Below are 72,089 nucleotides of genomic sequence, written 5' to 3' on the forward strand. Positions count from 1 at the left end.
TCTATCATGGTGGGATGACGCAGATCATGGTGGCAAGAGTGTGCTGTGGAGGCTGTTATCACAGAGGACCAGCAGGGATTGAGGGGCATGACCTTCAAAGGTCCCCCTACTGACCTACCCAAACATAGGCTCCTCACCCCTCTGTGGAGAGCTACAGGCAATCACTGGGTACTAAGACAGGGAGAATCAAGTTTTGTTTTGTTTTTTTTCCAGGTATGAGACCCCTGATAGGGGGTTATCCAATCACAAGCGGTCAGTTCTAAACACATGGACATACAAGAAACAGGTTGTTGTATACATATATGCAGGTATATATGTATGTAACAATAATAATTGAATTTGGGTGGGAGGGGTAATAGGGGGAGTTGGAAGGAATGGGAGAGGGGTTGAGATGATGTAAGCACAGGACTCACTCATAGCATTCTCAAAACAGCAAAACATTTAGATGACAAAAAAGTGCTTACAGGGCACCATTTCATGTATTAAACCCAATACAGGACAGCTCCTGGGCCGCACCACCACGTGCTCGGGTCTTAGTGAGACAGGGACAGGAATGGATGGGATCCTCCACATTGGCTCATGAGTCTTCAGAGCGCAGACCAGCTAACTCTCAGATGCCTCGAGGTTAATCCGCGCCCTCCCTCCTCTGCTTGAGAGACGATGTCCAATGAATGCTCCGAGGTCGGTTTGCAATGACTATTTACTGCCACCTGTGGGAGTTCGCTGCACTGTGGTCCCTTCCTGTAACGAGAGAGTCCTAGGGTTTGGTGGCCAGGGGCAGAAAGCGTTCCAATCAGACACATGGAGGATAACACAGCCATTGCCGAGTGACGGTGGCATGAGGAGAAGGGAAAATAAATAGGACACGTCAGTGCTCAACAGTCCTCTCGGACTAGAGCAGTGTGTCCCTCACCCAGGGGGCCCTGTCTGGGGACACAGTGCGTCTTATCTTCCGCAACACAGAGCACAATAGGGAGGGGCTTGAAGTAGACCCCGCACAGGAGTCTTGTGCTCGGGCACAGTCGCAGGGAGAGGCTCAGAGCTTCTACAGGGGAAAGATGCATACGGGGCTTGCATCCAGGCCCAGCCTGCTCATGTCCCAGCCCATTCTTTTTTGCACCTGCTGCCCAGGACCTCGGTCTGTCCACAGGGGATGAGCAGGGCCAGTTCCTTTTCTACTGTGTGGCTCTCAGACACAACTTGGGGTTGCAGCTTCCTCCTGAATGATAACCCAGCTACCGCTTCTCTACCAAGAACCAGCTGACCTGCCTAGGTCCTGTGCATTTCCTTTTTTTCTTTTTCTTATTCCCCTCTCTCATTTTCTTTTCTTGGAAATGGAATTATCTAACATTTCTACATTTGCTTTAACAAAGTGGCATCCACTAATTATTCATAGGGTCTTTAATATTATCCCCAGTGTCCAGCACCAATAATAAAATGAGCAATAAGCAAACAAACTAACAAATAAGTAAAATAACCTTAAAGACAGTGCTTAGACAGGACATCTTCAGTGGGATATATTCTAAGGAGAAAATACAAAAGTTGAAGAAATCTTAACCTTGGTATTGGATATGTTCTTTTTAAATGATATTACCTAAAACTTGTGTATAAACTCCAATTTAGAATGCATGAGCAGTAACCGGTCGTCGTTTGCTTTCTATTGCTCTGATAAACAGCATGACCAAGAGCAATGTGGAGAAGGAAAGGGTTCATTTGGCTTACCCGTCCCAGTCATGGTCCATCACTGAGGTGAGCCAGGGCAGGAACTCAAGCAGAGACAGAGACAGGACCCACGGAAGGAAGCTGCTTGCTGACTTGCTCCCCAGGGCTTACTCAGCTTTCTTACACCACCCAGGGACACCTGCCCACATCAGCCATCAATCAAGACAATGCCCACAGATGTGTCCAACGTTAATTCCAACAAGGGTCTGTCTTCCTTGGTGACTCTAGTTTGTTTCAAATCGACAAAAACTAACCTGCACAGGTAGTCATCTCCAGGTATGATGGGGGGAGTAGTTTCAGGAACACCACATGTACCAAGCTCACTGGCTCCTTAAGTCCCTTACATAAAATGATGTAGGATTTGCACATAATGTATAAACAGTTTCCCCACACACCACCATCATCTTTAGATTACTTATATCACAAGTGTAAAATAAAGTCCATATAATTTTCATGCTGTATAGTTTAAGGAATATGGCAGTACAGATGAAATGAGACATTATTCGCTCTCTAATATTGTTCTTGTATTTCATATAGTCCTCCTTATCAAGATAATGATTTCATTCAATTATATCTGTTGAGTTTTATAGAAAACCTGGGTTCGGGTAGATGTAATTCACCCTCCCACACACACTCACTCAGTCCATGGCTGGTTAAATCTGTTCATATGTCAAAAGGCCTGGAGAGTCCTTTGCATATTTATGTTTTGGGAAGCAGGTTTCGCTGTAGGGGAAGTAGTGTGGGGAGGCTGTGGCAAACCCCTGTCTTGTTCGGTTTGATCCTCTGTGCAAAACACCGACTATCCTCTGTTCATGCTGTGAGGCAGAGAGAAATTCACAAGTTCCCCTCGCAATGTTCTTGCTGGAAACATATGACCTAACTCTTGTCACAAGAAAAAGAGTCAGGCAAATTTAGAATGCAGCATGACTTGCAGGAACTCTTCAGTGACTTCATGAAGAGCAGAGGGAGATGCTGGGATGTGCCAGAGGGAGAGATAACTCTGCAGGATACTGTAGCCCAGGGAGGGCCTGCACCTGCTGTCCACAGCTCGTCAGGAAGCAGCTGTGCGTGGCATGCCAGCCAAACGGCAGCACTTGGTGAGTTTTAAGTGAGTTCATTGTATTGTTATTCTGGAAAATTTAAGTAAAAACACAAGTAAAATGAGAAAAAGTGTGATTAAAAACACTAAACAAAGAAACAAACCAAAACACAGTTTACCCTAAAATTAATAAAAAACTGTGCTACTGGAAAGGTTTTGATTTATGAAATAAATGGCCAAGGAACCCCGAAATAATGAGGGAAAGGTGAAGAGAATGTACTAGAGAAAACATTTTGCTTAAGAAAGGTAGAGCTGGGCTGGAGAGATGATTCGATAGTTAAGAGCGCTGCTGCTCTTTCTGAAGGTCTAAGTTTGGTTTCCATCGCCCATGTGACAGCTCAGAACTACCTGTAACTCTAGTTCCAGGACATCTGATGCCCCCTCCTGGCCTCTATGGACACCTGCACACTCAGGGCGTACATAAATCCATGCTCACACACATACACATAATTTTTAAAAATTATTTGTTATTAAACTTTTCCTTCACACAGTACATTTTGATCATGTTTTTCTTCTCCCCAAACTCCTTTCAGATCATTCCTGTGGTGTTTTGAATGGGAATGGCCCACACAGGCTTGTATGTTTGAGTGCTTGGTCTCAGTTAATAGAACTGTTTGGGAAGGATTAGGAGGCGTGGCCTTGTTGGAGGAGGTGTGCCACTAGCATGGCAGAGGTTTTCAAAACACTTGCCCTCTTCGCAGTTAACACACTCCTTCTGTCTCACCCTCAGATGTGGATCAGATGTGAGCTCCCAGCTACTGACCCAGCATCACGCTTGCCTGCTGTGAAGCTCCCTGTCATGATAAGCATGGACCCACCTTCTAAGACTGTAAGCAAGCCTCAGATAAACTCTTTCTTCTGTAAGTCGCCTTGGTTGTGGTGTCTCTTCATGGTGACAGGAAAGTAACCATGACACTTCCCACTTCACTACTCACTTAACTTCACAGTTTTTTTTTTCTCTCTTTGGAAAAAAAAATAACCCATAAAAGAAAAACCTAAATAAACAGGCAAAGACCAATAAGACCAAAATGCCCCCCCCACAAATAAAAAAATCTATAACACCCCCAAAACAAACAAACAAATAAACAAACAAACAAGGCTGGAGAGATAGCTCAGAGGTTAAGGGCACTGGCTGTTCTTCCAAAGACCGTGAGTTTAATTCCCAGCAACCAAACAGCTGGCTCATAACAATATATAGTGAGATCTGGTGCCCTCTTCTGCCCTGCTGGCTCTCAGGCAGGCAGAATACTGTATAAATAATAAATAAATAAATCTTAAAACCAAAGCAAAGCAAAGCAAAGCAAAGCAAAGCAAACCAAACCAAACCAAACCAAACCAAACCAAACCAAAGCAAACCAATCAACACTACAGAGTTTGATTTGTGTTAGCCAATTACCCTCGGGCATAAGGCCTGCCCTGGAGTGTGACTGATAAACTCATGGGAGAAACTGGATTTTCCTCTTTGTCACTGGGTAGTAGTTGCAGATAGTCAGGGGTAGGACGGTGTGCCCACTTTCCCCTCTCAGGGCTGGGACTCCATCTGGCTTGAACCTGTGCAGATCTTATATGTGCTGCTCCAGGCCCTGTGGGTTTGTATGTTCATCACTGCTCTTGTATCTGGAAGACACCATTTCCCTAGAGTCACCATCATGACTGGCTCTTATACTCTTTCTGCTTCCTCTTCTAAACAGCTAGATCTCCGAGAGGAGTCTGATGAAGACATTCCACTTAAGACCTCATTCTCCAAAGTCTCTCTCTGTCCACATTGTCCAATAAAATTTAAAAAGTCTTTTTAAAAAAAGAAATATGAAGTACTCTTCATCGTGAGAATGTTTGCGCAAAGACAGCTGACTTTTACCAGGCTGGCCTCAAACTCATAGAGAACCACCTGCCTCTGCCTCCCGAGTGCTGGGATTAAAGGTGTGAACCACTTCTATATCTTCCTAGTTCCAATGGCCAAACACCAAAACTCATACCAATTCCTGTTCTTTGGCTGGACACTGTTCTGAGGCCAGGAACCCAGGCACCTGACTTTTTCTTCTATTATACAAACCAATCAGAGTCTCATCTTGAGAAAATTCTGACAAAATTCTAAAATTTTGCCATTATAGTGGATGAAAAGACTTGATTTTCTTATATTTTTGGTTATGAGCCTAGCCTTTAAGGGTTGAGCCATCTCTCTAGCCCAAGACTTCATTTTCTAATGCTTTCATTTCCACCATTCATAGTGAAGCTAAACATTGCTTAATATATTTGTTGGCCATTTCTCTTTCACTTCCTCTAGTTTTCCTTTTAACTACCCTATTATTTTTCCCCATTAAATTACTTTTTCTAGTTGCCCAGGAGGTGTTCTGTATAATATCATAACTGTTATCATTAGTTTGTCATAACTGTTAGAAATATTTCCCCAAAGCTGGCACAGAGCTTTCCATTTTGTTTTAGGATATGTTTTGTTATAACAGATGCTTTAGTATGATTTTATCACCTAAAAGAGTACTAACAAAAGAACGAATATTTTTGGGTCTTTTTGTAAAGCTAGATGACTCAGATAGTATAGAGAAGAGTCACATTCCCCAATCTAAGTGACAGGACATATAAGGCCAGCTTCTGGCACCATCTTGTAAATCACAATTGAATTAGATTCTTTTGTGCTGTCTGAACAAAGCTCTCATTAATCAAAGGAGTGATAGACAATTGGGCTGTGCACAGCAGACTGGAAGACTCTTGGAAAGGGCAGGATGTCTTCCAAATTTCCTTTCAGAGCTATATAGGACTGTGAGGTTCAGAGAGATACAGAACGAGCCACCCAGATGTGCAATGTCTGCTGTGCTCCTGAGTTACAAAGGTCAAGGGTCGGAGCCTACTTTGGATAAGGTGAGCTGAAAGAGCCAGGAATGATTGTGCATGCCTACAATCTCACTCCTCAGGAGGCTAGGGCAAGAGAAGCAGCAGCTCAAGACCAATGTGGGATACACAGAGTCTCAGGTCAGCCTGGAGTGCACAGAGAGACTCTGTCTCAAAGAATAAAAACAAACGTGTGATGGAAGAGAATGGAGCTAGTCTACCTAGACCCAGCATTAGAAGGGAGAGGAGGTCTGGAAAGGCAGGTTATTTTCTGCCACTTCCATAGTGGTCACTTGGTACACAAGTCTTCTTGGAGTCTCCTAAGAAGACCACCCAGCCCCAGTCATCTGGCCAGTGCCCATACAGAGAAGAGAATGGGCCAGGGGACACCTCTTGTGACTTAAAATATGGAATGTTTCTTTGGCTGCTCATATATCACTTGCCAATTTTTTTTGAGACAGAGTTTCTCTGTGTAACAGAACCCTGGCTGTCCTGGACTCACTCTGTAGACCAGGCTGGATGCAAACTCACAGAGATCCACCTGCCTCTGCCTCCTGAGTGCTGGGATCAAAGGCCAGCACTACCACATCCAGCCCCCACTTTCCATTTTTTGTTTCATTTTGTTTTGTTTTGAAACAGTCTCACTATGAAACCCAGACTGTCCTCAAGCTTGAGATGCTCCTGCCTCAGCCTCCCAAGCGCTGGAATTAAAAGTTTGCTTTTGCACCCATTTGTCATGTGAGATTTTGATAGAACAGTGGACACACTATTACTCATGTCACCTTATATCTGGGGCATCAACAACCTCCCATTACTTCATTGAAGATGAAGTAATCCATCTTCAATATCTTACTTCAACATCCACATTCTCTAAGGAGAAAATAAAGCAGGGTCTTCTTTGAAATTAAAAAAAAAAATGGCAACTGAAATCACAGCCCTTCTTTATTAAAAAAAGTGTGTGTGATGGCTCTTCTTTGTTGTCAACTTGACTACACCTGGAACTAAATAAAACCAAAAAATGGAGGCCACAGCTGTGAAGCATTTTTGCTTAATTTGAAGTGGGAAGATATAATCCAGATTTTAGAGGTAGGAGGACACACCTTTCTTTAAGTCAGATCTTTTAAGCTAGTGAAACCCACCTTTAATCTGGGGCATGCCTTCTGCTGAGACCCTGTTTAACAGTGGTTCTGAACCTTCCTAACACTGTGGCCCTTTAATACAGTGGCTCATCTTGTGGGGACCCCCATTCATGAAATTATTTTGTTGCTACTTCAAAACCATAAATTTGCTACTGTTTTTAATCATAATGTGAATATCTGATATGCAGGATATCTGATATGCTACCTCTTAAAAAGTTGAGAACTGCTGCAAAATAAGAACAAGAAGAAAAGAAAGTTTTGTTCTTTGCCTGCTTGCTGTCTTCTGGTTAGCAGGCCCATCCCTTCACTGGCATTAGAGCCCACATCTTCAGGATTCTGAAGACCAGTTGAGACATCCAGCCTTGTGGACTGACCAACTACTGGATTCTTGGATCTTCTGTATATGGGAAACCACTGTTGGATTAGCTGGACCACAGCCTGTACTTAATTCTATTAAATCTAATTTCTCTCTCTATATAGAGTTCATTCTATATGTTTTGTTACTCCAGAGAACCCCGACCGATACACTGCACGTATGTGTGTGTGTGTGTGTGTGTGTGTGTGCTCACTCGAGTGTGTGCCAGAGGACACCTCAGGTATCATTCTTCAGGTGCTACACACTTTTCTTTAGAGAAAGAATATTTTACTGTTCTGGAATGTATCAAGTAGGCTGTTGGCAAACTAGAGATCTTCCTGTTTCTTTTTTAGATTTTTTTTATTTTATGTGCATGAATGCCCTGCCTGTGTGTTTGTATGTATACCACATGTATGCTTGGTGCCCATAGAGTTCGGAAGAGGCAGCCAGATTCTCTGGAGTTACAGATGATTGTGGTCCTGGGACTTGAACCCTGGGTCCTCTGAAAAGCCCGTTAATGCTCTTAACTGCTGAGCTAGTCTCTAGCCCCAGCTTTTTTTTCTTATTTTTCTTTTACTTTTACATGGTGTATTAATTTAGTTTCTGTTGCTGTGATAAACTTTCTTGACAAAATAAACTTAGCGAAAAAAGGGTTCATTTAGCTCACAGTCGGAATGTAGCTATCATAGTGCGGGGGTCAGTAGCTCCAGGGTGCCTGCCACCTCTCACCCCGGAATCAGAAACAGAGAGAAACCCTGCCCCAGCTGTGTGTGTGTGTGCGCGCATGCGTGACTCTAACGTAGGGATTTCAAGAGCATGCTTAACTAAGCGAGAGACAAATTAAAAATCCTTGGATTTGTAGCCCTTGAGAAATCATAGAGAGGTTCTTGCTCTCTTGTTGGCATAGCCCTGAAGCATGGTCCAAACCAGATTTGGCAAGTTTTTCCTTTAAAGGGCCATATAGTAAATATTTTAGGCATGGTAGACTAAGTCTCCTTCACAACTGTTCAGCCCTGGATTATTGGGTATAAGCAGCCATAGCACAGACATGGACAAATAATGGGTGTGGCTCTGCTACGAATAAAAATTTTATATGATCTGTTAAAATGAGAGTTTTAATAACTTTCAAGTCACAAAATATTTTTCTTCCTTGAATTATTGTCCAGCCATTTAAAAGGGTAGTGACCAGTTTTTTTTTTTTTTCTTTTGTTTTGTTTGTTTTTGGCTTTTTGAGACAGGGTTTCTCTGTGTATAGCCTTGGCTGTCCTGGACTCGCTTTGTAGACCAGGCTGGCCTCACACTCACAGAGATTTACCTGCCTCTGCCCCCTGAGTTCTGGCATGACAATTTTACCTTAGGGGTTGATGGTCTTGTTTCACCTGTTGTAGCTTGCTGACCCCAGCCCAAGTGGTCTCCCAGAGTTGGGCCTGAGGCCCACATCAGGATCTGCTCATTAAATACCTTGTGTTGTTTTCCTCCCTTCCCAGGTTTACTCACCTACATCCCTTCTAAGTAAGCTACTTGTCTCCAAAGCCCTTCCAGATCTCACTCTGTTCTTAGTCCTCTTGCCAGACTGGCAAACTGGGTTTTCTCTTTCCCCTTCTGCCAAAGGGAGCAGAGCACAGACATTTAGAGCAGGGAAGTCCCAGCAATCATACACTGCACTGGACACAGCACCTGGCCCTCCCCACTTGGCCCCTGGCTCAGTACTCCCAACGCACCCCATCTAGCCAGTTTCCTAGCTCTTGACCCTGACCCCATTTCCATTAAGATCTCCCATGAAGGGGATTGCCCTCCTGCATGGCTGCCCTCCTTTGTGCTACTGAATGAGGGGAAAGGGTGCACCAGTTCCTTCTCTGTTATGATAAAATGCCACGACCAAATGAAATCTGTGGAAGAAAGAGTTTATTTTTCGTTTATGGTTCCAGAAGGGTATGAGTCCACTACAGTGCGGCCACTCATCAGCAAGTGGAAGGCAGAAGCAGGGAGCTGAGAGAGAGCTCATTTTCTGCTGTGGGTATGAAACAGACACAGCAAACTGGAAGCAGGATGAGGCTATGCGGTCTCACAGTCTGCCCTCAGTGAGGCACTTCCGCTGGCACTCCTAAAGGTTCCATAACATCTCCAAACAGTGCCACCAACTAGAGACCATGTGTTCAGATACTGGAGCCTACGGAGGATTTTTCTCATCCTAATCACCTCAGAGAAGTGATGGAGATACACTGAGCCTCTGCCTAGTGACTGCACACTCACACTACAGGCCTCATGCTCTTGCACGTACAGATCCTCTCCTTCAGTCCTACAACCATGAGTAAACGGGAGTCAGGGTTACCCAGTTTGCCAGCTGGAGGGTGGAAACATCATTTATCTAACTGCCGAACTGTCCATTCTTTAAAAGAGGGGATTTATTTATTTTTATTGGTGTTCTGTCTGCATGTATGTCTGTGTGAGGGTGTCAGATCCCCAGGAACTGGAAGTATAGACAGTTTTGAGCTACCACGTGGGTGCTGGGAATTGAACCCAGGTGCTTTGGAAGAGCAGCTGGTGCTGTTAACCACTGAGCCATCTCTCTAGCCCCTGGTACTGTCCATTCTTATCCACTGAGCTGTGCTGATCCTGAAGGGGACAAAGCAGAGACTAAACTGGACTTAAGTCTCGGAGAACTCACTTGGAGAGAAGCAATGTACAGTGAGAATTAAAGAATGAGCAGAAATTAGGCTTAAGAAAGTAGAAAGAGAGCCAGGCAAGGTGGCGCACACCTGTGATCCCAGCATGCAGGGAAGCAGAGGCAGGAGGATCTCTGTGAGTTCAAGGCCAGCCCAGTCTACAAAATCCAGGACAGCTAAGGCTACACAGAGAAACCCTGTCAAGTAGAAAGGCAAGACTACAGTGTGACCTTGGGTTCAAAGCCAGTCCGGGAAAGTCCCGAATGTGTCTGGTCTGGCTGAAGCTTAGAGAGATAGAGAAACAAGCCTGGTAGAGGCGAAAGGTGAAGGTGCAGGCTGCAGGACAGTGTACAGACAGCCCTAGAAATTGTTCTAGATACCCAAACTTTGTCCTAAGACAGCAGATATACCTGAAGGGCTCTGGAGGCTTTATCTCTTTCTGTTTCAGCCCCAAGGTATCTCTTTGCTTAAAATGGGCAACTGACACGAAAAGGGTGGGGCTTGATGGAAGAGCAACAAAGAAAAGGGGAATATGATGGTCTAGACGGGGAGATGGGAGGAGACTTGGCACAGGTCAAAGGTGAGAGAATAATAGGAATTGTAGCAATCGGTGGGAGACGGTGACCAATTGACTAATTGGATGGGTAAAGGAGAGTTTTCTAGGTGTCTGCCTTGAGGGACTGGGGGGCTGACGGTGCCTTTCTTACAGAGGGGACAAGGAGGAAGATGCAATGCTGAGCAAGGGGCTAACAAATCAAAGCGTGCACTCAATTAGTCATCCAACACAGTTTTATTTGAGTGTGTACTGAGTGCCACACACTGCTGCGGTGAAGGCAACAGGTGGAAAGGATTCCAAATCCGGGGCCTCAGGGAGAACCATGGTTGATGAGCAACACATGTTCCTGTTGAATACCTAGAATTTTACTTTAACTGAAAGAAGAGTACTGTGGCCATGGGCCATTGCAGAGGCCCACTTCCCATGCGGATGAAGGGAAAAGTCTGTCTCCTAGACAGCTTCGAACTTGGTCTCCAGTTCCTCGTGGTATCAGGAGATCTGGGGGTCTTTAAGAGGCCTAGTCTTGTTGAGGGGAGTGAGGTCACTTACAGAACGGGACATGGGAGCCTTTCTGCTTCCCACCTGTCATGAGGTGGGCAGCTTCGATCCACTGCACATTCCCACTGCGGGGCCAAGCGGTCCTGGACTCGATGCTCTGAACCTGTGAGCTCAAACAAACCTTTCCCCGTGAGTTGATTACCTCAGGTATTTGTCACAGCAGCGGAGTGCTGACGTGACTTACAGCAAATGTGCAAGGGTGCCAACAACCTGTGATTTCGTCTGCGCTCCCACCTCTGGGGGCTACGTTCGGGCTCCAGTGAACCCCAAATACTCAGTTCCTGAGTGTGTGGACACTGTGTCCTGTAGACGAGGGATAATAGTCGCTTTTTCTGCTTTAAGACAAACTTTCTGGGCTTTGGAAAAGGTGGTGGCGGACAAGGAATGACCAAGCAATTACTAAAGGCCAGAGACTCTTCAGTGATGTCCTGGATGTTCTGGAACGACGTGCAGCTCTCTTTTCTCACATCAGCCACCCACCAGCACTCTTCCACCACCAAGACCTCATGGCCTGACCTCTCAGTTGGGATTTCAAACGTGGCCTCAGGCCAGCCTCCATACATGTCCTCCGCAGACTCTATGTTCTCCAGTGAAGAAGCTTCATCCTCGACTATGAGGCATTGTTCAATGACGATATTTTCAAGCCTCAGCCCACCAGTTCCACACAGAGGGTCTCTAGCCATGGAAGGATCTGGGCTGACCACTCTGACGTGGCATGGCAGTCTTGTGACTTGGCACAGCTCCTGCAGGGCCCCTGGTCCAGCCTCACCAAATGGCTCTAGGAGCTCTCCTGCAAACAAAGGCAGTTGGACGTGGGCTTTGGTGGCAATATTAAGGCACTTGAGGACTTGCACCCTGTGTAGCAGACACCATGCTCTTCTTCAGAGCCAGGAAGCACTCACTGGCTGTGAGAGGTGCAAAAGGCTCCAGGCGGGAGGTATAGGCCCTGGAGGACTGGAAGCAGAGCTGCCCATGTGGCATGGCCGCGGCAACATCAGAGGCAGCATAAAAACAGCGACTTCTAAGTACCAGGCCCTCATAGGTGTTTGGGACGAGAAAACACCTCCCTTTGTTTCCTTGGGAGCTCTCCGTGGCAACGAATGCTTTCACTTCTTCAGTCCCAAGGATGGTTAAGAGCTGCCCACACTTCAAAGGCTCTGGGTAGGCTCTGTTCTCCGACAGGACCACGCTCATTATTTTAACTCTCAGTGGGAACTTGTCTTTTTCCGTACTGTGTATCTGTCGCATTGTTGTCACCGCGAAGGGCTTTCGATCTAAGCAGCTAATCTCAGTGATACTCATGTCCAAATCGGAGGGGATGCTGACCTGGGGAAGTCAAAAGGGAAACAGCAGCGTGAGGCTTTTGAGAAAGGAGTGAGTCTGGAAGGAAGCACAGCTAAACGGATTCACGTATTTGTTCACGTGTCTACACTTTGTAACTTTTCCCTATTGGCTGTAACGTTTCACCCAACAGCTTTGCGTGAGATGTTAAAGTAAGTCAAGCGGCAAGATGGCTCAAGCCTTCGTTTGCTGTGTGATCTGTCAGCGTGTCTGGGACTGGAGGGTAGGCGGGATGGTGAAATCTTTCTGAAGGACACGAGGGGCCCTTCCAGAGAGAATGAACAGAGCTGAGTGTGCTGCAGCTCAGGGAGTGGCTCCCCCACACAGTCCTCCCCAGGACCCTGCGCAGCAGCGGAAGCTCTTGATGTCCTTGTCTCTGGTTAAGACTTAGAGATCTGCTAGCTCTCGGAAGAACCAAGAGGCTTCCAACATAGGTCATTCGAGAAGATTTTAATGCAGGATTGAAAAAAAAAAGAAGAATCTCTGTACAGAGTTTGGAAGATGTCCCCAGAGAACAGGAGAACAGTTACCTTCCCTTGTGCAAATCAGCAGAGCCCAGGGCGGCCTGATTGGAGCACAAGGCAGCAATGCGGTTGGGGATTTCTCCTCTTCTCTCACTTTCCTAAGCTCTCTGAGAACTTCCACCTCCTGACTAACTCCTGTGTGAAGCAAGGAAGTGGGCTGGTATCGTCCTCACGGGTCAGCCCGGGTCTTTGGGGCTGGATGAAGATAGAAAAAGGCGATGGTCCCCAGAGTGGGATGGGCTCTGGGGTTTGCTCGGAGCCAGATGGGAAGGTGCAGACCTGCGTATTTTTACATCACTGTATTTCAAAAGGATGAAGTGGGAACCTATCAGGATGTGGCTGTGGCCTTGAATTCGGCATCCTCCTGCCTCAGCCGCCCGAGTGCTGGGAATCACAGGCTTGCGAGAGATCTCTTTTGCTTCCATTATTTAAAAGATTCTGATTTTATTTTTATTCATGTGTGTGAGCTCTTGGCCACATGTATGAATGCGCCCACGTGTGGAGGCCAGAAGAGGGCATCGAGACCCCTGCAGCTGGAGTTACAGACAGTTGTGCACCACCAAACGGAGGCTGGTAACGAAGCCCAGGTCCTCTGCAGGAGCAACAAGTGCTCTTCACTGCCGAGCCATCTCTTCGGTCGGTTTGTTTAAACCATCTTTAAAAATGGAGAGAGGCATGCATCTTGCTAAGGTGGTGGTATTAGGGGGAATCTCCAGGTAGTCCCTTAAACGCCAGAAATTCTCAGTGGAGAATGGCTTTGAGCAGCCAAGGCAGAGACAGAACATTCGCACAGCGCAAGGAGCAAGCAGCTGCCTCTCATTTCTCAGCCCTCCCCTCTCAGGTTTCTCTTTTTTTTTTTAAATTTTTTATTAATTACACTTTATTCATTTTGTATCCCCCCATAAGCCCCTCCCTCCTCCCCTCCCGATCCCACCCTCCCTCCCCTTTCTGCATGCATGTCACTCCCCAAGTCCACTGATAGGGGACGTTCTCCTATTCTTTCTGATCTTAGTCTATCAGTTCTCATCAAAAGTGGCTGCGTTGTCCTCTACTGTGGCCTGGTAAGGCTGCTCCCCCCTCAGGGGAAGGTGATCAAAGAGCAGGCCAATCAGATTATGTCAGAGGCAGTCCCTCTTCCCATTACTATGTAACCCACTTGGACACTGAACTGCCATGGGCTACACCTGTGCAGGGGTTCCAGGTCATCTCCATGAATAGTCCTTGGTTGGAGTATGATTTTTCTGGGAAGTTCCCTGTGTTCAAATTATCTTGTTCTGTTGCTCTCCTTGTGGAGTTCCCGTACCCTCCAGCTGTTACTATTTCCCACTTCTTACATAAAATTCCATTCACTCTGCCCATCAGTTGGCCATCAGGCTCAGCATCTTCTTTGACAGTCTATACTGCAGAAGCTTTCAGAGGTCCTCTGTGGCAGGTTTCAAGGTTGTTTCCTGTTTTCTTCTGGCTTTCAGAGGCCCTCTGTAGCAGGTTCCAAGGTTGTTTCCTATTTTCTTTTTCTTCTGATGTCCATCCTCTTTGCCTTTCAGGATGGGGATTGAACATTTTAGTTAGGGTCCTCTCTTTTGCTTAGTTTGTTTAGATGTACAGATTTTAGTGGGTTAATTTATATTGTATGTTTATATGAGTGAGTATATACCATGCATGTCTTTTTGCTTCTGGGACAACTCACTCAGGATGATCCTTTCCAGGTCCCACCATTTACCTGCAAATTTCATGATTTCCTTATTTTTCATTGCTGAGTAATACTCCATTGTATAGATGTACCACAGTTTCTGCATCCATTCTTCAGTTGAGGGGCATCTGGGCTGTTTCCAGCTTCTGGCTATTACAAATAAAGCTGCTACAAACATGGTTGAGCAAATGTCCTTTTTGTGTACTTGCGCCTCTTTTCTCAGGTTTCTCTTAAGAATTAAAATGTGAAAACGAGCAGAAGGTTTCACCATGAGTGCCCTTTTTATCGCCTCCTAGCTACCTTGCTGGCCCGCCAATATCTTTTGAAGATGAAAGAGGTTTATTGCTGTTATCTGAGTGAACGTGTTTTTAATTTCTCAGTTAATTTCTAATATAGTCACTTTGGGTTAAAAAAGTCTTATTTTTATTCCTGTTTGTGTGCATGTGTGCATATATGAACACACACACACACACACACACACACACACACACACACGTCATATGTGTGCATGGGCCCACAGAAGCCAGGCCTTGGATTCCTTGGATCTGAAGTTACAGGCAGTTGTAAGTGTCTTGAAGTGAGTGCTGGGTACCAAACTCAGTTTCTCTGGAAGCTCAGCAAGTGCTTTGGGCCATGGACCCATCTCTCTAGTCCTCACTATTTGATACGTTTAACTCTGATGGATTGATGGACGCATGACCCCTTAGCCACAGTCACAACCCATACTGCAGTGCAGTCCTTACTATTTGATACATTTAACTCTGATGAATTGATGGATTGATGGATGCATGACCCCTTAGCCACAGTCACAACCCAAACCGCAGTGCTTTTATTGTCATCCTTTCAGAACCTTGCTTCCTTGACCCAGCGAAGAAGGTGACACTGGTCTCACCCTGGTGCAGAAAATGCTAACCAAAACAAACAAGCAAACAACAACAACAAGAAATAGTTCCAAAGTCTAGATTTGTTTTTCGGAGATTTCTATTGGTCTGGCTAGGTCTTCTCTGATGGTGATACCAAGTTAGGTCACTTTTAAAAGCTGAGATAAGAGCCTTGCCCTAATCTTTGTCAAATGTGCTCCTTCTGGGACTAACTCCATAGTTAGATGTGATGGGCTATGGCCTGGTCCCTGTGTCCATTGTCACCTAATTATCCTAGCAGGCAATGCTGATAGCCTATAGGATTTATGGGCTGGCTCAAGTGTAAGGTACCTTTTACCTGTCAGTAACATTAACCACATTTTTTTAATTAAAATTTTAAAGACTTATTTATTTTACTTTGTATGTATGGTTCCTTTGCCTATATACATGTCTGTGCATCACACACATGTCTGGTGCCTACAGAAGTGTGTTGGATCCCTGTAACCAGGGTTGTGGATGGTTGTGGAGGCCATATGGATGCTGGGAGTCAAACCTAGATCTTCTGGAAGAGCAATGAGTGTTTTAAACTGATGATCCACGTCTCCAGATGCAACAGAATATTTTTTTGAGGTAAAACCTGACTGTATTCCAGGGCTCAAGTGACACTGTTTTCTGAGGGTCCTAAGCAGCTAGGCTGACAGGCATATGCCACAGCCCTGGGTGGAGTCATACTTTTAAGGGCATTTTAATTTCTTTGTCTCTTTGAAATGAGTTTCATTTTATTTATTTTTATTTTAAAAATTTAAACAAAAATGTATGTGTATGGGTGTTTTACCTTCATGCGTATCTGTGCACCATGTGTGTGTGCAGTTCCCACAAAAGCCAGAAGAGGGCATCAAATCTCTTGGAACTGGAGTTATGGACAGTTGTGAGCTGCCGTGTGTGTGCTGGGAATCGAACCCAGGTGTGTTGGACGAGTACCCGGTGCTCTTAACCTCTGAGCCATCTCTCCAACTCTCCCCACCCTTTCAGTGTTAAGGATGGGACCCGAGGCTTCACACCTGCTAAACACATGGTCTACCACCGAGCCACAGCCTCACCCTGTATCACATTTTTTAGCAATGAACACTGTTCGTTCATCTTAGTAGAAGCCATATGCTATAAGCCTCAGAAGCCAGAGTACGAGAAGGGGAGAAACGGCTCACCAAAATCGGTTAGGAAGAAGACTGACTTTTAGATGAACAAGTCAGAGAGCTGTTTCTGGAGTCAGCCACACAACGGCACACAGGTGAGTGGCCCTCCTAACCCTGGGGTCCCCTCGGTACTGTGAAGTTAGATCAACCACTTCCGTTGCTCTCACAGCTGTTGTCATCATTACTCAAAAGACAGAGCATACTGAGAATAAAAAAATAGACATGAGCTATGGAGACATCATGGGGTAAGGGCTCAGGGAACATGTGACAGTCATTCTAAATGTAGGCAATAAACAAAGTTGTCGCACCACAAATCAAAGCAAGGTTTCTATTGGAAACCCAACAACGAAAACCATGAAGAGTCCCATCCTGCCACGGAGTTAAATTAGTCTCTTACAAACATTGCCCTACTTAAAGGGATCTTCCAGCAAGCGAGAATTTAAGACTGCTGTAAATTCATGCTTAATATAATGCAGCATTTCTTTTCTGCAAAGGACAATAAAGTGATGCGGTCTATGAGAAGATAGAAAAGTGCATTGGAGTCTAGCTTTCACATGGACTATAAACAAAATCATAAAATTAATGGGTGGTGAGGGACTGGCTTTTATGATAATGTATAAGAAAATACACCAATAATAAATTCTCTCAAAGGAGAGTCTTCCTTTTTATCTGCTCACAGCCCATCTGGCTGTCACCACAGTATGGATATTTATTAAGGGAGTCAAATTAAAGCATCTTAGGTCTACTACAGGAATGTGTTTAAATATATATGACGATAAGGGTATAATGATGGGCCATGCGATGGAGCGCGTATGTAACTAATAGGATAAATTACCTCTGGGGGAAGCTTGTCCTCAGCAGCTAACAGTTCTTTATAAATCAAGACGTGAAGCCAGCGAGGTGAGGCATAACCAGTTTCTGAAAATGAGATCTCCGCATCTATCGGTGCGGTTCCTCAACCCACCCCCACCAATCTACAAAACTTTGGGCTTTGGCAAATTGCCTGCCCCAGCCTAGAGCTATCCCACTCAAATCCTTGAAGCACACACCCTTTCCTGCTGGCAGGGGGCAGTGTCCTCGCTTTCATTGCTGTGGCATGGGTGTTTGGCTATGATCTGAACCTGCCCTGAGTTCCCATTCTGGAACCCTGGTCCCTGGAGTGGTGATGTTAAGGCAAGGTAGAACTAAGCACACCGCTTAGTTCTTTTCTTAGGAGAGGGTCATAGAACAGTAACACTGTCTCCCTACTGAGGCTTCTTGTCTTGCTACGTGATCGGCCAGAATGCCGCCAGCCATGAAGTCCCTGCCAGTGTTGGTGGCATGCTGTTTGGACTTTCAGTCTCCAGAGCTATGATTTATAAAACCTTATTTCTTTATAAGTGTCCAAGCCTGAAGCGTTTTTGTTCTAGCAACAGGAAACAGGCTATTACATGCTCCAAACTATTTTGCTTTGCTCACCTGACAGATGCGTCACCACTCAGAAGTAAGGGTGCAAAACTAGATGGCCACTAACGTGCTCTGGAGCCAGGGGGCTGAGGAGCTTTAGGTCCTGCCTCCACCCTAACCCTGTGTTTCCACCTCACCATGGTGTCCATGGAGTAGAGCTGGTCATCCTGGCATTCCTGGAAGGGACAGCCTCCTCCCCTGACTCTCATCAAGGCCAACTAAGGACAGTGTTTCTCCTTCCCCAAGCATCGTGGGCAAATCATCCATGGAGACTAAGTTCTGGAAGTTCAGAGGACTTCCGTGGGTCACGGGACTCTCGAGAAAGAGAAGTTGGACAGAACTAAGTCAGCCACAGTTTCGAAAGAAACCGGATCTGCAATCAGTTGGAAGTACCTTGCAGAAAAAAGTAACAGGAAGGACTGCTCGGGGTCTCCCACGCACGGGAAGAGTAGGCCTGTGGTCTAAACCCCACACTACTCCAAAACATGGTGATGGCTTTTATTATTGTTCTAACACGGCCTCCTCACCCGCTGGATTCCATGGACACAGACGACGTTCCTCAGAATCAGCCCTTCTCCACCCCACAGCCTAGGTCCCAAATCAGGAAAAGGCTGCTGCCGTCTCCAGTCTTTCCCCAAAGAGCTCCACAGTTCTCCATCAGCACCCCTGGAACTCTTCTTGTCATCACTCAGACCATGCCTGTCCCTGGCTCTTTGTTCCCTGTGACCTTGTCTCTCGGCCTCAGTGTCTCGGCAGCTGGTCCCAAATTCAGACACACCTGCAGGCAGTTACTCCCAACACACATTCCTTCCCTTGCCTGCCTGGAACCCGTCCAGCTCTGTTCTTTAGGCTGTCTGGATGATCTGTGGCCTCCAGAATGCGCTTCTCCCCACCCAGTGGTTAGACCTTTCTGGACTATACACTGTCTATCTCGGCTTCTGTTTAGTTCACACCAACGAGATGATTAGACTTTCTGGGGTCACACTTCTGGAACTCAGCACCCACCGCCCCCGCCCTCTTTGAAGATTGCACTGTGGGCAGCCTTTGCAGGGAATGCCAGCCCTCGCTGACTATCCCGCCCTCGCCTCACTGTGGCCTGGATCAAATCCCCCTTCTCCCTCGCTGCCTGAGTGAGTCTCAGTGTGTAGTCCAGATCTGTCTGCCTCTGCCTCTGCCTCCTGAGTGCTGGTATCAAAAGCATGTGACATTACGCCAGCCTTCTGAGGGTCCCTTCTTAAAGCCACATTCATTACTGTTTTTGCTTTTTGAAAGATTAGTCATGAGCACTCTTATTTTTGTGCGCTGTTCTTGTCCCACTGTGTGCACACAGAAACCGTCTTCCTGTTACCATCTCCCAATGTCAAGATCCTGTCAAATGCTTTTCTACTGGAAATTTCCATGTGTCAAAAAGTCTTTAACTTAGAAGAGCATAATGTTTTCATTTAGATCTAAAACAAAACAAAAACCCTTTGATTAAAATGAGAAACATCCCACCAAATTTCCCAGAGAATGCTAGCCCTAAAGGACAGCGGGCACACCCTCAGGAGTGTGCTCACAGTGTTCAGGGCTTGTTCTACGTAATCCCCCAGCCCGTCAGTCAAGACTGGTCCATTTCCATAGCTATGGAGTCTGATTCAGAGATGGGCACACGATCCAGAGAGACCTTATCAGCATCCGCTGGGATTGGACAATACAGTAAGCTAAGCTGTGCAACAATATCTCATGGCCACACTTCCCCCAAACACAAAGGAAGTCATGCACAATATGCAGAAATGGGGCCAATAGGTAGAGGGAAGTTTAAACCAAAGCCAAGACATTTAGAGACAAAGAGAGACACATGTGGGTTTTTTTTTTCCCCCCCAGTGTCCAAGCTGTTATAGAGCAGGCAACTTGTAACACAGCACACTGGAGTGTTTTCAGAGCTGAGGGCTGAGAAGTCTTAAGTCAAGGTGCCAACGGACACACTGGCTAATGAGAGACTGCTTCCTGGTTCGTAGGTGGTCATCTTTTCCTGGTAACTTCACTTGAAAGGCAAAGCTAGTCTCAGGGACCCCTTTTTATAAGGAAACAAATTACTGTCATCAGGACCCCAGCTAAATAGCTCTTAATGGCGCCACCTCCCCATCACCTTGAGGGCTGGGATTTCAGCATCTAAAGTGGGAGTGAGAAATAAACATTCAGGTCACAGCAGAGAGAGAGAGAGGAAAAAAAGGGGGAAGAAAGAAAAGACTCAAATAATTGAGAGACAGCATCTGGCTCTAGTTAAAACCGCCCCTTTTCATCGCAACATTTTGGCCACATGAACCAGTAGTTTCCCTTTTCTGTCTGCGCTGTTTTAAATTGCCTTGCTGTCACTTGGAACTGAAAAGACTTTGCTAATAACTATGCCTCTCAGCTCACTCAGGACACACAGCTCTGGAAGCAGCAAGAGCTTGAGGCTCAGTATGTCTGACATGTTAGCTGTCTCTCAGAAACAACCAGGGACCGAGACGCGTGCTGGTTAACCTTGATAAAGAACTGTGGTGGAAACAACCGAAACCACCAGAGAAACCAATCACAGGTAAGTAATTGCAGCTCACATTATGGCATCAGGTGATTTTGTTTTCTGTTTGATTTTTCTTAAACAAGCCTTTTTTTTTTTTTTTTTTTTTTTTTTACAGCTTCTCCTTAGGTAGCCCTGGCTGTCCTGAAGCTTACCATGTGAAAGCCAATGCTTTTCCCACTGAATGCTCAGACAACAGAGACCAAGACCAACAAAAACAAATGAACAAAACAAAACAAAACAGCCTCCCACCAAAAACCTCCAAAAAACAAAAAAAAAATTAATAAATTGGACTTCAACAATGTTAAAAAGTTTTCTGCATCAAAAAATTCTATCAAGACAGTGAAGAGACAAGCTGGGTGGAGTGGCACATGCCTTTAGTCCCAGCACTCTGGAGTCAAGCTAAGCAGATCTCTGGAGTTCAAGGCCAGCCTTGTTTACATAGTGAGTTCTCAGACAGTCAGCTAAGTGGAAAGACCCTGTCTCAAAACAAAACAAAACAAAATAAAACAACAAAAACCAAAAAGAAAGTGAAAACACAGTCCAGAGAATGGGTTAAAAATGGCAAATAATGTGGGAAGTGGTTAATATCCAGAATATATAGAGAACACCATGGCTCAACAGCAGTGAAACTGCCTGATTGGCAAATAGTCAAAAGATTTGAATACACAGTTCCCCAGGGTGGACAGATGGCCAGTGAGCTCGCTAAAATGTGGTCAAGTAGACATTAGGCAAATGCAGGCCAAAGCGATGGAGTGATGACCACTGCACACTGGTTAGATTGGCTAGAAAAGCCATCAATGGGCTGGGGAGGTGGCTTGGCAGTTAGAGCATGTGCTGTTCTTGCATAAGGCTTGCGCTCCTTTCCAGCTCCAGTATCGGGGGATCCAAAGCCTGTTGTTGGCTTCTGAGGGTACCTGAGCTCACATGGACTCTCTCCACACACACAGTGACAATAAGTTACACAACAACAACAATATCCTAAAAGAAGCACACAGCACACAGACATACACACACACATACACACACACACACACCGAGAGGCACACAGAAAGTTTCAGTTGTTAGTGAAGATGTGGAGGGATTGATGATACCTGTGCTACTGATGGAACAAAGTGTAAACATGGCCGCTGTGTAAATCAACATGGAGGCTCCTTTAGTGTTCAACACGACCCACTACACAATCCAGCGATCCTACTTTTAGGTGTGGAATGGAGGGAATCCAAATGAGAGCTTAGGCAGACTTTTTTTTTTTTTTTTAACATCAATATCCATGCTGCATTATTCCCAGCAGTCGAGACAGGGGCAGCCCAAGAAGGTCTCTTTCCAGAAGAATGGATCAGGAAACTGTAGTCATAAATACAGTGGGATGTGTTACAGACTAAAAAAGGCTCTTAAAAGCATCTCTCCCAGATAACAGTGTTTCTCTGAACATATCTACAGAGACAGTGGATTAGCAGTTGTGGAGGGCAGGGGATGAGAAGAGAGGTCAACAGTTAACGGAAGAGGAGGATTTCAGGCTGTCAACAAAATGACCTAAAAGTGATTTATGGTAGTGATCACGCAATTGAATTCTACACCGAGAGAGCCATGTTATATGCGAAATATGCCCCTGCAAAGCTGAAAAACAAAACAAAACAAACAACAACAGCAACAACCCGCCTTCTGCAATGTTTTTGGAAATACTTCTCAGAAGAAACCAGGCACACCAGTGTGTCTTAGTCAGAGGAGGCAGAAGGTGACAAAACTGTGTGGCCTTCCAGTCCTGAATGCCTTGCTTGCTTTTCCTCCTCTGCCCGGCTGCTGGCTGTCTACATCCTGCTGAACACCCCTCAGCAGGTGCTGACTGAATGGAAATCACTCTAGCTGGCAGGCAGTTGCCTTCTCTCATTTAAACAGCTCTGTCTGGGTCCCGGGACCTGTTTACTTGACGTTGCTGTCGTTGTTACCGGAAGGAGTCGTTCAGTTCAGCAAGTGAGGAAACGCCAACCTGCAAAAATGCAGCACCCATTCTGTCCACTCCATAAACTCAGGAGGAGCTGCTCTGCCCCCAAGTCACCTGACCCTTCTACATGGCGAAGAAGGAACAGGGGCGCCACAGGCACTTCCCAGGACCAGCACTCCTTTCTCTTTTACTACTGTTAGGGCTTTTATTGAGAAGGTACATACTTTTTTCTGAGTCAAGAAAATCATAGTAACAAACACCTAAACTTTTAATTGGGGCTGACTCACATCGTCAGAGGTTTAGGCCATTACCGTCACGGTGGGAGCAGGCAGGCAGGCATGGTGCTGCAGGAGCTGATAGTTCTACAGCTTGATCCACAGAGAGGAGGAGACTGTGTGCCACACTGGGTGTAGCTTGATTAGAGGAGACCTCAAAGCCCGCCCCCACAGTGACACACTTCCTCCAACAAAGCCACACCTGCTCCAACAAGGCCACCCCTCCTAACAGCGCTACTCCCTATGGGCCAAGCATTCAAGTCTATGTGCGCCATATTCAAATCACCTATTCAAACTACTACACCACACTGGTGCAGTCTTACAGCCTCTAAACTCTGCCAGCCTGGTTTTAGCCGCTATTCCTCTCTGCTGCAGATAGGGGATGTAAGGTCTCCCAAGGTTAAGCAATGTGCTTGTCACAGCACAGTCTGAGTTGATGCCCAGTTTTCTCTCCGCATAGCGCCTTCTTTTTCCATAACAGCGCACTGGCAGTTTGGTTGAGTATAGTACGAGGAAGTCAGAACTCTTGGGAAACCAGGTGCCAAAGTTGTGCCCGAAGAGCACGATTTTGGAGACGTAATGTCAAATGGCTCCTCCTGTCTCAGCTGATGGAGGTGTATGCTGGTGGTTGGGTCCCCAGGAATTCCCCAGATCATGCTCACTCATGCTCACTCAGAGCTATAGCTCTAGTAGCATATGCAAGCATCCTCGAGGGCAGTGTCCCGGCCAAGGAAAAGTTAGTTTTCTCCAAGGTGAAGAGTTTATTTTCTTGTGAACTGCAGCTCTTAGGACCGGCCAGCATTCTTGGGCTTGTGGCCTCTTCTGCCTTCAAAGCACACAGTATATGGCCTTGAGCTCTCCCTCTGGGTAACCCCCTGGCCCGTGCTTTTGTTGTCTCTTGTCCTGTAACCCTGAATCTCCTGCCCACTTCTCACAGGAGCCGATCACACATGGCTCTCAGGCCTTAATAATCATTTCTTCACACCAAGCTATTTACCTCAATCGCAGTTGCAAAACCACATGTACAGTTTTCAGAAATTCAGACCTGGATGTCTTGGATCACTATTCTGCCTTCCTAGGCCATCAAGAAAACGTTTTGTTTTATGCTGGTAGTGCCTCTTAGGAGCTGGGCCCAGCAGCGAATGACACCACGCTTAGCCTGTGTTCAATTCTGACACTACCAGAGACACAAAACAAGTCCTCAACCTGCTCTTGATTCAGGACTTGTCTGTCACCCCTTTTCTATTTAAATTCCATTTTATTCTCACTCCTCAGTATTATCCCAGCAACTTCCTACATATCCAAAGTACCCTCAGCCTATCAATTTCTACCAAATAATAACATATGCTGTCTGCTATTATTTTTCAATAATTAATACATATTAGAGACTTTCCCCATGTGACCCACATAGATGGCCTAGTTTTTAACAGTGTAGAAGTTTCCACAGCATGGAAGTTCTCTGAGTGCACCACGCCCATTTCTTAATGGTGGATGTTTAGATTGTCTTTGTAACATCATTTCCTTCCTTTCTTCCATCTTAAGGCAACCCCAACTCTGTCCAGTTAGTACCCTCTCCTTGTGGCTCCAGAAGGGGATACCAGTCACCCTCAGCCCATCAGAACTGGAGGTGGCTGCTGGTCTCGGAATGGACACAGCTGGAGTTGATCTGTCCGTCCGAAGGTTGGGGCTTATAGTTCATGATCGGGGAAGACTGCTAGACCGCCTTCTCTCCTCTGGACAGACTCAAGCAACCGAGAGACAGTTCACCTGATCCAGAAATGGCAGAGCTCACCAGGGGAAGACCTGTGTGCTTGGTGACATCTGTTACCGTGTCACACTACAACTTTGGACTGGGAATCTCGTGAAGTGGTTGGAGTTACAGTCTCTGGGTTTCCTGTATCCTGACAGGAGGCGGACTGAGTCGATTTCTGGTGAAGCACTTAGAACGGTGTTTATCAGAAACTAGCCGTGACACTAGTTTCTGTCGACTCAACAAATACACAAGATGCATGATGACTCTGCCTTCTGTTATACGTGGAATGCTGCCACACGCCTCTCACACTTCCACAAGTGTAAATACAGGCCACGGCGGGAGAGTTGCTGAGTCAGAGGACCTCTGCATATTGAATAAGAACAGGCGATGACACACTATTCTCCCCAGAATTTACTCACCCCCAGCAGTGTGGTGGAGTACTTATATTCATAGGTTTTGATCAATATGTCACACTGTTCAGGTTTTACACTTGGGTGGATTTAAAATGGCGTGTTACTGGTTCATGTCTACGCTTCCTTCATTGTAAAAGAATGCAGATTTATATGTGCTGTTTATCTCAATTGCTTTTAAAAGCCACCACTTCAAAAACAAACAAACAGACAAACAAACAACCTAGCTTCAAGTAACAAGGAGGGCCCAAGGGAGGATGCTTGAATCTCACTAAGAAGTGGAAATAAAATAAACATCGGAGGTGGAAGGAGAGAGGGAACTGGGTGGGAGACGGGGTGGGAAGAGGTTTGGGGGGTTGGGATAAGGTGTGGGGGGCTGGGAGACAGACAGAAATTGTTGGGGGTATCTCTGGGACAAGCAGGAGACCTGGAATGGGGAGGCTCCTGGCAGTCTATGGGGGTGACCCTAGCTGAGATCCCTAATAGCACAGTGGGGGAGATGGAGTCTGAAGTCGCCACCTCCTGTAGCCAGGCGAGATCCAGTGGAGGGGGGAAAACACCAACTCACCCACAAAAAGCTTCACCCAAAATTTGTCCTGCCTGCAAGATGTAGAAGGATAAAGATGGAGCAGAGATCGAGGGAATGTCCAGCTGATGCCTGGCCCAACTTGAGACCCACCCCTGAGGAGAAAGCCAACCCCTGACGCTATTAATGATACTCTGCTATGATTGCAGACAGGAGCCTAGCATGACTGTCTTCTGAGAGGCTTCATTCAGCAGCTGATGGAAACCAATGCAGAGACCCACAGCCAAACGTTGGGCAAAGCGTGGGGAGTCTTGTGGAAGAGTTGGGGTGGGGAACTGAGGGAGCCAGAGGGGCCAAGGACACTAGGAGAAGACCTACATGGTCAACTAACCTGGGCCCATGGTTTACCCACAGAGACTAAACCACCAATGAAAAAGGCTGGGCCTAGTCCACCTACACATATGTAGCAGCTGTGCAGCTGGGTCTTCATGTGGGTCCCCTAAGAGTTGGAGCAGGGGGATGTTTCTGACTCTATTGCCTGCCTTTTGATTGCTTTTTCCTAGCTGGGCTGCCTTGTCTGGGCCTCAGTGGGAGAAGATGCACTTAGTCCTCCTGAGATTTGATGTGTGAGGGCGGGTTGGTTACCCAGGGGAAGAGAAGGGGAGGGAGGTGAGGGAGGATGGCCAAACAAATACTGAAGAAGAGGGAGAGGAAGGCTGGGAGGAGCCAGAGAGATCAAGCACACCACAGAAAGTCCTTGGAATCGCCTAACCTGGGCTCACAGGGACCCACAGACACTGACCCGACAACCAGGGAGCCTGCATGGGTCTGATCTAAGCCCTCGGCATGTTATGTATGTTATCATCGTGTAGCTTGGACTCCTAGCACTGGGAACAGGGGCTGTCTCTGACTCTTTTGCCTGCTTTTGGGACTTTTTTTTTCACCTACTGGTTGCCCAGTCCAGACTTACTATGAGGGGCTGCGCCTGGTCTTACTGCAACTTGATATGCCATGTTTGGTTGACGTTCATGGGAAGCCTGCCTTTTTCTGACTAGAAACAGAGGAGGATGAGGGAGGGAGAGTCTTGGAGGAGAAGAGGGAGGTGAAACTGTGGTCTGGATGTAAGAGAGAGAGAGAGAGAGAGAGAGAGAGAGAGAGAGAACCTGGATTCAAATATCCAGAACCAATTAATTTCCACAGAGTTAAATCTATAAGAACTAAAACATCTCATTGTTAAAAGCAGCCAACTACTACCACTAAATACAAAGAGATAAGAGGCTCTCTCCAAGCTAGGAAAAATGTTTGTAACTTACACCAAAATGGATGACAGAAACACTTGTCACAAACTGGAAAAAGTAGGAACACTCAGTTTAAGAACAGGCAAAGGCAGTCTGGCGTGGTGACATACTCCAGTAATTTCAGAGACGCTGAGGCAAGAGGACAGTCAGTTTGAGCTGTTGCCTTAAGACACCAAGAAAGGTAACTAAAACAGGTGAGTGGACAGACGGCACGGACAGACACAGGACAAGAAACAAGGTCAGACGGCACCATTCAACCATCGAGCACGCAAGGAGTGCTTCCTTATAATTCTTGGTGTTCAAATCCTCAGAATTCACACACAGGAATTTTCATGCACTACTCAATCACAAATTGCTCCATCTTTGGTGTATTTGTCTCACCTACAAGATGTGTAAAACCAGAGGTTTTCAGGGCAGTGGAATGCAACAGTGGGCAAAGATCATTATGCATCTGTCCACTGTCCGAACGAACAGCACCAGCTCTGACTCCCAGGGAAGCTAGACTCTGGATGAAAATGATGTCACTGCGGTGTGTCCAGCCGGCATTACTGAGAGGGAAGTCCCACGCCACAGTGAGGGCAGGGATTGGTGGGCATTGTCTGCACCTGCCAGTCGATTTTGCGTGCTTTCCTTCTTTTTAGGTAAAACTGCTCTACAAGGAAAAGGAAAATTCAAACGCAGGCAGCATTTTCCTGACACGTCCGGTCTCTGGTTAGAAATGTATCCTGAGGAAGTCATTAGACGCAAAGCCAGGCAAACACAGTGTTCATGGCACCTTCATTTGTGACTGGAAAAATATGCACTTACTTCAGTTATTGGAGGTAGTTTAGCAAGTATTGGAGTGTCTCTAACACGGACTCTCAGGTTGATTTTAATGACCGTGAGCAGACTAGCAGATCATGAAAGAAGCTGCTCGTGATGCGCTGAGACGGAAAGACTGCAATGCAGAACCATAGGGTATGTGTCTGGAATTGAGTTTGCATGTAGCATTGAGGGCAGAGAAACAAACAGAGAGAGACTGTGAGGTGTGTCCCAAATCTAACCCTGCTACCTCCATGGGACACAACCCAAACACAGTCTTTTTCTTCTGTGTTTCTCCACATTGTTTTAGTTTTTTTAATTAAATTTTTGATTTTTTACATTAATTGCATTTTAATCACTTTGTATCCCAGCTGTAACCCCCTCTCTCATTCCCTCCTTGTCCCACCCTCTGTCTCTCATCTCTTCCCATGCCCCTCTCCAAGTCCACTGATAGGGGAGGTCTTCCACCCCTTCCACCTGACCTTAGCTTATCAGGTATCTTCAGGACTGGCTAAAATGTCCTCCTCGGTGGCCTGGCAAAGCTGTTTCCTCCCTGGAGGGTGGGGTGGGGTGTGTGTGGTCAAGGAGCCAGCCACTGAGTTCATGTCAGAGATAGTCCCTGTTCCCCTTACTAGGGAACCCACTTGGATACTGAGCTGACATGGGCTACATCTGAGCAGGGGTTCTAGGTTATATCCATGCATGGACCTTGGTCCTTGGTTGGAGTATCAGTCTCAGAAAAGACCCTTGTGCCCAGATATTTTGGTTCTGTTGCTCTCTTTGTGGAGCTCCTGTCCTCTCCATGTCTTACTAACTCCCCTTTCTTTCATATGATTCCCTGCACTCTGCCCAAAGTTATGAGTCTCAGCATCTGCTTTGATACATTGCTGGGTAGAGTCTTTCAGAGGCCCTCTGTGGTAGGCTCCTGTCCTGTTTCTTGTTTTCTCCTTCTTCTAATGTCCATCCTGTTTGTCTTTCTAAGTGAGAATTGATCATCTTACTCAGGATCCTCCTTCTTGTTTAGCTTCTTTAGGTGTACAGATCTTAGTATGTTCGTTTTGTTTTTATAATAAGCCCCTCTCCTCAATGAAGAAAGCCGTTTAAAGTATTTCCACTGGCTTTTTATTTCTTGTAGTTTGTCCTGCACCAAATGAACACAATGCTATAAAAATACCATGCAGAAAAGTCTTTTCAGGCAGGCTTTTCTTAATTATTTGTGAGAAAAGCATACTGCAAAAGGCCATACTATGCAAGTGAAGTACAGAGGAAAAACAAACAAATCCAGGTTTAGAACTTCATTTTTCAACATCACACTTGATTAGCTATGATTCTCGGCTGAGCTCTTTCCTGGCCTCAGACTTCCTGGGCAGTGATTTTTAGAAACACGGAAGTTGAAAATGAAAACCATCTTGCGCATTTTTTGTTTACATTGCAATTTTGAAAATTACATTGTTTAAGATGAAATTGTTTGAGTAAGCACCATGTCTCTTTTTAATCCAATTGCAGTTTCTAAATTCACTTTTAATATACAAAGAAGCTGGAAATTAGCTGGATACCCAGTGGGGCAGAAAACTTACTTATCTTGATGAGGAAAAGAAAGAACTTGGGGAAGCTGCCCAATCTTGTAATAAAAAGTGACAGCAAATTGCTTCTTGTATGAATGACTTAATTTGGCCAGCTCGCACGGCTGTTTGGGTTCACTGCTCTGATCTACGCTGTGCTTTCGGCACACGTGGGCAGACTGGGGAGCTCACATTCGGAGCCTCCTGAAAAATTACGGAGGCAGGGGACTTCCTCTTTCACCAGCTCCACCTACAGCTATCACTGACTGCTTCCATATGTGTCAGGAACCCGTCACACGGTGGAATCACCTGTCCAGGGGAAATCACATCTTAAGTTTCCAGCGGTTTCTAAACTCCTTTTATTTTATCTCCAAGACGATCTCGCTGTGCAGCCCTGGCTGGCCTCAGAATCACAGAGATCTTCCTGCTTTTGCCTCCTGGGAGTTAGGCTTTAAGGCGTGGGCCACCACGTGTGACTGGGTTTTTAAAGACGTGTACTTTATTCCTGAATACTTGCTGCTGTCTTTGTTCCAGACAGACACACTCGACCACCAGGGGGCAAGCTTGAGCCAGTTTGACCGGTCCAGGTTTTCTCTCCGCTCCCCGCTTTCCTTCGAAAGGACCCAGAGCAGGTCAGGGTCTTTCTTCTCTCCGTGGACACGCAAAGCCATGTCCTTCAAGGCGCAGGCAGGCTGCAACTACCTTCTCATGCTTGCTCCCCGAGGAGCAACGCTTGCTCCCTCAGCGTTCCCTTGACTCGAAGTATTACTATCCAGCTGTCTCTACGAGATCTGTAAACACACACCTAGACCAAGATGTCGGCAGGCAGGCTAGGTGTTTGTGTGTGGGTGCGTGCGTGCATGTGTGCGTGTGTGTGTGTGTGTGTGTGTGTATTGTGTGAGTGCAAGTGTGAATGCATGTGTGTGAGTGTGCATGTGCGTGTGTCTTGCACTGAGATTACTTTAGCCAGTCTGTTTCACAGAGGTGAGATCTGAGACTCAGCGGTTCATGCTGTTTCCACTTGGCCTCTTCAGCCATCTTCAATTATGTTAATCTGAAAGCTGCAAACTGAAAGTCTTGACTCCACCACCCCCAACCCCAGATAAGTTCTTTCCCCTCCAGGAAGGCACATGATCTCCCCACTTACTCTTAAGTCAAGCCAGGACTCAGATGCCAGTCCTTACTTCCATCAAACCCATCACTAAGGAGATTCAGTGGATCTCCTAAAGCATGTCTTGAGTTCACCCATTTCTCTTTAAGACAGCCATCTCTACCACGGCCAGACCAGTGCTGAGCCACTTCAGCCGCCTCTCTTCGGCCTTGCCCCACTCTGCTCATTCACCAAAAATCTGCACGGGTGGCTGCTACACATGTCAGGCATGGGGAACGTAATCCCTGTATTCATTTGTTAACGGTACTTGGAGACAGGGACTTTGGGAGTGATGAGGAGTGTGTGGAACTGTGGGATCCCAGTGGTGTTATTGACAAAGGGATTGAACGTGGGTAAGGCTCAGGTTTTGCTGTCCAGACACTCTTTCTAATGAGGCTACTAGAATGTCTCTTCACCAAATCAGAGGATGGAACACGAAGAGAACCAGGGAGAGACATACGATGTGAGGAGGGTACCAGGTTGGGAGAGGGCTTGGGTACAATAAGGAGGACTATGGAAACAAGTCTAAATTGATTGCGCTGAGGCATTTGAACAGACTGGGGAATAGAAATGGCAGATGATTGAGGATAAGTTAGGAACTACTATAAAGACAACCAAGCAAAAGAGCTTCGTTATCCAGGCATGGTGATGGTATACACCCGTAATCCAAGTACTCCAGAGGCTGAGACAAGAGGACCATGAGTTCAAGGCCAGCCTGGGTACATGATGAATTCCAGGCTATCTTAGGATACAGAGTAAGACCCTCCCTCAAAAAAGTTTACAAGAAGAGTGATTTAACTGTTCTACTATATGGTTCGTCTGTGACTAATAGAATTGCAACTGTGTAAATCCTGTGTGCACGCCTTTATGCAGACTAGGGTAGGAAGATAAAGAGACGCACACCCCTGCCTTCTAGAAGATAGACTATCTAGAAGCAGGGCAGAAACCAAGAAAGCCAGCGGGCGGCCCTCCACACCGGCAAGTTCACTCTGATGACTCCCCTGAGGACTGAGCTTACCTGGGAAACATTGCTTCTGTACCGAACACGCACAGACTTGATTTCTTAATATTCCCTAAACAATACAACGCCACAAGGGTTCTCATGGTATATTTACATTGTATCAGGCAGTGCAAGTCACCTAGAGACGACTTTAATGCATGCATATGCAGATCCTGGGCATTGAATATAAAGTTTTTGGTTCTGTAGCTTTCAGTATTCACAGGGGCTCCTAGAGCAAACCCCAGTGGAAACCAAAGGATGCATTTAGCTTAGAAATATGGTGGCAAAGCAGAAGGAAGAGCTAACAAAGTCGCTGCTTTTAAGGAGTTAGAACTGGGGTAGAGAAAGTGTGTGTGTACATGTATATTTATTTTTGTATGTGTGTTCATGCATGCATGTATGTATGTGCGCATGTATGTATATGTATGTATGTATGTATGTTTGTATGTATGTGTATGTGTGTATGTATATATGCATGTGTGTATGTGTGTGTGTATGTAACTGTATGGAAAAGGAAAGAAATAAGAAAAAAAGAGGGAAAGTGGGAGAAAGGGGAAGAAGAGAGGGCAAGGAGTGCATTAGTTCATATAAGAATAATTACAATTCATAACAATTTGGTGAATGCTCTTCTTTAGAGCACTCACATCTCTTTTTATATATTAAATATAAATATATATTTTAAATATTAAAATATTATATATATTTTTTAATGTATGTGGCTGTTTTGCCTACACATGTTTGTGCACTTCCAGAAGAGGGTGTTGGGTTCCCTGGAATAGGAATTACAGACAGTAGTATGCTGACATGTGGGTTCAGGGAGCAGAACCTGATTCTCTGGGAGAACAGCCAGTGTTCTTAACCATGGAGCCATCTTGCCAGCCCCAAGCACTCACATTTCAAAATGAAACAGCATTCCATTTTAACCTAAAGAAACGAATCAGGTCCCGTGAAGCCAGACTCTGAGATGGTTACCCATCGCCTGGCAGGCCCCAAGCTAAAGGATGGGAGAAGTCAGACAATTGGAGAAAAAAAAATACATCGAAGTAAAGAGTGATCAGTAGGTCTGGAGGCATGGCTCAGCAGAGAGCTTTGTGCCTAGCATGTGAGTCAGGGGTTCCATACCCAGCACTGGATAAAGAAAGAAAAATACACGCTGTTTTGTTAACCTGCAGGTCTCTGTACATACTTCTGTCTATGTTCAAAATCTGTGGTGTTAAAGCGATATCTACAAAGAATTTGGTGAGAGACCATATTATAATGTTAGTGGGGACTAAAACGATGCCTGTTATCAAAACCTACAAGGCCCAGTGCAGAGAGGTGTGGAAGGACGGATCTGGCTTGGGCTGGAGAGACCAGGGGAAACCTGGCCGGCCTGTGGGAGCGATAGGGAGGGAGGCTCTCCCTGTGCTTACCCGATTTGGGCTGCACGGGTAAGTGTCAGCAGAAGTTTGGGAATTCACGCTCGGAATACGACATTCCAGGTGTCCAGGCAGGGGGTTGGCTTGCTCACTGCGCACAGCTGGATGGAACCTCCTCAAGGCAAGCAAGCGGAGGGCAGTTGCTTTGCCTCTGAGACCACGCCACAGGGCAACAATGTGACACCTAGGCAGATTTCCCTCCAAAGGCTGGCACTGCAGCGGCACTGACAATGGCAAGGAAGACACATCTTAGTTCCCCCTTCTTTCGGGGATAATTTTAATAGCGATGTAAATGTACACATACACCTGCATATGCTTTGTCTATGTTCAAAGTGTGTGGTGTTAAAGTGATGCCTACAGAGATTTTGGTGAGATGCCATGTTATAATGTCAGTGGGAAGGAAGGTGATGTCTGCTATCAAGACCTGCTATACATTTGACCTATGATAGCAATCCCCTTTGCCCATGGAGGATACGTTTTAGGTTTGGTAGTAGAGACCTGAAACCATGAACTGTCAGTCAGCTTTGCATTACTATATCAAGATACAAAAGTCAATCAACTTGCAAAAAGGACACGTTTGTTTCAGGAAAAAGAGGGGCTAGAGTTTCAGCCAACTCCCTTCCACCTTCCACTAATCTCCCCTTCCCAGTAGTGCTAAGGGCTGGGGACCAAACCATCACCAAGCCTTTATGGGACAATCTAGACCCAAGTAACAGAACCCACTAACAGCAACATCAAACAGTAATGACAGTTTACTACAAGAAAAGTTACATTGAGCTGCCGTCTCCCTTAACTTATATTTATTTTCATCTTTCATACTTTGTAGTTTCTCATTGGCTCATTAAAGTTACTCTTGTGCTTTGAGACCATTAGCGGGGAAAGGGAGCCAGTTAAAACTCAGCGCTGTGAGACTGTGATATCTTATCTGATAACCTAGGCAGCTGCTCGTCCACACTAGCAGGCACGTGGCGCAGAAAAGATGGGCTGAGAGCAAGTTACCTTCTGGGTCAGGATGGTACAGGAGGCCAGTACAGCACCTGGAGTCACGTGCAAACTTCAAACTCATGCACAACTGGCCTCTGGAATTTTATTGAATATTAATATAGACATACGTATTATATGGAAAATAATGTATATGGGCTCAAAGTAGTTTACATGTGACGGAGAAAAACAAAGTCTAGGAGGGAGGAGAGGGAAGAGGAACTGATCTTCAGAAGAAACAAACCAAATCAAACCAAACGCCCCCACTAAACACAAAGCCAAACAAACAAGCAAACACTTGGAAACAGTTTGTGAGCTGCTGCCAGGGCTAGGAGTGATTAATCTTTTTCAGCTTGTGTACTATTCCAACTCTAATCAACACATGTTGCTGGTGAATAGAAATCATAATAAACACTTACAACAGAGAAGAGAGCATCATGGGTGTGCCACTGAAGTAAGGTCACTGACATAAAACCTCTTCAAAGACAGCCTGGCGACCCAAGTTCTCTCTAACAGATGGGGCTAGTTTTGTTTCCGTGTACTTATTTTTATCAAGGTAATCACTTGATAAAATCTAGCTGTAGAGCTATTGTGCATCTAAAGTTCTTCATATTCTCTGCCAGCAGCCTCAAGCTCATTCGGTGTTTCAAGACGTTACCGTGCAGCTTCTTTTTAAGTGGATCAATAAAGCTTTTTATTAGATTTTCTCCAAGGTACACAGAAGTCATAATTAACAAACTCAGCTGTCATTCAAGCCAGAGCATATCAAATCTAAAGGCCGCAGCGTGTGTCCTCAGACAGTGCTGTGTATGTCTTTCTGAAAACAAGAGAATGCCAGGCAGTTGGGAGGCTTATAAATATTGCATTCGAGAGCACTGACATTGACCTACGCTGTTTGACAGAAACATTAAAGCAGGGCTCGTTCTGACACATTCTTCTGAGATTTCTGTTCCCAAAGGAAACCAGGCTTCCGGTCCTGAATGCGGCTGACAAGTCGGAAAGGTCTTATGTCTAGTGCTACTGTTTTCTTATCACACAGAGAAGGCTAGATGGCTTTTTCTCCTGGCTGCTAAGCTGGTTCTATAGAACTCCAGGTGGATGAACATGTCTCTCCTTAAGCCGGAGAGATTCCCGAGAGTTGAAGACTCTTGTCAGTTCTTAAAACTGTCCTCTTCTCTTGTTCTGCAGGAGAGCCCTAGACACACTTGTACAGGGGACGTGGATTTCACTGACTGCCAGCGAGGCTTCTGAGAAAGGCTCGGGGCCCTTTGCTTCCTTATACTGCACAGTATCACAAGATGGCACTGTGACCACAGCAAAGGTGCTTAGAGCCCATCCCTGCCAGGGACTGGAATCCCCCGCAGGAGATTCATGTGTGGCTACTGGTAGGAATGATGCCCCATCCTGGTTCCATGCTTGGGGACGGTTGTACAATTAAAGAATGTGCTTCCGTTTGTTACGAGGCGACTTTAGTGTGTTAGCAAATACTATACCAACACCACCTGAAAGACATCTGTAGACATAGTCGTTACATAGTCGTTACATAGTCGCTCTGGGCGGCATCATTTATTTTTCTTCCACAAAGAATACATAAATGGGGAAAATAAACTGTATTTACAACTTCGAAGCATTTTTTGTTCCATAAATTCTCCGTCAGACACTCTCATCATAATTTTCAAAATAGGATTTTTATTTTTACTATTACAGTGCAATTAACAGTTCCTTATATCCAGTTCAACTGAAACGCCCTTGATTCAACATTTCAGGGCCTGCTGCCTCGTGTTTTTGTTTGTTTGTTTTGTTTTTTGTTTTTATTTTATTTTCCTTTGTTTTGTCAAGTGGACACAAGCTGGAGTCACCTGAAAAGAGGAAACCTCAACTGAAAAGAACACTTCCTTCAGCTTGGCCTGTAGGCAAATCTGTGGGGGCGTTTTCTTGATTGATCATTGATGGGTAAGGGGCTCAGCTTACGATGGGCTGTACCATGCCTTAGCTGGTCCTGGTGCTGTAATAAAGCAGACCTAGCAAGCCATGAGGAGCAATCCAGTAAATAGCACCCCTCCATGGCCTCTGCATCAGCTCTTGCCTCCAGTTCCTACCTTGACTTCCCTCCAGGACAGACTCTAATTGAAAGCTGAAATAAACCCCGTCTTCCCGAAGCTGCTTTGGTCATGGTGTTGAAACCCTAACCAAGGCGTGAGGACAGAGGTGAGGCAGGGAGAGCAGGGATTTTCCAGACAACTTACTACACACGGCGCAATAGTCACATCGGAGTGACACCTGCGAGTTCACCTGCTGAGCTGTCCCCTACGAAGATAGCATTCACTCCCCTCAGACAAGGTGGTCTAGCACACCCTCACTCACCCCTGGGGAAGAACCCTGGTAGAGTCAGGAGAGAGGGGTGGGGAAGCTTCTGGGAGCTTCCAGATGGGAAGCGCCGCAGGTTTTCACCCATGACTCCAGGTGCTGTGGAAGAAGTCTTGCGAGGCCCACACCCACCTTCATCACCACCTGCCTTGGCACCTCTTCTGGGAGCCCGTTGCTGTCCCACAAAGCGACTGTATTTCACAGATTCGTTGTTGTGAGCTGCAGAACAGTGACTTGGCGGAGAACCTCTCACCGGTGGGTATAATGTCCAAAAAGGTGGTTAGTGAGTGAGCAAGGCGAAGCACTGTGGCAGAAGCCACACTGTCACCAGTCTCCAAGGAGGTCTTGAGGCATCAGTTGACAAACTGTCCTACAGCACCATGGACCCTTCCAAAGGCATGTGTTAGCGGCTGGGGCCATGAGGGACGGACAAAGAGATTTCAATAAGAAGGTCTTAGTCCAGCAAATGGACTCGTGTTTCTCTTTCCGTGATGAACACCAGGACCAAACGCTGAATCAGGCCTGTGGTGCAGAGATGGAGGCAGTAGCCAGGCTCTACCGAGTGATGAGCCTTTATGGTACTTTGTTCAACCTAACCACTACTCTGCAGACACCGCCCTGTTTATTACTGGTGAAGATTCGAGTGCCGTAGTAATCAATCATCCATTTTTGTCCAGCATCACACAAGACATTAAATAAAAAGGTTGGGAAAGGGAGGAAGGCCTGGAGAACAGACTAGCAGCAGCCGGCAACTGAGGACAGTGCTGGCTAAGCGCTCCAGGCTCCAACCTCATGAGCGCACGAACGGGCTGAATTTGGTAGTCCGTCAGGCCCACAGCCATGTCCCAGCAAAGAAACTAGGCCTCACGGAGGTTAACTCTCCAAGGGCTTCCTTCACTGAGAGGAGCTGGGGTGTGGCCCCTTCATTAAGGCTACGCTCCACCCTCTGTGGCTCTTGCTTCCTCTGGAACCTTCGCTCAGCAGCAAACTCAGGGCCTCAGCCTCTTCCTCCACAGATCACCCTACCTGCTGGGTACCATTTGAGACAGAGGTAGGACTGACTGCCAGATTTCCGGGATCTGGAATCACTGAAGAGACAAGCCTCCAGGCATGCCTGTGATGGAGTTTCTCCACTGGGTTAATTGAGGTGGGAGTCCCGCCCCAAACGTTGGCAGTACCCTGCCGTGGGCTGGAGTCCCAGACCGAATGTAAAGGAAACAGAGCTGAGCGCTCTTCATTCTCTGTTTCCTTACTGTGGATGCCATGTGACCGGTTGCCTCAGATAAACCCTCTTCGCTTCCTTGGCTTTTGTCAGATATTTTGTGCAGCAAGAAAAGTAAACAAGACACCTGAAATGCAAAGAGCGTCCCCAAGGGAGTATTTCCTTTTCTCTGTAAGTCTCTCCGGGATGAGCACGCAGGGCCCCAGGGACAACAAGACAAAGCCGGCAACCCAAACCTGTTTCTGATCAAACACCCCTGCCTCACTTCCACAACCCCTGCTCAGAGCAGAGCATCCATATCCTTGCCCTTCCTCGCCCCGACTCCTACACATCTCGGAAAGCTTGTGTCCTAGCCTCCTGTCCTCTTTGCCTTTGCAAGCTCCACCCCGCCCCGAGGCAGCCCTGTGTTCCGCACAGTTCCCCAGACTCCGAATCTAGTGGGTGGATTCCAGCCAGCTGTCTCCTCAGCACCCTTACTTCTAGCCTCCCACCCCCAAGGCCCAGCGCCAATCCCTTCCTCACACTTCACAATTTCTTTGGGCCTGATGGTCTCAAACCTTAGGGTGTGGTGGAGTCTTCCAGAGATGCCCTCTGGAAGTGTAAAAGGGTTCTGAGTGAGCAGTCTGAGGTGGGTGGGCACAGGAAAGCACATTTTAACGGAACACCCAGGGATGCTGCCGTGAGGGTGGGGGTGGGGGTGGGGCACCACACTTGAGCAGAGTGGCTTTGAGCTGTGCTCAGCCCTGACTGCCTGTGACAGTCACCTGGGGAGGCCTAGCAGCCAGCCAGGCCCGGCTCCACCTCAGCCTAATGAAATCAGCTGTTCTAGAGTGAGGCCACCACAGGCATTTTAGAGCCCCTCAACCCCCATGGATCCTGATGCAGAGCCATCTACTGCCCTAGAGAGCCTGACTCGTCCTTATTTCTTTGGGCTCTGGCTTGCAGGAGACCCTCTGTGTTCTCACTTCGCCTAGCAGAACCATAGGCAAACCTACATCAAGGCGAGATTCTGCTGTTTCCACTACTGAACCGGAGCTGTGGAACACACACACATTAGGGCCACAGAATCCTCTCCCCAGCTGCTGTGGTCCGGTGCGTGGAGCGAATACACTGCAAAGCCCTGTCAACCTCCTCAGGCTCCTGGGTCTCAGGTACGGGGTAAAATACTCAGGGCCACGGCTCACAGCTCACTGCTAGAGAGCGTGGAGCAGCCGGGGTCTCGTGGCCAGGGCTGTTAACAGGCAAACATGATTCCACAGCAGCAATTTCTAACGACGAGAGACAATCTTCTGGGTTGGGTTTGAGGCAGAGCAGACACGTGAGGAAGTCATCTGTAATCATTATGTTTGGTGGACTTTTAAAGGTCAGTATTTTTATTTTTTGATTGCTGAATAAAAACTGTCTATCGTATATAACATGGTGTTTTGAACTATGTACACGTATTTCATATGGTCATACGGGGTATGATTACCTCACAGATTTACTATTTGGGGGAGTACTTTTTCAGCATTTTATGGTATTTTTTTGAGTAGAAGTTACTGACTGCAGTAAGCATCTTTATCTGAGGCATTGCTTTGGTATATGCAACCATGTCTGAAAATCCGAAATGGAACATTTCAGAAACAAATTATAAACTTTAAATTGTTCAACATGGTGACTATCATGATTAAATCTCTTCCTTTGTGTCCCCCGTCTGGCCCGCCCAGGCTGTAAATGATGCCCCGGCCAGGCTATCTGCCTTGTATTCATTACCTGCTCGACAGTCCCTAGGTAGCCATGTCCGTGGGAATCACAGTGTTGGTTTTCAGGACTTGGAGAACAAGAGTAGGAATGCTGGTGTGAACGTGGAGGAAGGGGGTTCCTACATACCGGTGCTGGGAGTGTGAACTAGTGTAACTACTTTGAAATCACTCTAGAAGTTTCTAAACAAAAAAACAAAACTAGAAATAAGGTACCATTTGACCCAGCTATGAGCACGTTCACGAAGGGCTGTGTCTTACTACTACAGAGACACTTGTGTCTTCACACCTCTTGCTGCTCTTGTCACAACAGCTAGGAAAGGGGATCAGCCTATGCGTCTATCAGCTTATGGGTAACGGATAACCACCATATATGCAACGGAATATTCAGCTGTAAAGAAAAAGGAAACCATGAAAATTTCAGGAAAACAGATGGAACTGAAAAAAAAAAATACTGAAAGAAGTGACCCAGGCCCAGAGAGTCAAATACTGTATGCTCTTGCATGTGGATGACGGTTTTGAAGTTCTGGTTGCTTAAATTGGAACATCTGTAGAGACGTGGACATGGCAAAAGGGGCCATAAAAGAGGGAATAAGAAGCTGTAAGTGAAACAGGATCAGATGAATGGGGAGGAGGTCCCCCCTATCAGTGGACTTGGAAAGGGGCACAGTGGAGATGAGGGGAAGGGAGGGAGGGACTGGGAGGGAATGAGGGATCGGGACACAGCTGGGATACAGAGTTAATAAAATGTAACTGATAAGAAAAAAATAAAATTAAAAAAAAAAAGCTGTACGTGAATCTGTGAACTTGGAAAGGGGCAGGGAGAAGCCGAGGGAAGAAGGGTAGGATTAGGAGGGAATAAGAGAGTGGGATACAGCTGGGATAAAGAGTTAATAAAATGTAACTAATAATAATAAACAATAAAAAACCCTTACATATTTATCAAAATAAATTTCCTTTGAATTAAATAAAAAGGAGTTAAAAATAAAAAAAAAAAAGAAGCTGTAAGGGATGGGGATGGTAGAGCAATGCCTGCTGTGAAAGAGAGGGAGGGACTGCCATCGTGGCCTCCTTACTGTCACGCGCTCCCAACCACGATGCGTGTGCCACACAGGCTCCTTCAGACCGAGGACTGTGAATTTCCGAGCCCCAAACCCTAGACTCTCCTGCTTTTCACTTATTTTCATAGGGATTTTGCCAGAACGGTGGAGGCTGATTAAAAAGAGCTGCAGTGAACTTTGGGGGAAATGGACAAATCTGTCGTCTTTGTGCAGTCAAGTCTGGAGCTGCCATCTCTTCCCCCCAGTGTGTACTGGGTACGCCTGTGAGTCTGCACTCGGCGTCTGGCTATCAGAAGCTTGGCATGACTGTGCAAGGGGATGCTGCTTGCTGTTTATTCCCTTGACGTCAGAACTCCTCATTTATAAATCAGAGATTATTGTGCCTGTTCCCAGACTTAATTTAATCTCATTCACAAGGATTAGGTTGTAGTTTTAAAGACTTTTCTCAACTTCCTCCTGGAACGTGTTATGAAAGGGTAAAACATTGAGATGATATCATCATTGCATCAGCCTTTGTAAGCCTTAAACTGTGCACACAGATATCCAAGATGCCCAGCAACTCTAAAAAAAAAAAAAAAATCATAAAATCATAAGAGTTAGAAACACAGTCAAATACTATGGCAAATCAAAAGAGGCCACAGTAACGTTCTCCTTGCTGAGCTCCATCGATATACAACCCCATCTACCTTCTCCACGAGAATGGACCACCAGTGTTTGCTCTTGATCACCAGTGCACGTTAGAGAACGACCTGTGGGTTCGCCAGGGAAGGCTGGGGATTACCTTGGCTCCCCTCTCAGGTAATTGTGACCATCGTCAACAATGAGATGGCAACCGAAGTAGGTGGGGTAGAGTGACTTCAGTAAATGGCACAAAGACACCAGGACAGGTGAAAAATAAAGTGAAGCTTAAAGGCCTTGCCTTGATGTGGGAGCTGGGATCACGCCCTGGGCCAGCTGGTATGGTGGGTTGCAGCACGCTGTCTCCACTGGGTGCCACCTGAGGGGAAGTGGAGGAGTCCTTTGGCTATGCTAGCCGTGGCAATGTCCCTCATCAGTGAACTCACTGTCTAGGTTCACCGTTCACCTATTTCAATCCATCAGTGTTCCCAAGTTCTACCCTCTAGGAAGTTAACTAGAAAAATACATGTTTCTCCTGGACCCTTTGCTATTTTTCTCTGCCTCTGTGGCTTCTGCCACCCATGGACTCAACCTGGCTTTTCAAATGATGACAGGGAAGCTGAAGAGGCCACCCTTCACTGACGAGTCACAGATTTGAAGGTGTAATGGCGCAGCTCCCAGTCTCCAATTCATTTAACGAATCAAGCCTTCTGATGACTCTAGAGGAAAACGTACTCCTGAGTGCAAAGGGCTGTCGGGTTTCCCTTACCACTGAGAAGCAGGGTGGCTATGGGGAAGACAGAAGAGCAGAGGAGGGCCTCAGGGCGAAGAAAAATGGCAACCTGACACCACTGTTGTATACTGTAGGGAACAATTCAGTCCATGGTTTCATCTTCAAAATAAGTGTCCTAGAGATTTTCAGCTCATTCTTGCTGCCCTTCTAGAAAAGTCCTCGAGAAGTACCTCTCTTCTTCATCCCATTACTGACGTAGACCCACGAGGCCCCGTTTGAACAAATGCATAGTGCGAAAATGCTTTCTTTTAGAACAGAGACCGATTTCCGAATTTACCATGGAGAACCATGTAGCCTTCAGAATTAGGAAGGTTCAATCCAGAGAGCTATCGAATCAGTTACTTCACCAATTCATTGTGTTGTTGTGGTAGGCATGCTTAACATTTCAGTGATTTTTTAAGCACCCAAGACGTTATCATCCCCTGTGGTCAGCATCCATTGCAGCAGCTCACAAAGACATTTCTTAACCTTTTTAGATTCCACCTATCGGCGAGAATATATAGTATGTATCTTTCCAAATCTCAGTTATTTGTTTCCCTTAGCATAATGTATGTCAATTCCAGCCATTTTGTTGCAAATGTCAGACTTTTATCTTTATAAAAGATGTATAGTATTCCATCACTCTTATGTATCCATTCATCCACTGATGGACACTTGGATTGATTCCATACCTTGACTACTGTGAATCAGGATGGCCAAAAAGATGAATTTTAGTGGAAACTGATTAACAGATGTCTTCCTGGAATATTAGAATAGACCAAAACACACAATTTCAAGAAGAAACATGGCTATGTTCCTCTAAGGGCCGTGAGAAAATAAGTTCCCAGTTTCGATCAACTAGCAGTACCAACAATAGCTGTGATGTTTTACTTTCCAGGGAGTTTCACTGAAGCCAGAGGGGAGAGCGATGGGCCTACAAGTCTGAAGATGACATCAGCCGAGCAGAGAATGGGTCATTTTCTTTTTTTTAAATAAAAGAGCACATTGTAGGATTTTTCTGATGACCGTCCAGGCTGCTCTCTGAAGTGACCAAGTCTCACGGGACTTCAAAGTGGCATGACTCAGTGTATACTTGAGTTTTACTTTCTGGAATCCCAAGCTGACAGCCCCGGGTATGGAATGATCTCTGTGCTTCAAATAGCCATGGGAAGACTGAGATTGCCTCTGCTAGAATAGTAAGCATCTTTGTTTCGGGGAGAAAGATGTTTTTAACAACCATTCTAAATCAATCTTCCTTAGATGTTGGCAAAGGGTGTGTCTCTGCCTAGACACAAACAAACAGGAGTCCGCTTAGTGAGACTTCCTCCTGCCCTGGCCATTGCATCTTATACTTGACTCGTATTTCCTCCCTTGAGCCTCCTAAGGAACATGGGAAACTTGCCTCACTGTCTAGGTGGAGAGATAGGGCTGGGCTTCAAGGGAGAAGCAGTCCAGAGATATGGGGTAAACTGGAATACAGAAGGTGACAGAGAACCAGATGTCTATGAAGCCAAGTGTGTGAGGATGGCCTAACCGTTTTCGGTTGGTTACAAAGCATCAGCAGCTTACCACTGGCTCACAAAACCCACCTGCATTTCACCATCAGCTCTTCTGTGTGGATGGTGTAGGAAGCAGGCTCACGTGGCTAGGCATAAAGGCACTTCTGCTTCTTACATCAATTCATTTGTGGTTCAGGAGGCAAAGCCAGTATTGAGGGCAGTTTCTTGTTGGATGTAGGAACAAAGGCTTGGAGAGTTATTAATTCATCCAACAAACATTTATTCTTTTGTTTCTGTGGGTTCACCTGAGAACTGAAGCTAACAGCATTTTATTTTCTGTGAAAGAATTTTGTGATTCGTCTTGTTGCTTCATGGACAGTGTCTTGCAGCAGACGCAACAATTCAGGCATTTTCCAGGCACCAGGAGATAGAGGACACCCTCTATGAGATGCACTCCCCACCCCCGTTCCCTAAGCAGGGTTTTTACTACCTTTGATCTGGCTACCCAGATTCTCTTCTATATTAATTAGTTACTTGTTTTGTTGCTATGAAAAAACAAAACAAAGCCAAAACATCTGACAACAAAAACTTCAGGAAGAAATAATTTATCGTGGCTCATAATTCCAAGGGACATCGTAGTGGGGCGGGCATAGCTCCAAGAGCTTGAGATAGCTTCACGTCAAATTGCATCAGCAGCCAGAGAGCACGGGGCGATGACTGCTTGTGCTCAGTTTGCTCTCTCATTGCTGTTTGGTCCAGGACCACAGTCTATGTGAAAGGGCTGCCCATATTCAGTATTCCTACCTCGCCTAGCCCTCTCAGCCTGGCCCAGAGATCTCTCTTCAAGGTTATTGTCAATTCCATCAAGCTGACAAGCAAGATTAAGCACCACGCCCTCCCTACTGTTGTCCTACTGATGTCATCATGTGTCCATGCTGATCACAGGCCCTTGACGGCACCAGAGAGGCAGCCGGCTGAGTCCCAGTAAGTACTTTGTGCCAAGAGCACACTCAACAACCATGTACAGTTCCAATAATCATATTTCCAATGCTTTAGTAATGATCTCCATCTTCCAGCTAAGAAGTACTGTGCATGGGAATCCTCTGGAAAACCCCTCTTAGCTTCAATCAGAAGGGGAATGAAGCATGCAGGAGCCTCCAGGAGAGCCTGGGCAGGAGTGATTTTATTCCCATTCCCATTCCCATTCCGATTCCCATTCCTATTACATCCTAAACACAGTTTCCTCTCCTCCCAGTCCCTCCCCACACTGCCTCTGCCCCATCCTCATCCACTCCTCTATTTCTACTCAAGAAATGGCAGACCTCCCATGGATATCGACCAGCCATGGCACATCAAGTTGCAGTAAGACTAGGCACCTCCCCTTATATCAAGGTTGGTGGAGGCAGCCCAGTATGAGGAAAAGGGTCCCAAAAGCCAGCAAAAGAGTCAGAGATGGCCCCTGTTCCCGCTGTTAGGAGTCCCACGGGAAGAATGATTTTTACTTGTTGTGAGTCCCTGGCCCAGGCTGGCTTTGGACTCACATGGCTGAAGCCAGTGCAGAGATCAAAGCACTGCTCACGAAGGAAGTAGAATTCCTGAACTGGGCAGAATTCTGGTACCTCAAGGACTGAAAAGGCTGTGGTAGAGCAGAACTCCCTAGAGTCTCTGTCAGCAGCTGGCATGAGCCTGGTGCTGAGGTGGGAAGCTGCGCAACTGCTCTCTGTGGCTGTCCTCGACAGGGCTTGCGATGAGATTTCCTCAACCACCCGCTTCGGCCTCAACACAAGCCTGCCCGTGCCTCAGTTTCTCAGCAGAGCCCAGGGTGGCTGGCGGGTGGTTTGGGGCTGACTGATTTTATATCTCGCTTTAAACAGAGGACTGTAATTCTTCTCTTGTTCAAATTGCCAAAGGCAAGCTTCTCTGTCTTCCTAGTACCCACAGTGGAGGCCAGAGAGGCAAGCTGGGTACACAGACAGTTGGTAAAGCCAAGTGAACCCTCTCTCACAGAGTCCCTGTGCTCCAGATGGGACCGGCAGCAAATCTGGCAACAACTGCTTGCCCCCAGATTTCTATTTGTCTCATGGCCCAGCAGACAGAAACATGAGAGAGACAGGGCTGGGAGAACCTTTCACTTTGTGTCCTGTGGGATTCGGTAACTAGAATGGAGCCAGGGAGTGTTGCTGACTCTTTCTCAGGAAAGGGCTGGTGACTCAATCAAAGCAGAGAGAATATGGTTTTTAAATCCTGTTTGCTCCATTCAATGTTGCCAGCCTGCCATGTTCCAACAGAGAGCTCCGCTGGATGGGAAGACATGCCAAATGAGGCACAGGGCAAACACAGCTGTGGTTCAGTCATTTGTCACCGGTAGGACCCTTCGTCAAGGAAGCAGACAGGGCCCATGAGATAGAAGCCCCTAGTCTTTGCTGGAGACTTTCACAGTGCTCTAAGCTCTTGTTCTCCCTTTTTCCTTGGATCACCACTTAGCTGACTAAATGCTACCAGCAATGACTTCTGATTTATTTTAGTCTCCCCCTCTGAACTTAAATGACCAAGTTTACTGAAGAGCAGTTCACTGGTGCTCTGCTCATCTGGACTCATCTTGATAATGCCAGCGATAACACAGGTCAGCTGCTCTAAGATTCACATGACTGGGACAACATAACGGCTCTCAGCTTCCGACATGAGCCTGAAGCCGCTGCCTCCGAGTCCTCAGCTGTGGCCTTCCTAGCTCTGTTCCACAGCTGGGTTCCTGATGTACACTCCAGGCAGATAAATGCTCTTCCAGGGATGCTGCTGCTATCTGGTGTGCTGAGAGGAGGAGCCGGCGAGCTGATGCCCTGCAGGGTCTCCTTTCACCTGCTGTTCCATTTTACAGCCCACTTACGCTCCATCGCCACCGACAGACACATAAGCATGTCCTGCTGCAGCCAGGCACGTGGGCAATCCGGGAGGTGCCGCTCTCAGAGGTCCCAGGCACGGTGCATTAGGCAGAGGGCCAGCAGGTTCCCCTCCCAGAGAGCTCTCCATCTCATTAGTTTCTCCCTGTACAGCAAAATGCTCGGCCATCTAGGTTAGAGCAATCAGGGCAGAATTGCTTGCGGCCGTGATGGGAGCTGCGCTAGATTCCCGAGGCTTTAGACAGTGCTGTTCTGTGAACTGTGGCATTTTAAAGTAGGGCTAACTCGGATGGCAAGTGTATTTATCCCATGCCCATTTCCCTTGCTTTGTTCCGAATGGGAAGCGAGAAACGAATGCAGGTGTCAGCCTCAGATCCTTAGCTGGCTCCAGGAAGCTCTACTCTGGGCTTAACAGTAAAACACAGCACGTTTTGGGAATAAGCAGGAAATGTATTTTGCTCTGCTGTGAATCAGGCAAGGGCTTTGACAGTCAAACAGGATTTGAGAGCCGAAGAATCTTTTTTTATCTGTAAAGTTAAACAAACTGAACCTGAGACTTAGATGCTGAAATGACTGGGATAGCTGGGTGCGTGTGGATGGATAGGCAATAAGTTACTTCACAAGGCTGTTATTGATCCTACCATTCGTCCAATTGTCAGTGGATCATCCGTTTTCCTAATTGGAAGAAAGCTTAGCAACCACATGGGTTGATGACAATCAGGCTTCTCGCTCATGGACTCACTGATTGATTCCTATGAATTTCCAGGTCCACTCACCAGGGAGAATCTGCTAACAGTCAGCATGGCGTTAGGCCTGAGATTGGTCCCTGAAAACTGATTTGCAAGAGGTGGTAAGAAGGACACTTACACATACCATTTCAACATAGAAAGAAAGATGAAGGTGGCCTCACTGGGGTCTCGGTCAGTCCAAAGCCTGGGCTGAGGGCAAGGCAGAACCTTCCAGGCAAATGTAGCCTTAGGCTGAGTTTGGTTCATCCACAGAGTTTCTGGTTTCTGGTGGCAGTGGCTACGTTTTATAAGTACTTTACCCAGGCTGTGGAATTAGACACAGAGACATCTGATATTGGGCTTCAGGAAGCTGCAGGATCTGAGATCTGGGGCTGGGAAGTGGGCTTCTGGAGGAAACCGCAGGCAGTAGAGGGAAGTAGTCAGAGCCTGGAAAAGCTGCCGTGTCTGCATGCACATGTGCCTGCCTTCTTCCCTGTCAGTATTCCCACCCTTGATGACAGGAACGATGGCAAGGCTTAACACCAAAAGCAAACCTTCCTGATGCTCAGAGCCCTGTTTAAGATTAAAATGTTCACTTCTCCCCACTACGTCTTGTAGATTCCTAATAACATAGAAGAAGATGCTAACAAAATGGCTGGCCCTCCTTACCTGCAGTTTCTGTGCCTTCAGACGGAAACAGCCATGGTCAGAAATATTTGGAGAAAAAAAAAACCTGATTCAGGAGGATAGTGAGGTCAAGGCCAACCTGGGCTATGTAGTTAGATTGTCCTAAACAACAACAACAACAAGTCAGTACTGAACTTGTCCAGACCAACCATTTACATAACATTTATATTCCGCTAGATATTATAATCTAGGAATGATTTCAAGTAGATGGGAGGGTACATGGTAGATTACATGCAAAGGTGATTTTCCTTGGCACCAGTCCCTTCCACACACCGTGTTGTTTAGGACGTCTTAGGTTAGATGGTGTTTAAATCTTCCTCTGACTGACTTGTTTCTTTTGTTCAAAATGTGAAGCTTTTTCTTTTATTTTTTAAAGCTATGTGTATATGTGCAAAGGTACCTGAAGAGGCCACAGAAAAGACTCAGATTTCCTGGAGCTGGAGTTACAGGTGATTGTAAGCCACCCAAAGTGGATGCCAGGAACTGAACTTGGGAACCCGGGAAGAGGAGCAGGTGCTCTTAACCACGGAGCCATTTCTCCAGCCAAAAAGGCACTGCCGTTGTCCTCAAACTCCTGTCTCCGCCTCTTCAGCATGTCCTACTGGTGTGAATGAGCACCACAGGCCTAAGTCTAGCTGTGACCCACATCTGCCTTCTGCCATGCTAAGGAAAAATGTGACACGTTGAAACCGGGCACCTGTGGGTGCCTCCCTAGTGCCTACACAGCTGCCCTGTGGCCGGACTGAACTCAGTGGCACACCACACACACCCAGTAGACAGAAGGGCCACACTTTACTAGGAAGCGTTCCTCGAGAAATCCCAAATGCAGTGCTGACAAGGCTGAGTGAGCCCTGTTGCCGACGCACTTACGAAAAAGCACCAGCTTTTAGCTTGGAGTCGTAAGTCACGTGTTGCTTTATTCGGAAAATGCCTGTTCAGTTTTGATACCCACCACACAGCCAGCCCTCCTTCCTCCCTTCCTCACAACCTGAGGGACATGGCCGCCTTGTCGCATGGGGCAAGGCCCTGCAAGGCTTTGAAAAAAATTTGTTTGTTCCATTCACCAAAATGGTATAAAAATAGTAAGGGTAGTCAATGGTGATTGATTAATATAAAAACAAATAATGCTTGTGATTGCAATTTAAAGAGGGGTGTTCCCCACTTTGATTAAGCTGACCCTCTGGGCCACCCTTAACAGACAGAACGCTAATCAGCAAATGAATGCAGAGAGAAAGAAGCAATGCAGCGAGTGTCCAGCTCTGCCTGGCCTGGCCCAGGGCTGCCCTCTGCTCTCCCTAACCCTTCAGCCTTTTGCACTGAAATCCGAACCAGGCCGAGGTCAAAGCAGCTGTGTGACTGCTGCTTCACCCTTAAGCTCTACGTGGTGAATCATCCTGACTGGCGCTGGGAACTCTGCCCTTGGCAGTATTAAAGCACTGGGTGCCCATCAGCGGCTTGGTGAGTTGCCTAAGCAGTCACAGATGGTTAGGCAGAGACCTTGAAAGGTTAGCCACCTGGCAGCAAGCGAGGGTGAAATTGAAGCAAGGGAGCCCTTCCATCATGCGCTCCAGCTGCGCCCCTCACAAGCCCAGTTGCCAGAACTCCAAATTTGTGGATGTGCCGGCTCTTCCTGCTTTCTGGCCACCCTGGGGCTTCCTGGTCCCCAGTGCATTTATCTCACACTTGAGCCTCCAGAGAGAGAGAGGAGAGAGAGAGAGAGAGAGAGAGAGAGAGAGAGAGTCCTCTTTAGAGCTGAGCGGGTTCCACTTCCTGTCACTTTCATATCATGATGGCAGGTCTTTGAATCTGAGGGGCAGGGACACAGTCCACAAGCCCTGAGCCAGCAGGTAAGTCTTCTGGCTGTTCATATAGAGTCCTGTGTGTTAGGACAGTTTCTGTCCCTGCTTCCTGGGGAGGCTGGGCCATGATGCACAGACAATGGTGGAGAGAAAAGCAGGGGCATTGGGTTCTGGGCAGGCCTGTTGCCTGGGGCGGGGGCGGGGATGGAGGTGGTTTGTGTGTGTGTGTGTGTGTGTGTGTGTGTGTGTGTGTGTGTGTGTCGGCAATCACCTGTCAGCTGCAGCTTCCTCAGAAAGCCTGTCCTCTCAGAGGTTCTGTTTGCCAGAGGCGCTCACCATCACCTAAGCTCCAAACCTGAGCTAACAGAAGCACAGCTTTAGATGAGAACATCCTGGGCCTCAGCTGGGAAGAAGGGCTCATGGAGAAGACAAAGGCAGGGATTGCGCCTCGCACATCAGAGCAGGCTCACAGCTTGGACTACATCAGTAGGCATGGCCTGGGGATGTGGGCTCTGGGGAACATTCCAGAAGCCTCTTACCTTCCCAGTTAATTCTGATCTCAGAAATGCTTTCCCAGAATCCTGAAGAGCAACACTGATATTTTCATTCCTTCTCTCCCAGGGAATTCATGCTTCAGATTCTTCATTTGTGTTCTGGGAGAGCGGGAGAATGTATGTCTATACCCAGAGACGGGAGCCCCTGGGGCTATGGTTAGAATGGAGAAGCCACTGACAGGATCTTACTGTTACCACAGTTTCCTTCGCATCTGTCTAGAACTACTGTTTGGTGATGCTGCGTCCATGGCTTAAACGTTATTGATTTGTTTTCTTATTTTAGGTGTATGGGTGTTTTGCCTGCATGCATGTCTATGCACCCTGTGCTATACAGTTTCTAAGGAGGACAGAAGATGGCATCGGATGCCTTGGAACTGGAGTGACAGAGGGTGGGGACCACAGTGTGAGAGCTGAAAACCACACCTCTGACCTAAGAGCAGCCTGTGCTCTTAACCATAGAACCCTGTCTCCAGCCCCAGCTCCCATCGTTCTGTAGATAAGAAGTCATCAGATATGTTTTTGGATCAGCGTTGGGGTTAGTTAGGGGTTAGTCAGCTTGTCTGCTCTGGCACCAGTGTCATGGGAGTTTCTGTTTCTTTGAAAACTCAGTTGCGTTATGTAAAGATGTTTTTGTTTTAATCCCAATTTTGGGATTTTAGTCTGGGCTTTAGTTTGCCCACAGCTGATAATTGTCTGGCGGGGAGTGTGGTCTTTACCAGGTGGTAATGGCCTGCCTCGTGCAGCACAGAGAGGGGCGTGGTCCAGGACTCTGAGGGATATAAATAGGAAAGCCCAGAATGGGAAGGTGTGGGGGCGGTGTGTGGTGAGTGGCGGTTGGTTTAGAGCAGACAGATGGAGAGAGACGCTCTGTGGCGCCGTGGCTTGGAGGACACTGCTTGCTGGGATGGAGACTGGTATACCTTCCTCCCCAAGAACCCATTGACCCTAAACAGCTGGGAGAAGTAAAGGGGTCTGCGCCCCCTCTCCCCACTAACCTTATCTCTTCTACCTAGAGATGGGGGGTTAGAAAGGGGAGGCTTTAAGGAACCCCAAATAAAGTAGGGTTTAAAAATGAGCGCACCCACCAGCCTTGGCACCTACTGTGGCTCATCCCTCGATTTCAAGGCCAGAGATTGTCCATCAGGGGCCTCAGCATCCCCAACTCGCCAGCAGAGTCTCCTCCACTGTGGAGATGCAGGTGAGAGTCACTGCACCTGTGCTCCGAGCTTTGACGCCCACACAGAAGCTCTCCAGTTCTGTGGTTCTGCCTGCCTCCTTCTTCACCTGCTTCCATGACCTCTCCTTCGACCCTATTGGCTCTCTTGCTTCAGCATTTCCTAACTGACTCCACTGTAGATATGAGAGTCATTCAGAACATGGTCTGTTTATTTTCCATACAGTCTCCTTAAATTGTGAGATGGCTATTTTTTTTTGTTTCAAAAAACAAAACAAAACCAAAACATCCCCCCCCCAAAAAAAAAAACAAAACCAGACAAAGCATCCCCACAATTGAGCTGCTCTGACCATGTCTGTGGCTCTGCAGTCCTTTCCAAAGTTCTAAAATTGGCTTTTACTCTTGCATGGGAACACTTAACAACCAGATCCAGCACAAGAGAGAAGTTTACCATTTCCTCTCTGCTCATCCCCAACAGGCATGGAGTTGAGGCCATAGCACGAGCATGGGGAAAGAGCTTTGCAGGCTGCTGTAAACACCGTCAGGAGAACCTTGTTCTAGGCACAGGATTGTGCAGTCGGCTTTGCAGGCCCGTGTCTGGAAAATTCCCACCTCCTATTGCTTTCCCACCCGTCAAGGTCCAGCTGACAACCTGGCCTCCTTACATGGCACTGGACAAAAGGAGACGAAAATGACCTACAAAACGGAGGCCTCTTAATACAGAGCAAAGACAAAGAGCACTAATTGAGTAATTCGGCATCTTTTATGGAGGCAGAGTCTTCAGTATGTCAGAATATGTAATTCACTTTAAAGTTAAAAATATTTGAAATGGTTCTTTTCCCACAAGCAGCCATCATGATTCACCTTGCCCAGTGGGCAGCATGGCCACCCCTGTCATTTCCAGCAGTGAGCCCTATTTCCCCTGTTCTAACAATGCAGAGAAACTGCTAGATGGCCATCTGAGGCACAGGGTAGTGCTTGCTAACCATAGGAAATGCCTGGAGCATTATTGACATGATTTTTTTTTTCTTTTCTTTCTTTTTTTTGGTTATCATCAAGCCACCAAAAGACAATTTTTCAAGCTCACACTTATCCATGCCTTAGATTTCATGTGTCAAATTGCAGTAATTTCTCAGCAGAGTGAAAAATATTCACTGCTCAAAAATAACATCTCCCCTCTTTGTAGGCAATATTGGTGAATAGCTCCCTCCTTTCCCAGCCTCCTGTCAAATAAAAAAAAATTAAAAAATAAGTAAAGCAACCTTTCAGACAGCAGAAATATAAGAACACATTGCTAGGTGCTATATTTTATTCTGCCCAGGGCTAAGGAAAATACTTTAGCAAGTAAATATATGTCTTCCATAAACAGAACATTCTTTCTCTCTTTTCCAATATGCTACCTTCTTGGGAGAGAGGTTTCTTTCCCCCTTTAAGTTATGGTATGTTAAAGAGAAACATACAGGTTTGTTGTTGTTGTTGTGCAGGTTTATTGTTGTTTTGTTTTTTCTTTTTTGTTTTTTTCACAGGCAGATGATTCCTCTAGAATAAGACCTGATTCTCCTTAGCCTAGCATGACATATTCTGGAGAGAAGATGACTCCCACGCCTACTCCCATTCCCAAAGTCTTGCATCCAGGAGTGATAAGCAAGCCCACACTTCTTAGGAACTTGGCAAATGATGTGTCTCCAGATCCCAGAATCCTTCTCAGATACCATCCCTTTCTTTGCCACCTGAAAAATAGCTCCCATCGGTCACCTCAACTCGTCTGGGCAAGGAGTTCTGATTTAAGGAATTGATGTAAGAGTCTCAAGTTTGCTCCATGGCAACGCAGTTGGTGTTCCCCTGCAGGAGATGGTCGGCCCTGCTCAAGGCGGTGAACGGACAGCAAAAGCAGTCTCCTGTGAACAGCTAATCCGTAATCAGCCCCCTGATCATGACTTCGAGCCATGTATCATGGGGAACGAGGAAGTAACTAACTCCGAAGCCAAGAGCTGGGAAGGGCAGGGTGCCTGATTGTTTCGGTTGAATTATTTTTCTGGGAAGGCCTACTAGGCTTGTTGGGAGTATCTTCTCGATTAAAGAATCCCAAGAAGAACTATACAGCACATCACCTACGCATCCAGTCACAGCACAGGCTCTGATTCTGAAGTTGGGGTCTTGACATCTGCATTTCTGGCAGGACTCCGGATGACACCTGCTGGTTCTTAAACTACTTTTTGAGGAACAAGGAACTAAGGATTCCAGTGCTGCTTGGGTTATATGCACTAGTGACTAATCCTGAGTCACCAGTAAAGTATAGATGATTCAGTAAGGAGAGACAGAAAAGTGCTTCCCCTGGGAGTCATTGCACCAGGAGTGAGTCCAGATTTGAATTCTCTTCCTCCGTGTTCCCTGTGTCTTTATCCTCTGTCTGTCCTATGAGTCTGAATCTGTGACAGCCTTCTGAATATGTTTGTTCCTCCACTTCCGTGTTCTTATGTCTGTCTGTGTTATGAGCTATGTGGAAGTGCTGTCAGTCTGTCCCTCACAAAAGGCTTTTCTCTATTTTTATTGGACAGCACAGAAAGCATCACATGGGGAAGAAACAGGACACTTTATAGAAAGCTTTAACCGAGTTTTATAAGAGGTTAAGTCACCGGCTGCAATTGATTCCAACTGACTAGAGAGCAGACATCATTGTTTACCAACCAATAACCATAAATGGCCACTTTCAACCTTTATGGTGGAGTTTAGGGATCCGCTTTCAACTTCTGTACTTACTGCTTTCGGCGAGTGATACATATGCATCAGGGGTGTGGAAGAGACCGTAATTTAAGGTTACAGCTGTGCATTAGCTTCGGCGTAAAAGCTGATTGCAGGGGAGCGTCAAGCCAGGCAAGTTTGATTGCCACATTGTTCTTTTAAAAGCAGGTTAAACAAATAGTTGGAGTATGCAGCAGGATAGCAGTCTGAAGTGACTTCAGGGTAGGTTACTAACTGGCTGTGAGGTCCAGCAATCGTTCTGGTGTCTCAGAACGTGTGGTCTGTGGATCAGTGCCACCAGCATTACCTGAGAGTTAGACTGCAGGTCAGTGAGGCCCTCCCAGCCTACCAAACCTGATGCTCCAGGTATGGGGCCCGTTAAGCTGTGGCCGTGGCTGGGTGGCATCTCTGCCATCCACCACTGTGTTGAGGATATAGGCCCATCCCACGTACCTTGAACCAGGGTCCTCATTTAAACGGGAGGAGTGGGTGTCTACACTGACTGCTCAGAACTGAGCACTGGTCAACCCCTCTGCCAGAGCTGGGTCCTAGTGAGCTACGTGGGCCACATGCTTCACCCACCACAGACCACCCCCGACAGGCCTAAAAAGGCCTCTTCCTCATTAGATTAGAAGAGTAATATCTATTGCGAGAATAAAATTGTAAAGAAGAAATGTACAGTTCCCTATAAATAATAAATAAATAAATGTACGGTCCCCGACTCCCAGGATAAGCCACCATTTGCAGTTTGGAATGTTTCTTCTGTCTCTCCTTGTATGTATCCTTCAGATACCATGGTTCCTTTTTACTTGGTATTATCAGGTCCAAGGAAGCTCCATTTTCTCAAATTCTCAAAGTTAGACAAAAGCCAGCAGTTCTCAGGAGTTTGTGAAGCCAGTTGCCCTCTACCAAAAGGAGCCAGTTCCTTCTCATTGGCAGAAGGAACAAGTGGTGTCTATCTGCAGTGTCTATGGCACACCAAAGCGCATGCTGGCCTCTGGGTTCCTTCAGTAGCACAAGTACCTGTCACACATTTCAAAGTTCACGCTGCCATCCTGGCTCCTCTCAGCTCTTCTGGCCCCTCTTCTAAACTTCTCCACCTCATAGGCCTACCTCCCGCAGCTGCTCATTTCCCTTACAGCCCAGCTGTTTCCCTTATGCCCTTTCTCTTTTGCTTGCTATCCTTTGTCTTCATTTCTCACTCTCCCCACCTCTCCTCTCTCTCTTCTGCGTCTCTCATGGCCACGCCTCACTCTACTGCCTTCTCTCTCTGTGCTGCATTCTTCCAGATGCCTCTGGCTGTTCTTTCCCTTATATCCACAATAAAAACCTTCCTCCCCAACCATGCCACAGAGCAGTCATGACATTGGTTTATGTAGATATTATTTCAGGCTTTAAAAGTTCTCTGTTGACACAATTTCCATACCTATAAATACCTAAATAGTAGCTACTAATAAACTTTTTTTTTTGTACTAATGTTAGACAATTGGCCACTTAAAATTTTCTTTCTATATGTGCAAAGGAGATCTTTATATTCATCTCACTTCTTTTGGAGCAAGTCCTACAAGTGCTAATTATAGTAATTACTGAGCTAAGTGATTTTAATATTTCTGAGGCTTTTTGTTATCTGTTGCCAAGTTGCTTTGCAGAAAGTTTTAATAGTTGAAACTTTGGCTTGTATATCAGGGTACCCGTCCTTTTCTCCAGCTTTGAGAACTGCTGATTTTGGAATATTTGTTAATGTGGTAGGAACTAGCCTGGCATGGCTGTTATTTCCCTGCTTTTTCAGTGGTGATGGGCCTTCATTCACAATGTAGCCATGCCACTATGGGAAAAGAACTAAGGGGGTCCAGACATCTGCTGAATCATGTCTGCTCCTGAAGCTTCCCATGCCATAGGGTATTCATAGCCATTAACCTTTTTGTAGCGCTCTAGAACATGGCTTGGAGCAGCGAGTCCCAGGCCAGCTCTCATGACTGATCCAAGGCAACATTTGGATTTGACTCTGCTCATAGGTAACTATTGTCCAGCCTACTTCCATAGCCCCGTGTGTGTGTGTGTGTGTGTGTGTGTGTGTGTGTGTGTGTGTGTGTAAGTGTAAGTGTAAGTGTGTAAGTCTGATAGTCCCATAGCCAGGTGGACAAGCTTTGGTGAGGAAAGAGGGCTTGGTTTAGCTCCACTTCCCGCTGGTCAGATGTCCTCAGCCTGCATTAACTAATTCTACTAACACCTCCAGACTCAGTTCTGCCACATGTCCTTTATGAACTTTGTGTAAGACTTAAGAGGATGCCGTTGTAACAACCCTCAGTTAATCTGCCCACGGCATGTCTTATTATCTGGTCTCTCTAAAGCTAGGTTTCCCAGCTGGCACAGGCTCCCAGCGTCAATGCCTCCTACCTCCTCTCAAATGTTTATGGCTTGGGCTGGCCTTTTCCAGCCCACAAATCTCCTGAAAGAGAGCTGTCACTCCAGGGCCTGTGCCGGTCTCTGCTTGAGCCTGACAGGGTGACAGGGCTAGGGTGCTAGTTTGGGGAGAATAGTGAAGAGAATCTGCTTTTCTTGGATTAACTATCAGAAAGATGGAGAAGTCAAGGATATGGGGTCTACGTGCTGGTCACCTAGGAGAGGACCTCAACAGCAGGACTTCTTTCTGTTGTTAAATATCACTAGGAAACAGAGACGACAGCATGGCAGATCCCACTGCAGTGACCCCTAATCTTATGCTTCTGAGACCACAGCAAGGATCCACGTGTTGGCGATTGGCAGGTTACAAAGATGTAAGGAACTGTTTGGGTTATTTATGTCCTTTTGAGATGGGGTTTCATTTGTCAAGGTTGGCCTCAGACATGGCTGTGCTGAAGATGACCTTGAATTTCTGCTCTTCTTGCCTCTTCCTTCTGAGTGCTGAGATTTATTGGCATGTACCAACCCACCCATTCAATGCAATGCTGTGCATTGCACTCAGCGCCTAAGAACACCAGGCAACAGTCCTAGGATTATTGCTCTCTGAATTTGTTTATAAAAAATAATGGCTGTGCTGCACATAGCGATCACCCGAAGTGCTATCGCATTCATTTTTTTCCTGCACAGTCCTAACGGTAATGGCTGCATTGTAGTCCATTTCCTGTTGCTGTAACAAAACACCCAAGACTGGGTAATTTGTAAAGAATGGAATTTTATTTTGAGGTTGGGAAGTCCAAGAGAATACCATCTGGTGAGGGTCTTGCATTGCATTTAACATGGTGGAGTGCATCATGGGGTCAAGGGAAAAGGGGTCAGTATGCCAGGTCAGGATTTTACCCTTTGTCTTATAACACCACTGTCATCTTCAAGGAGCCTCATCCTACAGCCCCTTCTAACCCTAACTGCCTCCCTTTGGGGATTAAGCTTCCTTCATGTATAAAGAAGCAAAGACAACAATCTGCGCAATGAATGACTGTGTTTATAAAGAGGCATTTTCCTCGTGGATGCTGACCTCTCTTTGAAAGGGAGGAATGCAACAATGTGCTTTGTTTGCTTTGTCTCTGCTCCTTCCCATTCTCCACAAATAGCATCAGATGTAAAGACTGTGGGAGAAACTCTCCAGAAACTTCCTCAAGAGCAAACATAACACGTCCACTCAAACAGCCTTGAGCGTGAAATAGAAACCCAAGTTCAAATAACCTGCCCATTCCTGGACATTCTGAAAATAAAACAAGACTATAAGAATTAATGGGAAGAAGATCTAGTCATAGGCTAATTACTCAGGTCACTGTATGCAGAACTATTTCTTATCTAAGCAACTTTCAATCAAGTGACATATAAACTAACTAATAACCAATGAACTTTGAGCTCCTTCAGCCCTGAGTTATTCTTGGACTTTTGTGCTTGTGGATTTCCTGAAGAAACATCAGTGCAAAGAAAACATTTGGAGCAGTGGATTTCTTTCTAGTGGCTTTTTAATGAGATTTTTTTTTCCTTGCAGGTATGTTCTCCCCTTACCAAACCAAACCAAATCAAACCAAACCAAACCAAACCAAAAACAAAACAAAACAAAAAAAACCACCAACAAAAAACAAACAACAACAACAGCAACAAAAACCAAAAGCCAAAAACTTTCAACAGCATCCAGGGAGCAGTGTCTTATTGTCTTCCTTATGTTTTATATATTGTAGGATTTGTGGTTGATAATTATTTGGATACTTGCATAAATTCTTCTTCTTTACTAAAGAGTTACATTCATGCAACACAGAACATGGCAACACAACAAAGGCAAAGACACAAAGATCAAAGTCACCAAAGCCACCACCATAAAAGGATGGCTGTGTTCTGCATAGAGGTGTTGTGTGGCCTTTTATCAGAAACAGTCAGCCATGCTTGGGAGGTCAGGTGATATCTGCCCCATCCTAAGCATGGAAACTCAAGTTTATCCATATCAAGGTGAGAAAGTATGTAGAGACCCATGGCAAATGGGGTTTGAGAAAAGAAACTGGAGACCACTGCTAACAATGTACACAACTCCCGATGCAACGGCTGTCACGCTCTGTCCACCACAGTAGGTGGCAACAGACCTCTCACAAGGTTCTCCGTGATGGAAAGAACCAGGTGCTTATCAGCTCTCCACTTGACCAAACAAAGTGCCGAATTTCTACCTGTGCATTTGAGAAAGCCCGGTGGGCCTTGGTGGTAGGTCCTCCCGGAGCCACGCAGAGTGCTCATTGCCACTAGGGTGGGAGGCCACTCCATGTCCAGGAGGATGAGCACAAAATTCCCTTGGATCCCTTAGACAGTGAAGGAAAGGCTGGAGTCCCCACTCTCACAGTCTCCTTGAAAACTGGAGTAGGAAGAGCTGTTTTTTTAGGGCCTTAAGCCAATGTCACCCTCAGAGAGAGAGTTTCTGCACTTCATTCTTATTTTTAAATTCTGCTTTGAACATCCTGGTTTATTGTTCTGGTAGAAAGCATGGAAACCCAATACCTTGGCAATCTGTTTTTTCCTTTCTCTTCGCCTCTTTACTCAGTGGAAACAGTGTCAATACTTACTGTCTCAGGTACACTTGAGCTGGGAGTGGTCACATGATCCATCCCAGGTCAATGAGACAAAGGAGAATCTGCAACAGGAAATTGGCTTTCTTCCTAAAAGGGCATTACTTCCTGCCAACTGTGTATCTTTCCAGGCCATACTGGCCACCTCCTGAACCATCCAAATGAAGGCAGTGGGAAACCCAAGGAGGAAGGCAAGAGGCAGAAATGGTCAGAGCACTGGAGGACAAAATTTAGTAGTAGAGCTACACTAACTTATAAAAATAAATGAGTCTTAAGCCAGCCAGCTTGCTTCACAGGGCTTTCTGGTGTTCTAGGCTAAACACTGCAAAGCACAGTCATTGACCCTCTTAAAAGGTGGCCAGAAGTTTTATATGTACATGCTTCTCTACACATGAAGAAGCTTATAGAAGGAAATCAAGCCAATAATTTCAGTTATACTGAAGGTCCCAGGAAGAAACTTAAAAAAAGAAAATTTGGAACAAATTAAAATTTCATAAAAAGATCTTTGGGAGAAAAGTACTTGAAAAGATCATAAGGCTTATACATATATTTCCTTGTTAACATTTATACTTCAAAACATTTGGATATATTCAGCTAAAATGGCTTTGAGCTCCAAGACATGGAACCCTTTAATGCTAGTAAATGTTGATGTATGTATGTATGTATGTATGTATGTATGTTAATAAAGGTGCATGTGAGTGTGAAATATATGTGAAAATGGTATGTACAGTTGCTTTCTGGATCTGTGGGTCCCACACCTAAGGATTCAAGCACCTCTCACACAAATAAATCAAATATATTTGGAGCTGGAGAGCTCAATGGTTACGAGCACTGGCTGCCAAGAGAAACCCTCAACCAACTCAACCAAAGCGTCTAGTGTATGCACTCCACAAACTGACAGTAAGCCCTCTTGCTAAAGACAACACATACATAGTTCATTAAACATGGAGAAGTGAAGCTGGTGCCGAAGTATCGCCTTCACCCTGACTATACTGGGAGATGCTATGCACACTACCAAAGAAGAAAGGTGAACGTCAGCACAGCTATCTTTGGTGACCTGTCTAAATGATATACAGGCACAATAGTGACACAAATATTGTGGAAGTAACCAACCACTATCTGATTGGATTTAAGGCCTACTTCACGAGATGGAACTCATGTTTGACACTGCTTGGGTGGCCAAGAACCTGGGACTAGATGGGCCATGGGCCTAGGGGAAAAACTAAGTGCTATTGTACTGCTAAAGAAACGTAGCAATATAATGACTTCTAATGGCATTTTATTATACCCATAGATCAGTGTCTTGCTCAGCCATCATCAGAGGTTTCCTCCTGCAGCAGATGGGAACAAACACCACGACCCACAACTGGACAGTGTGCAGACAGTGATGGACCTTGGGACACTAAGTCCTAAATGGGCTGTCTCCATCAAATTACTTCCCTCAGGGCTCAGGGAATTATTCAAAAGAGGAGGTAGAAAGATCGTAAGGTCCAGTGGGGATGGAAGACACCAAGAGCTTTCAGACACAGCATGATTGACACACATATGAACTCACAGAGGCTGTGGCAGCAAAGGGCTTGCACAGGTGAAAGCCAGACGGTCTCAGCACTAAGGGGAAAGTAGACATGATCTTTGTCTCTAACCAAGAAGCTGTCTCCGATTGACAAGGAAAAAATATGAGACTCCACACTGGAGTTTCATATGGTATAGGAACCACACTTAAGAGCAGGCCCCATTCCCAGCAGTAAATGGCTGATTCAAGACGAACGCTGGTGTTTTTAGAAATGTGTGTGTGTGTATGTGCTCCTTAAACCTTTCCTTTCTTTTTTTTTTCTGTATTTGTTTTGTTCTACTCTGGTTTGTTTGCTTTTTTATTTGCCTGTTTGTCTTCTAAAACAAGACAAAGCACAGAGTTGGATGGGCGGGGAGGTAGGGAGGATCTGGAGGAGATGAGGGAGGGAAACCATGATCAGAATGTATTGCATGAAAAAAATCTCTTTTCAATAAAAAGTCATATTTTAAAAATTGTCAAAGTAATAACAATAATAATAATAATAGTAATAATAAAATAATAAAAAGAGCTGGTTGTTCTTCCTGAGGACTCAAGCTCAGCTCCCACATCGTAGCTCACAACCATCTGTAACTCCAGTCCTTCAGGACCCTCTTCTGGCCTTTGAGGACAGCAGACATGCGCAGGCTACATAGACATACATGCAGGCAAAGCACTTCTACGTATAAAGTAAAAATAAATAATAATGTATTTTCAAAATCATATTTGTATCTGTCCTGAACATACACATACTTGTTTTTCTTGTTATTATAAGAGCTCTTTATGAGACGATCCTCATTATGTTAGGTATTATGTCATCTGGAGATGATTTAAAGCATATGGAAAGGTGGGCTTAGGCTATGTGCCAGTGCTCTGTGGTTTTTACACGAGAGACTTGCACATCTGTGGATTTTGACACAGGGTGTGTGTAAGCAAGTGTCCCCTCACACCCCTGTCCCAGGGTACTGAGGAATAGTTTAACCACACCCCTCTCCCTCTCTGTGTGTGAGTGTGCATGTTTGTGTGTGTGTGTGTGTGTGTGTGTTCATATCACATAAGGCAGCTTTGGTGAACGGTCTATGCTAAATGGTAATCTTGTGGATCATTTTCTCCCATGGTTGATTATTTGCTCAATTATTCTAGTTTTCTTCGTAGGCCTGAATTGCTTCTAGATTATTGATAACGTAGGGAGAGGGAATTTAAGAGGCCTGCAGGAGAAAGCCTCTCGGACTATCCAGTAGAATAAGAGCAGCTGGAAAGGGCCAGGGTCTGTGGGAAGCTTTGGTTCAGGCTACTGACAAGAGCCCCATCTATCTCCCCAGTAGCTGCCTGTCAGGGCTGAGGATACGATCAATCGGAGTCTCAGTTTCTCTGGTTAGCTCTATCAGTTCCTTAGAGACACGAAGGAGGCAAACGTAAGGGTTTATATTTCTGTGGCTTTCCTAGCCTGGCTGGGGCTGCAACATCAAGAATTATAGGTCTTATATTCTGTTTTCACTGTCTGAGCATTGGTGGCTAAATTTAAATGGAAAGCTAGCCGGAAGGGTTAGTGACCGAACAACCCCAGGTGGGCTGAGAAGCTTCGGACCTGAAGGTAGATTGAAAACACCCGTGGGCAGTCAGGATCCACAAAGCTTCGGACAGAAGCTCAGTATGGCGCCCTCCGTTGCTGTCTATTACCTGGAGACTGCGGGGGTGGGGGTAGAGGGGGTATGGAGAGCACATGGACTCTCCCATCCCAAAGTTTCTCTTCCCCCTCAAGCCATGTGCACATGGCACCACTCTGCGGAGACCCTGGTGCCCTTCATCCTTCTCGTTAAAGGGAAATGTGCTTTTGTGGAGGTAGGTTTAAATTTTCTTTTATTTCCACGGGGCCTCCATCAATCTCCATCTAACAAAGACAATTTGTAACAAGAATTGGCCTCTAAACTTTGAGAGCTGTGTGTTTTTTCCCTGAATGGTAGAAATGACTTTGAAATTTAGATTTGTGTATATGGTTTCAGCACGGATTGTAAAAATAGCCTTATTTATTTATTTATCTATTTATCTATTTATTTATTTATTTATTCATTTATTTATTTATTTATTTATTTATTTATTTATTTATCTATCTATCTATCTATCTATCTATCTATCTATCTATCTATTTATTTATTTATTTATTTATTTATTTATTTATTCATTCCCCCTGGAGCTGACCCCTTCTTGGGAAATTATGTTGAATGAAATGTAATGTCAGCTAGTTTTATCTGAAGGAGAGGTTTTCCTCCACTGCTCTTTGTTGGGTCTCACTCAGTACATAGCTGTCTTTTTCTCATCCATTTCAAAACATGATTTAAACATATTAAGGTATTATTTCTTCCCCTAAGACACTTGTTTCAAGTGAGAGCCTAAGATGTCCTCTTCCCCCACACAGCATTTCATCTGTAATTTTGTAGACTCCTCTCATTTGCAGATTCTAGAATGTGCCTTTTATTCTCCTCGAAGTGTTAAAGCAATTTAGATTAATTGGCCTTGGAGTCTTTGATACCCATTTTAAAGACATCTTAAAATCTGCAGAAGACGATAGATACCCTTTCATATGCGATAAGTAAAATTCTTGGCAGAGGAAAGCCCTCCCTTATTTTCTTTTCGTTTTTGCACAAAAGAGGTTTTCAGAGCTGTGGAGAAACTGCAGAGGTGAGAGGAGAGCCTTCCAGGCTCTTCCTTTCCCTCCTTTGGTACTGGAAAGGGAGAGGAGGTTAGGGCGCCAGCTCTCCAGACACAGCAAAGGATGATTGGCAGGCACTCCCTGGGATCCTCACCATGCTTCGAATTTGATGGCCACCACCCAAACATGTATACCAGGCCAAACAGGACACCAACTAAAAACTGAGGTTTAGTGATGAAGCTAGCCACGTGGCCCCTCAAAAGTAGAATAATTCTGGGAATTCCTGAACGATAGTGAGGGTGCTGCGTTCTGACTAATTCCTCCATAATATTGCCTGCCTTGGGTCTAGCCTCCCAGACATTGCTGCAAGCCAGCCCGAGTTTCTACCACCCCACCCCCTGGTTGATAGAGACAGAGTCCATGTTGTCAAGGCTAGCCTGAGATCGGAGACCCTTTTGCCCAAGTCTTGGCTCACAATTCACTGATGTCTCTACACGTGAGTTTGGTGTGTCTTTGTGGGTAGTTGGGACCATTGGCCTGACTGGTAGAAAGCTTGGTTAAGATGAGCGAGGAACACCCGGGAGCAATGCTAAATTCCTGTAATCCCAGTACCTGGGAGGCTGAGGCAGGAGGATGGTGAATTCAGGACTAGCCCAGACTATACTTTCTCACAGACTCATTTCCCCCTTTTTGGTTGAGTGACAATTTGGTGCTTTAGTAAGAGAGGGGGAGAAAAGACACCACTAAAACCCAGCAAAGCCAGCCGGGCCTGGTGGTACGAGTCTGTAATCCCAGCGACTCTGGAGTCCTAGTCACAGGATAGCAAGTTCAAGGTCAGCTTGGGAAAGAGCCAGATGCTGCCTGAAAATATAAAGGTACAGAGAGCTGAAGATGCAGCATGACAGAACAGCACTTCCCTAGGATGTGGGCTGAAGCCCCAGGGGGTCAAACAAATGAACAAATAAATAAACCACAGCGAAAACAGGAACAACTCACGAAGCAAAAGCTACATGTAAAATGCCAAAGAAGCAATGGTATTCAGAAGTTGGGAGCACAGAGAGAATTATCAGTAAGGAACTCTGATCTTTCTGAGGACAAAAAAAAAAGAACCACTGAAACCAAAGGAGAAAGGAAACACTATTGTTGACACATTGCTGTGCTCCCTATGTACTGGACGCTGACAGAGTTGAAGCCAAGCAGAGTTCTGGCCCACAGCTCTGTGACAAAAAGGATTTCTCCTTTTTTTTGGTGGTGGTGGGGGGGGGGGGGGGGAGTTAGACAGGGTTTCTTTCTGTATCCTTGGCTGTCCTGGATTCACTCTGTAGACCAGACGGGACTCAAATTCACAGATATACCTGCCTCTGGCCCCCAAGTGTCAGGATTAAAGGCATGTACCACAGCCAGCCGGAGTTTGAGGCCAGCCTGGTCTACAGAGCATTTCTGCTTAAAGCAGCTTACTTGTGTTACTTTGTTGTAGGAGCCTTAGAAAACAAGTATTGGCTGGTTTTGCGGGTCAACTTGATACAAGCTAGAGTCATCAGAGAGGAAGGAGCCCCAGTTGAGGAAATATCTCCATGAGATCCAGCTGTAAGGCATTTTCTCAATTAGTGATCAATGGGGGAGGGCCAGCTCATTATGGGCGCTGGCATCTCTGGGCTGGTGGTCCTGGGTTCTATAAGAAAACAGGCTGAAAATGAAAAACTCAAGGGACAACACATGCTGGAGAGGTTGTGGAGAAAGGGGAACCCTCCTCCACTGCTGGTGGGAATGTAAACTGGTACAACCACTCTGGAAATCTATCTGGCGCTTTCTAAGACAATTAGGAATAGTGCTTCCTCAAGACCCAGCTATACCACTGCTAGGTATATACCCAAAGTTTGCTCAAGTACACAAAAGGGATATTTGCTCAACCATGTTTATAGCAGCTTTATTTGTAATAGCCAGAACCTGGAAACAATCCAGATGTCCATCAACGGAGGAATGGGTACAGAAATTGTGGTATTTTTACACAATGGAATACTACTCAGCAATCAAAAAGGAGGAAATCATGAAATTTGCAGGCAAATGGTGGGATCTAGAAAAGATCATCCTGAGTGAAATATCCCAGAAGGAGAAAGACAAACACGGTATATACTCACTTATATAGACCTATAAGATATGATAAACATAATGAAATCTATACACCTAAAAAAGATAATCAAGAGAGCCGACATGGGGTAAGATTATCAATCCTCGTTTTGAAAGACAGATGGGATGCACATTGAACATTGACAGGAGTCTACTGAGCGCATTTGAAAGACTCTAACTAGCAGTGTTTTCAAAGCAAAGACTCATGACCAAACCCTTGGCAGAGTACAGGGAATCATAAGAAAGAAGGGGAGTTAGTCTGATGAGGAAAGGATAGGAGCTCCACAAGGACCAAATATATCTGGGCACAGGGTCTTTTCTGAGACTGACATGCAACCAAGGACTATGTATGAATGTAACCTAGAACCTCTGCTCAGATGTAGCCTGTGGTAGGTCAGTAACCAATTGGTTTCCCATAGTGAGGGGAACAAGGACTATTTCTAACAGGAACTCAATGACTGGCTCTTTGGCCTCCCCACCCCCCAAGGGAGGAGCAGTCCTGTTAGGCCACAGAGGAGAGCTTTGCAGCCAGTCCTGAAGATACCTGATAAAACAGGATCAGATGAATGGGGAGGAGGTCCCCCCTATCAGTGGACTTGGCAAGGGGCACGGTGGAGATGAGGAAGGGAGGGAGGGACTGGGAGGGAATGAGGGAGCGGGATACGGCTGGGATACAGAGTTAATAAAATGTAACTGATAAGAAAAAAATAAAATTTAAAAAAAAATAAAGCAATCATGTGATAAAAAAAAAAAAAACAAAAAACAAAAAACAGGCTGAACAAGCCAGGGGAAGCAAGCCAGTAAGCAGCAGCTCTCCACGGCCTCTGCATCAGTTCCTGCCTTCAGGATCCTGCCCTGTTTCAGTTCCTGTCCTGACTTCCTTCAAGGATGAACTGTATGCTGTGGAAGTAGAAGCCAAATAAACCCTTTCCTCCCCAGCTTGCTTTTTGGTCATGGTGTTTTCACAGAAACCATAGAAACCCTAAGACAAGTTTTAGCAATTAATGACATCTCTGTTTAAAAATAACAAAAAAAAAAAAAAAAGACCACTAGCTAACTTAGAGAAAAGAGAGTTATAGAAAAAAAGATAAATGAATTTATAAACCCAGGGGAAATAGCTGGACACCAAGGAAATTTAAATAACAGCCTCGATAATTCACAGGGTGCCCTGAAAGTATATTTAAAAAAAAAACTTAGCTGCCCAAATTAATGCTATTTAAAAGCAGGAGACATTTAAATGTATGGATTTCTGTGGCAAAGAGACAGTTGTAAAAGATACTGAACAAGATCCATAGGGTTTCTTGGGATAATCTCACCAAACATTCAAAGGCCACATACTCCTTGAACTGTGGACCATTAAGGGACAACAACCCTCCTCCATGCTGACATCTAACTCAGATTTTAACACTCACCAAAGAGAAGGCGCAAGGCACAATGCTGCTGAACACTGAAATTCCTAGATGAGATATAGCGATGCAGAAACCATAGTTCTCATCTCAAAGTGGGTAAGAGCTAGAGTATAGTGATCTTGCCCAGGAACACAGGCTTATTTAGGTTACCCCAAATTCCAATGCAGAAACAGTTTCATTTCATAGTTTTATAGAACAAAGAAAATTATTAATCAAGACAAATTTAAAATACACTGGTGTTACATCAACAGGTACAGGGAGATGGAGTTAGGAAATCCATTAATGCAATATATGTTAAAATAATACAAAGATAATAACCCTATATAAATGTCTGAGTCAGGGGACTAGTTATTTTTTAATTAATTAATTAATTTTTAAAATTTATTACAATTTATTCACTTTGTATCCCAACTGTAGCCCCCTCCCTCATTCCCTCCCAGTCCCACTCTCCCCCCCTTTTCTCCTCCTATGCCCCTCCTCCAGTCCACCGATAGGGAAGGTCCTCCTCCCCTTCCCTCTGACCCTAGCCTATCAGATCTCATCTGGACTAGTTGCATTGTCTTCCTCTGTGGCCTGGTAAGGCTGTCATCCCCCCACCCCACCCCCTTAGGGAGAGGTGATTAAAGAGCCAGCCACTGAGTTCATGTCAGAGATAGCCCCTGTTCCCCTAACTAGGGAACCCACTTGGAGACTGAGCTGCCATGGGCTACATCTGAGCAGGGGTTCTATCTCCATGCATGGTACTTGGTTGGAGTATCAGTCTCAGAGAAGACCCCTGGGCCAGATTTTTTGGTTCTGTTGGTCTCCTTGTGAAGCTCCTGCACAAGGAGCTCCTCCTGATTATTAAGATATAATCAGGAGCTCCTCCTGATTATTAAGATATAAATTTACTCTAGTCTAATTCTCAGGGAGCCAAAAGGCATGTTTTTGTAATTGACAGGCAAGATATACTATTCATATAAAGGCCTGGATTAATCTTCAAAACGTTATTTTAATAATTATTTATTGCACAGTTAAGTTGTGGACGATAAACCCCCGGTGATATGGGGGAGGTCCATACATTTTATAATTGTCCAAAGGTTACACACGTAAAGTAGCTGCAGAGAAGAGGAGTACACTCAGAGAAATTCAAGTTTTCAGGTTGGCTATAAAGTTGGGAGATGGAAGAAAGAAAATGATATTTTCGACCCCTATTTCTTCTGATTTTCGCTGTCACTCCTGTCCCAGCACAACTTAGTGGGTTCCAGTTCCTTTAGGGTTGACCCAATAATCCGTGGACCTTGATAAGGTCTTTCTTTGTTTTTTTTTTTTTTTTTTTTTTTGAGTAAACAGGTGGCCTGGGCTGCATGCTGGTCCCAGAGCAGCAAGGGTGGGCCATTTCCCCAGTTCTCAGGTCTGTTACACAGTCACACTGCTTTCAGCAGCCAACTGAGGAAGTCAAGAAATGTTTCTGAGGGATTGAGGACTCTCCGGATTTAATGCTGAGTTTAACCCTTAAAGCTAACTGTAGAGAGTGCATCTCTAGATGTGTTTAATTTACACCTTCTCTTGTTGAACTACGCAAACACATGCATGTATTGAAATGGATCAGGCTGCCCTAACGCCACACCTCCTTCGTGCTTGACAGAACGTGTCGCCACTGGCTTCTTCATACCTTCAGGTCTTCACATACCTTCTCAGTCATGTTGCCAGAGAGGACAGAGTCTCCTCTGTTCTTGGAAGGAAACAATGATTATAAAATTCCCCTGGCACACACACCTGGTGTTTTTTGCCTGTATAAACTCTGTGTTGCCTTACTTTGAAGCAAGAAGTTCAAGCAAGCAAGTTTGTGGCAGAAGCTTGCTTTCCTCTGGCTTACGTGAAACTCTTGTATTTGGCCTTATATCTGTGGTGTTCTGTAAATCACTTGTGATGGTGTTTCATATAGGTGCAGGATGGTATGGTATGTTAAAGTCTGTGTAGCTATGTTACTTGCTGGGTGGTTGAGTAAAGGTATTACTGAAATAATAAGAGCTGGGTGTGGCGGCAGATGCTTGTAATCCCAGCACTCTTGAGAGGCAGAGGCAGGCAGATTGCTGTGAGTTCAAGGCCAGCCTGCTCTCAGACAGTCAAGGCTACACAGAAAAACCCTGTTTTGAAAAACAACACACACACACACACACACACACACACACACACACACACAAAACCAAAAAGAGAGAAAGAATATGCTTTTACAGTGAAAACTTACTTTATACACTTACAGGGTTTCTCTGTGTATAGCTTTAGCTGTCCTGGAACTTGCTCTGTAGACCAGGCTGGCCTCAAACTCACAGAGATCTGCTTGCCTCCCTCTGCCTTATGAGTGCTGAAACTAAAGGTGCGCACTACAACCACGCAGAAGGAAACACTTTTTAATAAGCACTTGTCTGGCTGGGTTAATGCCCAAGGAAGAACAGGCCTTGAACAAAAGATTTTACAAACTTATACGCACTTTAGGCTTATACATTTTACATATACTGTCATCCTTAAATATCTCTTTAAGTCCTGGCCCCAAGTTAACCCTTGAATAATTTAAGTGGACAGGTCTAGCCACTTGGGCAGACGGGAGATTTACAAAGCAAAGATGGGATTATTTCTCAAGTACATCTGTGTTGTTCTTTATGAGTCGCTGTTCCTCAGGGTCATCTTGCCTACCTGGCAGAGTTATGCTTTTCTTTGATAAGTGCATGGGGACTGAGTGGTAGACAAGGACTTAATGGTGGCCATGACCCTCTGCTGTCTCCGTGAGCTGCCTCTTAAATATATGTTCTTTGATATGTGTAGGGATGGACCTAACTAACGGCTGGGTGTAGGCCAGGGCTGTCTTCGGTTATGAAAGTGGAACCCAACTGGTGGTCAATCTTGATGAATGAACATTAGTGGAAACGTTCTCAGCATCCCTAAACTTCAATGATAGTACAATTTTTGTTCTCACAAGTTCTGGAGAGCCTGGTTAGTATATTACTTCCTCTCCAGTCACCTTGGATGAGGCTCTCCTTTAACTAAACTCCGCTTTGTGTATCTTAGTATTTGCCAAGCAAGTTTATTAGTAAATCCTTGGTACCATCAAACTCACAACTGAAATTTCTCCTGCATCTAAGGCTAGTGAGTCCCCGAGTGCTTTAAACTGTGACTATCATGCCAGCCTGGTAGGGCCAGCCCCCAGGCAGGGAGGGCACCTTACAACCTGGTTAAGCCGGCAGCAATCCAGAAAGGATGGGGTGCTATGGTTTGAATATGAAATGTCTCCTACGGATTCTTGTGTGGACAGTCTCAGAAGGGGGAGGGGCTCAAGGGGACACTGAGACTGGTTCCTGGGGAATAAGGTCATAATAAGAGTTATTAATGCCAGCTGGTTTTCATAGCGCATGCCTGTAATCCCAGCACTAGAGGAGGCAGAGGCAGGCAGATATCTGTGGGTTTGAGGCCAGCCTGGTCTACAAAGTGAGTCCAGGACAGCCAAGGCTACACAGAGAAACCCTGTCTTGAGAAAAAAAAAAAAAGAGTTATTAATGCCATGGACAGAAAGATAAGCAATGACGTGGGCAGGGGTTCCAGGGAGAGTTCAGACCCCATCCCCAGAAACAGACAGCATGGGGTGGGGGTGGGGCAAAAGAGAATGCGAGCCAATGCGGCAGAAGTCAGACCTGTCCAGGCAGGAGGTAGAGAACAGGGTGTGCCATCAACATCTCTCTGGTGGGGACTCAGTTTCTGGGAGAGAGCCTGGCTCTGGAATATCTTTTAGTGAGGTGCTCACAGACATCTCAGGCCTATCCGTGAAATTGGAAAAGTTGCTGCGGATGCTGGAGCCTGGGCCGAAGCTACATTCTAACACTACATCCTGACAGCAGATGTAAATCCCAGCATTTACATCAAAAGCCGTGTGGCTGTGCACACCTGCAGCCCACGTGCCGTGTGATCCGAGTAGAAGGTTCACTCGAGCTTGATCCCTGACAGCCTAGTTCCAGGCTCAGTGAAAGCCCTGTCTCAAGAGACTAAGACAAGAGAATGCCCCAGCAGGAAACCTGACGTCATCCTTTGGCTTTCTCCACATGGGCACACGCGTGCACACACAGAAACATGTGTACAGCCCCCCCCCCATGCACGTTCACATACACCACAGACATACACACAACAAAGAAATAAAAACCCAGGACACAGTAGTATGTGAGTACCTGCTGGCGGGCATGGCTGAACAGGTGCTTCCCCATGCTAAGTCACCGAACTCACAGCTCCAAGCAGCGTGTGGAGAGAGAGGCAGAGATGCAGGCGAAGCAGCTGGGTTGGGCCAGTCAGAAAGCATCAGGCCAGGTCCTGGCTGGAGCCCCAGCTTGGCCCTTTGCCATGGCCAGCGTTGCTTTTTAAAACACATTGGCAGTTAATTTATTTTACGCCGCCATAAGCTGCCACTCTTTTATGGCCGGGGGTGGGAGGGAGACTGTATTTTTGTGCCTCCGTCATTTAGAATGCTTCACTTATTTGACTGAGATTTAATGAGTAGAAATTAAAAAAAAAAAGATGCTTTCGGTGCATAGACATTTGCAGGTAATAGATATTCAAAACAGACTAGTCAAAAGTCAGACATCTGCCAGGACGCATTAATTTTTGTGGGAGCATTATTGCCTCATTCTGATATAAATTTGCTAGGGAAAATGTCTCCATATTTACAAATTGGCTCTGATGTTCTGGGCAGGAATTGCCCCTCTGAGCTGATGGACGTGCTTTGTGGAATCAGTGGGCTGGGATGCCATTAGCCACAAGGAAGATATGGATTGCAGCAGAGTCCTGGGTGTGATGATAAACTCATCAGTACGTCTGCTGTTTGTTGATGGAGGAGTTTATATCAGCAACCTGTCAGCCCCTGTGATTGCTCCAGTTGGCTCAGCTTCTTCTTCGCAGGCTGGGAGCACCCAGCCTCCAACCCCATTCATCTGATTTGCGCCCCCATTTGGAAAAACTGGATTTCAAAATACAGCAGTGACATTATGACAGCTCTGTACGTTAGGTCTGTGATGGTGTAATCGGTCTATCAAAGCAAGTAAGGTCATGACTGAAGACAAGGCCCTGCTCCCTTATAGCTCATTAACAATGATTAATAACAATTGTTAACAACAATTGTTTTCCTGAAAATGTGAGGGTGGATAGGTGGACAGAGTACCCGATGCTCTTCCAGAGAATCCAGGTTGAATCTTAGCACCCACAGGGTGGCTTACAACCAAATCCAGTTCCGGAGGATCTGATACCCGCTTCTGGCATCCCCAGGGACCTGTTCTGTGGGTGGCCCAAACATACATGCAGGCAAGACCCTTGGGCACATAAGGCAATAATAATAATAACCCCCACATTTAAGATGGCAGAGTCAGACCAGAGAAGATGGCTTCTACCATGTGACACAGACAAGGAAGAGCTGCTTGTCCCTGAGACCCTATTGAGTATTGTTGAGCATAAGTAAAATCATTGGTCAGAGACCTTGGGCACTTGGCCCTAAACGGGATATCTCCATCAAACCCCCGCTCCTCTCCAGGACTCCGAGAACCATGTAGAAGAGAAGGCACAAAGAGTGTAAGAGCCAGAAAGGATATGAAGGACAGCAAGAAAAATAAAGCTCTCTAAATCCCCATCATCATCAGCAGCAGCATATGAGCTCATGGAGACCGAGGCTGCATGCACAGGGTCTACATGGGTCTGCACCAGATGGGGCCCTAGAGCGGAAAGGAGCAGTGAACACATGTCCCATGCCTAACCCAGAAGCTGTCTCCAGTTGATAACTGTTCACCAATGAAAATTTAGGGTTTT

The 72,089-nt window shown here is 45.9% G+C and overlaps 1 protein-coding gene across 1 annotated transcript; it reads right to left on the reverse strand.

Annotated features, from left to right (window-relative positions):
- Positions 1-11,082: 11,082 nt before the first annotated feature.
- On the reverse strand, positions 11,083-52,592 carry LOC129679188 (protein THEMIS3-like). Its single transcript, XM_055610121.1, is given in 9 exon segments — positions 11,083-11,803; positions 11,805-12,265; positions 17,989-18,097; positions 18,099-18,179; positions 18,181-18,323; positions 18,326-18,386; positions 45,817-45,974; positions 50,765-50,947; positions 52,527-52,592. Coding segments are annotated over 9 exon segments (1,983 nt in total).
- Positions 52,593-72,089: the final 19,497 nt, after the last annotated feature.

This window comes from Psammomys obesus, unplaced genomic scaffold, assembly GCF_907164565.1.
Source record: "Psammomys obesus unplaced genomic scaffold, mPsaObe1.curated_primary_1811, whole genome shotgun sequence".
Lineage (NCBI taxonomy): Eukaryota > Metazoa > Chordata > Mammalia > Rodentia > Muridae > Psammomys > Psammomys obesus.